This window comes from Schistocerca americana, chromosome 11 (assembly GCF_021461395.2).
Source record: "Schistocerca americana isolate TAMUIC-IGC-003095 chromosome 11, iqSchAmer2.1, whole genome shotgun sequence".
NCBI classification, from domain to species: Eukaryota; Metazoa; Arthropoda; class Insecta; order Orthoptera; family Acrididae; genus Schistocerca; species Schistocerca americana.
Window position 1 is genome coordinate 141180909 of NC_060129.1, and position 72089 is coordinate 141252997.

A 72089-nucleotide genomic window follows, 5' to 3' on the forward strand; every position below is an offset into this window, starting at 1 on the left:
GAGTATAGATTTAAGTGTCAGGAAGTCGTTTCTGAAAGTATTTGTATGGAGTGTAGCCATGTGTGGAAGTGAAACATGGACAATAACCAGTTTGGACAAGAAGAGAATAGAAGCTTTCGAAATGTGCTGCTACAGAAGAATGCTGAAGATAAGGTGGGTAGATCACGTAACTAATGAGGAGGTATTGAATAGGATTGGGGAGAAGAGAAGTTTGTGGCACGACTTGACTAGAAGAAGCGATCGGTTGGTAGGACATGTTTTGAGGCATCAAGGGATCACAAATTTAGCATTGGAGGGCAGCGTGGAGGGTAAAAATCGTAGAGGGAGACCAAGAGATCAATACACTAAGCAGATTCAGAAGGATGTAGGTTGCAGTAGGTACTGGGAGATGAAGAAGCTTGCACAGGATAGAGTAGCATGGAAAGCTGCATCAAACCAGTCTCAGGACTGAAGACCACACAACAACACAACAACAGGATGAGGACCATGCATTTTGCCGGCCGGAGTGACCATGCGGTTCTAGGCGCTACAGTCTGGAACCGCAAGACCGCTATGGTCGCAGGTTCGAATCCTGCCTCGGGCATGGATGTGTGTGATGTCCTTAGGCCAGTTAGGTTTAAGTAGTTCTAAGTTCTATTGGACTGATGATCTCAGAAGTTGTCCCATAGTGCTCAGAGCCATTTGAACCATGCATTTCCGGACGTGATTAGATCTTTTTTGTTCCGTTCTCATCGATCAATGCCAAGAGGTGGTAGACGGTGGAAAAAATCACCCTGTATTTACGCTTGGACCCGCTAGAGTTCAAGAGAATGTCGAAGCAAGAGACCAGGAGATTCGCTTCGGATGGGGGAAGGACCAGCTTAGGTCATCTTCATGTATTATCGATTCTTGGGGCAAGGGTTGTTCGATGAAACGGTTCAGTGCGAATGCGCAACCGGCGCCAGAACTCCTGTGAGGATCTGAAATCTGCGAGTCGAGGGTTAATGTGCAGAACTATAGACCTATATCTCTAACGTCGATCAGTTGTAGAATTTTGGAACATGTGTTATGTTCGAGTATAACGACTTTTCTGGAGACTACAAATCTACTCTGTAGGAATCAGCATGGGTTTCGAAAAAGACGGTCGTGTGAAACCCAGCTCGCGCTATTCGTCCACGAGACTCCGAGGGCCATAGACACGGGTTCCCAGGTAGATGCCGTGTTTCTTGACTTCCGCAAGGCGTTCGATACAGTTCCCCACGGTCGTTTAATGAACAAAGTAAGAGCATATGGACTATCAGACCAATTGTGTGATTGGATTGAAGAGTTCCTAGATAACAGAACGCAGCATGTCATTCTCAATGGAGAGAAGTCTTCCGAAGTAAGAGTGATTTCAGGTGTGCCGCAGGGGAGTGTCGTAGGACCGTTGCTTTTCACAATATTCATAAATAACCTTGTGGATGACATCCGAAGTTCACTGAGGCTTTTTGCGGATGATGCTGTGGTATATCGAGAGGTTGTAACAATGGAAAATTGTACTGAAATGCAGGAGGGTCTGCAGCGAATTGACGCATGGTGCAGGGAATGGCAATTGAATCTCAATGTAGACAAGTGTAATATGCTGCGAATACATAGAAAGAAAGATCCCTTATCATTTAGCTATAATATAGCTGGTCAGCCACTGGAAGCAGTTAATTCCATAAATTATCTGGGAGTACGCATTAGGAGTGATTTAAAATGGAATGATCATATAAAGTTGATCGTCGGTAAGGCAGATAGAGAAGATCCAACGGAGAGTAGCGCGCTTCGTCACAGGATCATTTAGTAATCGCGAAAGCTTTACCGAGATGATAGATAAACTCCAGAGGAAGACTCTGCAGGAGAGACGCTCAGTAGCTCGGTACGGGCTTTTGTTGAAGTTTCGAGAACATACCTTCACCGAGGAGTCAAGCAGTATATTGCTCTCTCCTACGTATATCTCGCGAAGAGATAAAATCAGAGAGATTAGAGCTCACACAGAGGCATACCGACAATCCTTCTTTCCACGAACAATACGAGACTGGAATAAGAGATAGAAGTACTCAAGGTACCCTCCGCCACACACTGTCAGGTGGCTTGCGGAGTATGGATGTAGATGTAGATGTAATGGGCTGGGGTCTTTGCGGTGTGGATAGCACGAAGTTGGGGATTTTGGTCTCGCGGACATTGTGTCCAGATGAGTGAGACACTTAAGACAAGTGTTGTAGTGATGTAGAGCATCCGGGTTCGAGTCCCGGACCAATACGAGATTTCAGCTCTCGCCGTTGCATTGCAGATGTAAGTCATAATTTGCTTCCTATCTCTGTCCCATCCCGTTTGCTTTTCATTCTTTTCATCCCAATTAGTCCCATGTAGAAGTAGATGTTGAAGAGTGGTTTAATGCAGCTATCTATCCTCTCCAACCCTTTTCTTCTCCACATAACTACCTCAACCTACATGCGCCTGAACCTGCTTACTGTGGTCAATCCCCAGTCTGGCTCTCCATTTTTTACTCCGCCCAACACTTCCCTGCAGTTAGCACCTCGCATGAGAGTGTCCGCACGTTTCGACCTTGCAGGAGTCACTGCTGTGACCTAGCAAGCGGGAGATCGGACAGTTTGTACGAACTTGTTGCAATAATGACATACGTCTCGCCTTGCAAGCGTTTCTTCAACTGACCTATTTTAGGAAAGTCATACTACAAATTTTTTTTCGTAGTTGTATTCTATAGCTTTCCATTAGTTTTCTAGTCTCTGCAAGTAAGCTTCAGGACTTTGCAGGTCTTCCCTGCATTTCGCTATAGTATTCTAGCGTTGCAAAATTCGCGTAAACAACAGCATCATTCGCTGTACTCGATACATTAATCGTTCAAGTGGCTCTGATCGCTGTGGGACTTACCATCTGAGGTCATCAGTCCCCTAGACTTAGAACTACTTAAATCTATGGAGTGTAGCCGTGTATGGAACTGAAACATGGACGATAAATAGTTGGGACAAGAAGAGAATAGAAGCTTTCGAAATGCGGTGCTACAGAAGAATGCTGAGGATTAGATGGGTAGATCACATAACTAATGAAGTATTGAATAGAATTGGGGAGGAGAGAGAGTTTGTGGCACAACTTGACTAGAAGAAGGGATCGGTTGGTAGGACATGTTCTGAGGCATCGAGGGATCACAAATTTAGCATTGGAGGGCAGCGTGGAGGGTAAAAATCGCAGAGGGAGACCAAGAGATGAATACACTAAGCAGATTCAGAAGGATGTAGGTTGCAGTAGGTACTGGGAGATGAAGAAGCTTGCACAGGATAGAGTAGCATGGAGAGCTGCATCAAACCAGTCTCAGGACTGAAGACCACAACTACAACAATCCTAACTAACCTAAGGACATCACACACATCCATGCCCGAGGCAGGATTAGAACCTGCGACCGTAGCGGTCGCGCGGTTCCAGACGTAAGCGCCTAGAACCTCTCGGCCACAGCGGCCGGCTCGATGCATTATCAGATACATGCTACTTCCGCGATGAGGCAGAATATTTCCCTAATAAAATGGCAGAGCACTGTGGTAATCGAACAAGGCTTCTAGCTGAACATTGTGTCAAGCGAAAAACGCCGGGACACTCCGCTCGGTACTTACTGAGTTACAGGGAGTGCCTACTCTTTCTTCACAGCTATACGCCCCCATCGTTGCAGAAAATAATATTGGGTTTATGAAGGTCATTAAGAGTTTATGGGGGCGCCGAGATATTGGACGATAAAAGCAGTTTTGTGGTTACTAAAAGGTCAGCGAACTTCACATTTCTCGTTCCCTAGAAGGCAGGTGAGAACACTCGCACTCGGAAACAGTGTTGGAAAGAGCGACTAATGGACTATTTTCTTTTGTTGTCGTTTTACTTTTTGCAAGTGCTATTGCAGACGATTACGGAGGGTGAATATTAATGGAACAGACAAACGGCATGGACGGATTTCTGACTGGAAATGGTGGAAAAATGTTCCGGAAATGCAAAGTTGCCACAGTAGATGGTGCTGAAGACTGAAAGTTTTTCTGACCATTTTCCGTGAGTTCCTTGTGTGTCTCAGGCAGTGTACTGTAAGCAGCAGAATGGTCCGATGTTCATGTAGGGAACATGCCGAGATTGTGTTTGTGTGCGGCCAAGAGGATGGAAACGGTCGAGAGGCAGCACGGCTGTACCAAAACAAGTACCCTCACAGACTACAGTCACGTCACGTAACATTTCAAGCCCGTTTTGGGCATTTGCGAGATTTTAGGTCCTTCCAGACAGACGAACGTTGTGTGGTGTCATATCCATGAATACTGACCATTCCTTCTGAGACACCGTGTACAGTTGTAGGAACTTCGCGCTGTGGCCGAGCGGTTCTAGGCGCTACAGTCTGGAACCGCGCGACCAATACGGTCGCAGGTTCGAATCCTGCCTCAGGCGTGGATGTGTGTGATGTCCTTAGGTTAGTTAGCTTTAAGTAATTCTAAGTTCTAGGGGACTTATCACCTCAGATGTTAAGACCCATAGTGCTCAGAGCCACTTGAACCATTTTTTTAGGAACTTTGCTCCTTGTTTTTGGTGATATTACTTCCGGCGGAAGTATGTGGTCAACTTCTTTACAGACTTCGCAACTTGTGGTCTAGTGGCTAGCGTCACTACCTCAGGGCCCCGGGTTTGATTCCCGGCCGGGTTGGGGATTTTCCCTGCCCGTGACTGGGTGTTTGTGTTGTCCTCATCATTTCATCATCATCATCATCATTCGTGACTGTGTCTGGATTGGAGTGTGAAAAAAATTGGACTGTGAAAAAATTGGGATTTTGTACAGGTGCTGGTAACCGCGCAGTTGAACACCCCACAAACCCATCATCATCATCATCATCATCATCATCATCGACCCTGTATACTGTTGAAACCGTGACGTGGTGTGAGGTGACATAACCTCGGGGATTTTCCTGCAGACATGACGTCACTATGATCACACGGTCCTGGTTTACGCACTCCCTTCTGCTCCAGACGTCAAAGGCCCCTTCTGTAAGACTGACGTAAGCGAGGCAGACGTACCACTCCCCTTGGCACGTCTTCCGCGGCGGAGCTCTTTGAAACAGTCGGTAGACGCTCTACGAAGCTCATGAACTATTCTCTCTTAGCCTGGAATTCTGCCCCACTCCTTGCACGTAAATGTAAGTGTGTGTGTGTGTGTGTGTGTGTGTGTGTGTGTGTGTGCGTGCGTGCGTGTGCGTGTGCTTAATAATGTAATGTAGTGTTAACAGTTTTTCCACCGCTTTCTTACAGTAATCGACAGCGCAACATGTTTTCAGGTATTTCCTTATCAACAGTGGCAAGTAAGACATCTCTAGCTTGAATACAGATAGATCGTAAATTCGTAGTTTTTCTCTTTTGGCAAGTATTCTCCGCGTATTAATACACACTCTCGTAACATCTGTGAACTGTGTAGCGGAGGTTACTTGCTAAATCCAGCCTTGTCGTCAAATATGACACGTCTAGGAAACCTGCTTTCTCGAATCGATAGACATTTCAAACAAATCGTATTAAAGAGTTTTATTACAAAAGGAATAGATTACAATACTTAACTTCAATTACACAGATGTGTCGCAAGTAAAGGGGACATGCAAAATAAGCAGCGTTCTTCAGTAGAAACAATCCTAAGTCTGCTGCGACATGGAGTGTATAAATGAAGTAACGAGCGTTGACGCTTCTATCCCAGTCGCTATTCTTGAAGCTACTCTTCAACTGGGCTGCGACCATTGGGGCGCGGCGCTTATGCCCTCATCGCATCAGGGCCGCTGCTGTTGAGTTGTCCTGGAGCCCTAATCTTGTTCATAACGATCGGTGCACTAGGTTAGCCTCGGCTGTGACGTCAGTTTCGGTTTTCTATCCGACGTTACTATTCAGTAAGCTTCTGAGGCGTGATACCGATCGGTCCTCCTGCCGATTTTTCGACAACTTATAACGATATGTTTATGTAATGTGTATACATAAACATACAGTTATAAATGTCCCCGTTCGTAGTCGCTAAATGACAATATGTTTACTTTTGTGCTGTAACATATAGCTATAATCAGCCGTGGAAATACATTTGCGAACGCCGGCCGTGTGCGGCTGTTTCTTGTTGGATCGTCTGGATCAGTCGGAAGTTGCATTGCAGAGGAGAGTAAATGGCTATTCAAAATATAATTATTTTTGGATAGCTCAACATGAATTTCCTAAGGGACCGTAGTTTATCATGCATTTACCAGTACAATATGGCGCGGAGAAAATATTTCGCCGCATACAACTTCCGTGCGATTTCGACGAAAGAATTCGTGACTGTGAACTCTCTATTTGGCAGAAACATAAAGAAAATTAAATAACTTCATGAAGGAGTGAGACATAGATTCTATATTAAATAAATAGTCCATACACCAGTTCCATTTAACTCTGAATTTATGGCAATTAATAGGCGAACTTACACTGCAATGAAGGATGTAACCTCCCCAGAGAAATTTGAAAGACAATATTTAAATGTTAACTAGAATAGAACCTAGTGTAACCTCCCAGCAAATAAAATAATTTATTGACAATGACAATTAAATGAGAAATAGCAATCTGAGCCAAATGTAAGCTGCCCACAAAAATGAAAGTCAATTCAATAAAAATGAAATCTCAGTGACAATCAAAACGCAAATAGACCGAAATGTCGATCTGAGGATCTGTTCTTACCTCAGTAAAATTGCATCTGCTCTTATTTTTCGCCATAGCTTGGAGGAAATGCATCGCAAAATTCTTTGAACTTAGGTAAATTTTTTCTTTAAGGAAATGCATGGGAAATTTTCTTTCAATAAAATGTTTGTTTTGTTAAAATGCTTGGTTTGAAAACAAAATTATTATTGGGGCGATTCTTGAACAAATTAATTACACTTAAGATGCATTACATTATCAGATGAGCGCAATGCTGCTTCATTACCTTATTTAAAAAATATACCTCGTCCCGAATGTCGACCATAGAGCCATGTCGACGCCCGCCGACTCCTCACACACAACTGCGACTGTCTCTCGCGCGCTACTACAAGCTCTCGCGACTCGCTACGTACAACTGAACTCTCCAGCAACTCGACCGCAACTGCACCTGCCGACTCCCTACATTCAACTGAACTCTCGCGCGGTGAAGCGCAGACTAGCAACGATAAATAACTCTCTGGTCAGAGATTCTCTCATGCCTCGCCATCGCTGTACTAAATACACTTCTGGAAATGGAATAAAGAACACATTGACACCGGTGTGTCAGACCCACCATACTTGCTCCGGACACTGCGAGAGGGCTGTACAAGCAATGATCACACGCACGGCACAGCGGACACACCAGGAACCGCGGTGTTGGCCGTCGAATGGCGCTAGCTGCGCAGCATTTGTGCACCGCCGCCGTCAGTGTAAGCCAGTTTGCCGTGGCATACGGAGCTCCATCGCAGTCTTTAACACTGGTAGCATGCCGCGACAGCGTGGACGTGAACCGTATGTGCAGTTGACGGACTTTGAGCGAGGGCGTATAGTGGGCATGCGGGAGGCCGGGAGGACGTACCGCCGAATTGCTCAACACGTGGGGCGTGAGGTCTCCACAGTACATCGATGTTGTCGCCAGTGGTCGGCGGAAGGTGCACGTGCCCGTCGACCTGGGACCGGACCGCAGCGACGCACGGATGCACGCCAAGACCGTAGGATCCTACGCAGTGCCGTAGGGGACCGCACCGCCACTTCCCAGCAAATTAGGGACACTGTTGCTCCTGGGGTATCGGCGAGGACCATTCGCAACCGTCTCCATGAAGCTGGGCTACGGTCCCGCACACCGTTAGGCCGTCTTCCGCTCACGCCCCAACATCGTGCAGCCCGCCTCCAGTGGTGTCGCGACAGGCGTGAATGGAGGGACGAATGGAGACGTGTCGTCTTCAGCGATGAGAGTCGCTTCTGCCTTGGTGCCAATGATGGTCGTATGCGTGTTTGGCGCCGTGCAGGTGAGCGCCACAATCAGGACTGCATACGACCGAGGCACACAGGGCCAACACCCGGCATCATGGTGTGGGGAGTGATCTCCTACACTGGCCGTACACCACTGGTGATCGTCGAGGGGACACTGAATAGTGCACGGTACATCCAAACCGTCATCGAACCCATCGTTCTACCATTCCTAGACCGGCAAGGGAACTTGCTGTTCCAACAGGACAATGCACGTCCGCATGTATCCCGTGCCACCCAACGTGCTCTAGAAGGTGTAAGTCAACTACCCTGGCCAGCAAGATCTCCGGATCTGTCCCCCATTGAGCATGTTTGGGACTGGATGAAGCGTCGTCTCACGCGGTCTGCACGTCCAGCTCGAACGCTGGTCCAACTGAGGCGCCAGGTGGAAATGGCATGGCAAGCCGTTCCACAGGACTACATCCAGCATCTCTACGATCGTCTCCATGGGAGAATAGCAGCCTGCATTGCTGCGAAAGGTGGATATACACTGTACTAGTGCCGACATTGTGCATGCTCTGTTGCCTGTGTCTATGTGCCTGTGGTTCTGTCAGTGTGATCATGTGATGTATCTGACCCCAGGAATGTGTCAATAAAGTTTCCCCTTCCTGGGACAATGAATTCACGGTGTTCTTATTTCAATTTCCAGGAGTGTACATACGCGTTTCAAGGATTTAACATGGATGCCGTTTTGACTGGCACTTCTCTTCTCGTAATGAAAATAATTCCTTTGACGTTTTCACATACACGTCGCACAATAAATTTACTGCTATGCAGTATTGCACTTTTAGTACTGCACTTTTACTTTACACTAAAATAATATTATTTTTAACGATAATAATACGACGGCAAGACATGCGCGTCCGACACAAGTTACAAGAGACAAGAGAAGAATGAGTAACTGTTCATCGAGAATATCTCGTACATAAAAAAAAAATGTGTAAAAGTGTTCTTCTTCTGTCCGTTTTTCGCGCCGCGGTTTTCAAAGTCAATTACTCACTGCATCTCTGACGGCGCTTCGACAATAAACAAATTACGTCACAGGTCGTTCACCTTTTACATTCTCGCAACATTATTTGCTAACTGTAGCTGTTGCCGAGCGACTGCTCGATTAGTGAATGATTTAAAATGACAAGGCAATCACATTATGTTATAAACTGTACTGAGAGATTTTGAATTTCGGTATATCCCTGTGGTTCTTTTTGGTGTGGATTATTTACACCTACAATTTGTTATTTTAAATATACTGAGCGGCTTTAGCATCGGATTTAGTGATTGTGTTACTTAAGAACCACCAGGACATGTGTGGGCGGAAAGTGATTTCATAATAGATTATTTGCCTTAGATAGAAATATGCTATGTATTGTTGTTACTGTGAATGATTATAACACAAAAGAAAACAGATTTGGTCAATATTCTCATAAAATACCAGTTATTTTATGCAATTAAGAGTTCAAAGATGATTAAATATCAAGACGTCGGCTCTGCTTACATACAGGGTGTTACAAAAAGGTACGGCCAAACTTTCAGTAAACGTTCCTCACACACAGATAAAGAAAAGATATTATGTGGAGATGTGTCCGGAAACGCTTAATTTCCGTGTTAGAGTTCATTTTAGTTTCGTCAGTATGTACTGTACTTCCTCGGTTCACCGCCAGATTGTCCAATTGAAGGAAGGTAATGTTGGCTTCGGTGCTTGTGTTGACATGCGACTCATTGCTCTACAGTACTAGCATCAAGCACATCAGTACGTAGCATCAACAGGTTAGTGTTCATCACGAACGTGGTTTTGCAGTCAGTGCAATGTTTACAAATGCGGGGTTGGCAGATGCCCATTTGATGTGTGGATTAGCACGGGGCAATAGCTGTGGCGCGGTACGTTTGTATCAAGACAGGTTTCCAGAACGAAGGAGTCCCGACAGGAAGACGTTCGAAGCAATTGATCGGCGTCTTAGGGAGGACGGAACATTCCAGCCTTTGACTCGCGACTGGGGAAGACCTAGAACGACGAGGACACCTGCAATGGACGAGGCAATTCTTCGTGCAGTTGACGATAACCCTAATGTCAGCGTCAGAGTAGTTGCTGCTGTACAAGGTAACGTTGACCACGTCACTGTATGGAGAGTGCTACGGGAGAACCAGTTGTTTCCGTACCGTGTACAGCGTGTGCAGGCACTATCAGCAGCTGATTGGCCTCCACAGGTACAGTTCTGCGAATGGTTCATCCGACAATGTGTCAATCCTCATTTCAGTGCAAGTGTTCTCTTTACGGATGAGGCTTCATTCTAACGTGATCAAATTGTAAATTTTGACAATCAACATGTGTGGGCTGACGAGAATCCGCACGCAATTGTGCAACCACGTCATCAACACAGATTTTCTGTGAACGTTTGGGCAGGCATTGTTGGTGATGTCTTGATTGGGCCCCATGTTCTTCCACCTACGCTCAATGGAGCACGTTATCACGATTTCATACGGGATACTCTACCTGTGCTGCTAGAACATGTGCCTTTACAAGTACGACACAACATGTGGTTCATGCACGATGGAGCTCCTGCACATTTCAGTCGAAGTGTTCGTACGCTTCTCAACAACAGATTCTGTGACCGATGGATCGGTAGAGGCGGACCAATTCCGTGGCCTCCACGCTCTCCTAACCTCAACCCTCTTGACTTTCATTTATGGGGGCATTTGAAAGCTCTTGTCTACGCAACCCCGGTACCAAATGTAGAGACTCTTCGTGCTCGTATTGTGGACGGCTGTGATACAATACGCCATTCTTCAGGGCTGCATCAGCGCATCAGGGATTCTATGCGACGGAGGGTGGATGCACGTATCCTCGCTAACGGAGGACATTTTGAACATTTCCTGTAACAAAGTGTTTGAAGTAACGCTGGTACGTTTTGTTGCTGTGTGTTTCCATTCCATGCTTAATGTGATTTGAAGAGAAGTAATAAAATGAGCTCTAACATGGAAAGTAAGCGTTTCCGGACACATGTCCACATAACATATTTTCTTTCTTTGTGTGTGAGGAATGTTTCCTGAAAGTTTGGCCGTACGCCGTACCTTTTTGTAACACCGTGTATATTACGTGAGTGTTGGCTAAAATTATTAGTGGCTTAGCGTATTCTTTTCCGCAAATAGTTTACTTATTAATTATCGAAACGCATTTAAAACTTATAAGTAACAATGCGAAGGACTTTTGTGAAGCCTGATAGAGGAAACCTTCCAAAACTTCATGTATTTACGGCTTACGCCCGCATGATTCGGCAACGAAGTCAGCCTGCGTCTCTCTCAAATACAATTACAGAAAATAAAGCGCTGACAGCATGCGACTTCTAGTAGCGAAGTTGGTAAGGCGACGAACTGCTGTAGCATGTGACGTGGGTTCGTATGTATACCACTGAATGCGAAAATTTTTTTTCTGTTCGTATTTGCTACACGAGACTTTTTCTGAAATATTCGTTGTAATTCACACGTAAGAGTGCTCTTTCTCAGTAACGAGAATCTCCGATTTCGTGACTTCCATATGTTTAAAAAATGAAATTACTATGCGTGAAACAACTGACAGTGACATGTACTCTTTTTTTTGTCACAAATAATTCACCACTTTTTTCTGAATACTTAGCAATTTCCGAGTGTGTGGTCAGACAGGACTCTAAGAGCACTGCTTAAATTACTGCGAATGAAACTAGCAGTAATCGTCTCTATACTGTAGCTTGTCACAAGTATTTATCTGCGATCGAATCCTTAACAACAGTAGACAGAGATGAAATGTTCCCGCCACAATATTTTCATACTATACCACTATATATGAAACATTTTGATTCATCAGATGCATGTTATAAACTACAACTACAACTCGCCACACGCTCTCGAAAAGGCGCTTTTTTGAATTATGTTTTTATGAACCAAATCGTTGATGTATCATATAGGCAAGTACGCTACTTCATCATTTGGATCACTAGGAGCCGCGCGGGATTAGCCGAGCGGTCTGAGGCGCTGCGGTCATGGACTGTGCGGCTGGTCGCGGCGGAGGTTCGAATCCTCCCTCGGGCATGCGTGTGTGTGTTTGTCCTTAGGATAATTTAGGTTAAGTAGTGTGTAAGCTTATGGACTGATGACCTCAGCAGTTAAGTCCCATAGGATTTCACAAACATTTGAACGTTTTTTAAATTTTTTTTTATCTCTAGGAGCGAGCTACAACCACATTCTATGCATCTTCTTATTGTTTGACCCTTTCTTGAACAATTTTTGGGGTTCCTGGAGATCTGCTCCGTCTATACAACTAACTGAAGGCAGGTTATTCCCTTAAGCGTTTCACTTCTTTTATTGCCGACCGATGTGGCAGAGCGGTTCTAGGCGCTACAGTCTGGAACCGCGCGACCGCTACGGTCGCAGGTTCGAATCCTGCCTCGGGCATGGATGTGTGTGACGTCCTTAGGTTAGTTAGGTTTAAGTAGTTCTAAGTTCTATGGGACTGATGACCACAGATGTTAGGTCCCATAGTGCTCAGAGCCATTTGAACCATTTCAACTTCTTTTATTTGTGAAGCATCATCACGATTAAAGGAAGCGAATGTGATGTTAGGAAGAGCTCCACTTACAGATGGTAAAATTGTTGTTTATAAAAACACGACCGGTTTCGCGACCTACAGTTGGTTCAAATGACTCCGAGCACTATGTGACTTAACACCTGAGGTCATCAGTCCCCTAGAACCTAAAACTACTTAAACCTCACTAACCTAAGGACATCACACACATCCATGCCCGAGGCAAAATTCGAACCTGCGACTGTAGCAGCAGCGCGGTTCCGGACTGTAGCGTCTAGAACTGTAAGTAGGCTCTTTGGTTTTTTATGTTGGTAACGTCACGTAGCGCTCTGTATGAAAATCACTGGCTGTGCTGGATTCAGTCTGTGGCTGGTTGACATTGTTGGAACATTCGCTATTGTAGAGTTGGGCAGTTGGATGTGAACAGCGCGTAGCGTTGCGCAGTTGGAGGTGAGCCGCCAGCAGTGGTGGATGTGGGGAGAGAGATGGCGGAGTTTTGAGAGCGGATGATCTGGACGTGTGTCCATCAAGGACAGTAAATTTGTAAGACTGGATGTCATGAACTGATATATATATTATGACTTTTGAACACTATTAAGGTAAATACATTGTTTGTTCTCTATCAAAATCTTTCATTTGCTAACTATGCCTATTAGTAGTTAGTGCCTTCAGTAGTTAGAATCTTTTACTTAGCTGGCAGTATTGGCGCTCGCTGTATTGCAGTAGTTCGAGTAACGAAGATTTTTGTGAGATAAGTGATTTGTGAAACGTATAGGTTAATGTTACTCAGGGCCATTCTTTTGTAGGGATTATTGAAAGTCAGATTTCGTTGCGCAAAAAATATTGTGTGTCAGTTTAGTGTTGATGAGAATAGGGAAAGAGCGAAATGTCTGAGTACGTTCAGTTCTGCTCAGCTGTTTGAAGATCAAATAATGTAAGAGATTTACCAGCACAGTAATTGATAATTTTTCAAAGGGAATGTTTGAGAACCTACAGTTGCATCATTAGGTGCAACATACACGGTAAGAATCAAAGTACAGTGTCAGCTTATTTTGTCGATACTAAAATTAATAAAGGAATGTCTAAAATATACTCACAACTTTCAAATATCATAAGCATAACCATCGCTCCTAGCCAAAATTTACTATTCAGAGTATTGTCGATACTTCGGGGAGCGAAAGGTGAAAAACCTGCTCTATTCTTTAAAATTTGCCTGCATGTAAAAAGATAAAAGAAAATATTTTATAGTGAGCTGACGCTAAATTTTTTTCTAAAAAAGAGGTATATTCTATAACGCTCAAAACAGCCGAGCTGACAAAGGAACGCCCTCCCCCCCCCCCCCCCTATTTTTTGTAAAATACCATCTCTGGGTGCAGTATCTGAAAAAAAAACTGGCAGACGTATGAGATGTAAAAGCATTATTCCAGCGAATTTTAAATTTTCAGATCTAGGCGGAAAACTCAGACAGAAGGAAAATGCTGTGGCAGATAAATGGAGCGGGAGTGTACTGCATCAGTGATTGCCCTAAAAAATATATACGAAAAACCGGCAGGCTATTTCGAATAAAATTTCAGAAACACATTAAATAAATACCGCGCGATCTGCATCAACAGCGCACGTACGATGAGGGCCGCAGCATCACAAGCCCTTCAGAAAGTTTAAAATATTTCACAAAAAAGAAAATAAAGCCGTATTTTAAATACACTGAACCGGCCGCTGTGACGGAGCGGTTCTAGGCGCTTCAGTCTGGACTCGCACGACCGCTACGGTCGCAGGTTCGAATCCTGCCTCGGGCATGGATGTGTGTGATGTCCTTAGGTTAGTTAGGTTTAAGTAGTTCTAAGCTCTAGGGGGCTGATGACCTCAGATGTCAAGTCCCATAGTGCTCAGAGCCATTTGATTGGCCTGATTTGCTTTGCCTTACTCTCCATCTTTCTCGTTTCTCTTTCAATGTCTCCTCCTCTCTACACAGTGCCTCGAGTTCATACTCTGCCTTTCTCCTCCTCCTCCTTCCCTTACTCGCTAACAGCTCTTGCGACGGCACCGTCGCACAATAGAGACCGCCCCCGCCGCCCCACCCCCGCCAGGGCGCTACGAGATACACGGGCGTGCCGGGCGCCGTACATACAGGGGAGCAGCCAAAGGCCTGTCTGGGCGTATCTGTGTTATTGTTTGCGGAAACACTCGGGCTGACTGTGTCCACACGCTGCCCCGACCACTCGAGACGCCCTGAAAAGCGATCGGTAGTGGGAGGGGAGATGGGTGGGGCGGGGAGGGGTGGCGCAGTACGTGTCAGTGCGTGGGAGTCTGAGCGGGGCGTGTGCGCAGCGCAAACACGGAGGATGATGGCCAATCACAGCGACTGCTGCAGCTCGCCGGCCCCACTTCAAAACAGCCACAGGCAGTGACCCAGTAGGTGAACAGGTAGACGTGATCAAAACACCAGTGGACACCGTACTCTTATTAAAGGGAAGTCCTGTATCAACGCATGAAAAATAGTTTTCCTGGTTAATTTTTCAAGTGAAATTAAGAGTAATCCAAAATCTACCTAAATCGTATTCCTTATACTTTTGTCTAAAGTCAGTTTCGTGTGCATATCAGACGCTCACGGTAACTGCTGCCCTAGGCGGAAAGACCCGTTGCATCCGGATCGTCGATCATTAGCGTGAATTGGTTGATTGGGTTGTTTAGCCGAGGAGACCAAACAGCGAGGTCATCGGTCTCGTCCGATTAGGGAAGGACGGGGAAGGAAGTCGGCCGTGCCCTTTCAAAGGAACCATCCCGGCATTTGCGTGGAGGAATTTAGGGAAATCACGGAAAACCTAAATTAGGATGGCCGGACGCCGGATTGAGCCGTCGTTCTCCCGAATGAGAGTCCAGTGTGATATCGACTGCTCCACCTCGCTCGCTCGGTAGCGTGAATTCCCAAAGCCCTCCCACTGAAGAGCCAAAGAAGGTGGCACACGAGCCTAATGTCGTCTAGGGCCACCGTGAACACGCAGAAGCGACGCAGCACTACGTGGCACAGGGTATATACACGGCTGGCCATTAAAATTACTACACCAAGAAGAAATGCACATGATAAACGGGAATTCATTGGCCAAATCTATTGTACTAGAACTGACATGTGATTACATTTTCACCCAATTTGGGTGCACAGATCCTGAGAAATCAGTACCCAGAACAACCACCTCTGCCCGTAATAACGGCCTCGATACACCTGGGCATTGAGTCAAACACAGCTTGGATGGCGTGTACAGGTACAGCTGCCCATGCAGCAACAACACGATACTACAGTTCATCAAGACTAGTGACTGGCGTATTGTGACGAACCAGTTGCTGGGGCACCATTGACCAGACATATCCAATTGGTGAGAGACCTCGAGAATGTGCTGGCCAGCGCAGCAGTCGAACATTTTCTGTATTCAGAAAGGCCCGTACAGGACCTGCAACATGCGGTCGTGCATTATCCTGCTGAAATGTAGGGTTTCGAAGGGATCGAATGAAGGGTAGAGCCACGGGTCGTAACACATCTGAAATGTAACGTCCACTGTTCAAAGTGCCGTCAGTGTGAACTAGAGGTGACGGAGACGTGTAACCAATGGAACCCCATACCATCACGCCGGGTGATAGGCCAGTATGGCGATGACGAATACACGCTTCCGATGTGCGTTCACCGCAATGTCGCCAAACACGGATGCGACCATCATGATGCTGTAAACAGAACCTGGATTCATCCGAAAAAATGACGTTTTGCCACTCGTGCACCCAGGTTCGTCGTCGAGTACACCATCGCAGGCGCTCCTGTCTGTCATGCAGCGTCAAGGGTAATCGCAGCCACGGTCTCCGAGCTGATAGTGCATACTGCTGCAAACGTCGTCGAACTGTTCTTGCAGATGGTTGTTGTCTTGCAAACGTCCCCATCTGTTGACTCAGGGATCGAGACGTGGCTGCACGATCTGTTACAGCCATGCGGATAAGATGCCTGTCATCTCGACTGCTAGTGATACGAGGCCGTTGGGATCCAGCACGGCGTTCCGCATTAGCCTCTTGAACCCACCGATTCCGTATTCTGCTAACAGTCATTGGATCTCGACCACCGCGAGCAGCAATGTCGCGATATGATAAGTCGCAGTCGCGATAGGCTACAATTCGACCTTTATCAAAGTTGGAAACGCGATGGTACGCATTTCTCCTCCTTACACGAGGCATCACAACAACGTTTCACCAGGCAACGCTGGTCAACTGCTGTTTGTGTATGAGAAATCGGTTGGAAACTTTCCTCACGTCAGCCAACGGCGCCAAACTTGTGTGAATGCTCTGGAATGCTAATCATTTGCATATCACAGCATCTTCGTGCTGTCGGTTAAATTTAGCGTCTGTCGCGCGTCATCTTCGTGGTGTAGCAATTTTAATGGCTAGTAGTGTATAAATGAATATCGGGGTTTTAACGCTTTATAATATTTATTATATTAAACTTACAGTTATAAATAATATGTCAAATGAAAGAGCAACTCAAGCAGTTCTACGAAGAACCTTATAAATGTCTAATGTGAGCACCATTTGTCACACGGCACACATCAAGTCTATAGCCGAGTTCTTCCCAAACATTGATAAGTGTGTTTTCAGGCATTGTAGCAGCAGCTGCTTCAGTCCGGTATCTTAATTCAGGGAGGGCTGCTGGTAGCGGAGGCACGTACACACGGTCCTTGATGAAGCCCCAACGGAAAAAATCGCACGGTGTTAGGTCGGGTGAAACTGGAGGCAGTGCAAAGCAAGCCCTGGCATTGGGCCCCTTGCGGCCTATCCAGCGCTTGGGTACAGTGAAGTTCAACCAATCGCGTACTTCGCTATGCCAGTGAGGTGGGGCACCATCTTGCTGGAAAATGAAGTTCTCTGGCTCATCTTCTTCCAACTGAGGGAAGAGCCATTGCTCGTGTATCAAGGTAAGAAGTGCGAGTTACTGTAGGTTCACCAAAATAAAGGCCCATAAACTTTCTGCTGGGATACGGAACAGTCACTTTAGCGGAATCTCGTCGCATTTTTACCACCTCGTGAGGATTTAATGAGCCCCAGATGCGCACATCGCGAGTGTCAACATGTCCACTAAGGTGAAAGATCGATTCCTCAATGAAGGCAACATGATCCAGAAAATCTTCATAAGGCATGAAACAACATTTCGTTTGCGAAGTTGGCACGTAATTCATGGTGTGCCAGCTTTAGACCCTGTAATCACTGTAAACAGTAAGGACGTAGTTGTACGCGTTTTCTTAAAACTTTCCAAATGGTCGACATGGAACTTGTAATTCACGACTAGCCTTCTGGACTGATTTCTTTGGGCTATGAGTAAACGAGTCTCTCACTCGCTCAACAGTCTCTTCACTAACTCTTGGTCGGCCTGTGCTCTTCCCTTCACAAAGGCAGCCGGTATCTTCAAATTGATGGTACCATCTACGTACGTTATTATCACTTGGAGGATCATAACCGAACTTTAGCCAGAACGCATGTTGCACAGAAACTACAGTTTCGGTCTGTGCAAACTGCGAAACACAAAACGCTTTCTGTTCACTAGTCGCCATGTTCGCTACAACTGCTGTCTAGCGGAGTGTGGCGGAAACATTGCGCGCTGCGCATGCGCACTGGCGCCAAACACAACTGTTTCAGTTGCTCTTTCATGTGTCATATCATTTATAACTGTGAGTTTAATGTAATAAATATTCTTCCTTATTGTTTCTTTTGCTGACGCCATAGTCCTGCAGTGATCGCAGGGTCGGCGCGGTTAGAACAGATTTGGCAAGGTTAGTTTTAGGGGTGGCTGGATGCCCTTACCACCACCACCACCCCGTACCCGCCAGGATGGGATCAGTGTATCCCAGCTGTCCTTATCTAGTGTAAATCGTGAAATAGCGCGAACGTGTTTCAAATGTCTGCGACACGTGTAACTGAAGCAGAACTTTGGGACCAGCCTAGTATTCACCTAGCAGGATGGGGAAAACCGCCTAAAAACCACATCCGGGCTGTCCGGCACACTGGCACTCGTCATTAATCCGCCGGGTGGATTCGATCCGGGGCCGGCGCGCCTACCCGAGTTCAGGAAGCAGCGCGTTAGCGTCTCGGCTACCCTGGCGGCTAATGTAATAAATATTATAAAGCGTAAAAACCCCGATATTCATTTATAAACACCCTGTAGTGCTGAAGGAAATACTTAACTTTGACTACTACACGGAAGTGTCGCAATGAAAGGGCGACATACAGAATAAGCAAAGTTCTGCAGTATGAACACTTCTAAGTCGCTGCTGTACAAGTCACTAGTCTTGAAGCTACTCTTGAACTGGCCATGACCAATCGGGCTTGACGCTTATGTCCTCTTCGCATAGGGGCCGCTGCTGTAGCGTTGTCATGTTGGAAAGTGGTCGGTCAGTGTGCGACTGGCTGGCTGGCTTCTTCTCGCAGCCTGTCGTTCCCGACTGGCGTGCCGGCGCTTAACTTTACGGCGTAACATTCCTACCTCCCCCCCCCCCCTAACCAAAAGCGACGGACCATTGTCGTATAAGGAGCACGACAGCGGGAGGGGAGGCAGGAGTGTGGACGCGGCGATGGACTGGAAGCTGTGGCTGCAGGGGACGTCAGACGTCCAGTCGTACCCCGCAATCTGGCCTTCGCTCTGGTGGAATTGCTCCCCGGAAAACGCCCAGAAAGGTATTCGTACGGGAATCCACAATGATGGACAAGAGTGGATGTAGGTGATCAGACAGGATGCTTACGTGTCACCTGTCAGAGTCGTATCTAGACGTCTCAGGGGCCAGTAGATGGTTCGAGTGCTGACACATTATCTGCGACTCCAGTAATGCTGGCAACTGATGTCTTATGCATGGTGATCATATCAACATGTATTGCATCAAAAACAGCCTGAAGATGACGCACTGAAGCGTTGAAACTGGTAGCGACAAAATAAAATCAAATCATAAGGACAGCTGTAGGTGTTTTTTATTTGCCACGATAGTAAACGGCCGTCGTCGCAGAGACCTCCTGCTGAAAGGATGGACATATAAAACATTGAGGTCTGTTGAATGGGGATGATGATGCTGATGTTTGGTTTGTGGGGCGCTCAACTGCAGGGTCATCAGTGCCTGTAAGAATGCCCAATTTTTACCCAGTCCAATTTAGCAACGAATGATGATGATGATGAAATGATGAGAGCAACACAAACACCCAGTCCCCAGGCAGAGAAAATACCCAATCCGGCTGGGAATCGAACCCGGGAACCCATGATCCAGAGGCAGCGACGCTAGCCACTAGACCATGAGCTGCGGACGGTGAGTGGGGAGTCCATGCTACTGAAGCTCCTCGGCCAGTCAATCAACTGTGAAACGTTGCGGTGAGATATTGTTGCACGATCTGTAGAAACTGGAATTGTGCCCTAATTGTGCATGTACCTTGCATTGTCTTACTGCAAGGGTAACCTTATCGAATATCTGTGGTAATGCGTTACACACAAATCGGTGATACACAGCACCTGTTAGTCTGATTACTAAAGTGTTCAGCTTTGTAAGTTTGACAGTTCCTGCTTGTACACAGATACTGAAACAATTCTGGTTCAAATGGCTGTAAGCACTATGGGACTTAACATCTGAGGTCATCAGTCCCCTAGACTTCGAACTACTTAAACCTAACTAACCTAAGGACATCACACACACCCATGCCCGAGGCAGGATTCGACCCTGTGACCGTAGCAGCAGCCCGGTTCCGGACTGGAGCGCCTAGGACCTCTCGGCCATAGCGGCCGGCAAACGATTCTGATGCCTCACTTCTGTAACGGATCGAGGTTTTGCATCTGGCCATATGTGAGTTATCATACAGCTTAAAAAAACTAAAGGTACAAAATTTTAGAGTGATTTGAGTAGATAAAGAAAATTTTAGTGTGTTTATAGATAAAAGAAACACCCCTTGCACTTGACAAAAATATAACAGGTGTACTGCTTCACCGCTAGGCATCCAGTAATCATTTGACGCTACTCATGTTCGGAGGGGTGTGACGAATATTTGTTCAGGGGTGTTTCTGACCCCCTAAGGGTTTCTCTTCAGGGTGTGGGGGGGGGGGGGGGTGGCGCTTAAGTGTTTCGTGTACGAGACACTGATAGAGGCCCCAAAAGATTTGGTTGCGAGTGTAGCTAATGCTGCAGCCATTATTCGTGAAACAGCTGGTGGTGAACATCACTAAAAAAATTGCTATCACTAGTATTAAGGGGCCATCTATCTGCTCATTTATCTCATCACTCCATTTGAAGTACGTCCTCGTGAGACTATACTTAGTTCTGCAATATCGGCACGAAAAATCATGGCAGTATACACCAGTCTACCGTTCGTTAAAGATTTTGTTCAGTGCTTAGAAAAGATCTTGATGAAACTGAATATCTCCACAAACCCACCTGGAAGATGCAGGAACACCTAAAGTCGGACAAGAATGCTCGCAGATCCCTGGAAGAAGCAGGAATTGACAGAATTCCATATAGTTGTAGAGACGTGTACATGGGTACTACTAAAAGAACAGCGCAAGAGCACAAGGGCAACTGCTGAATTGGAGGAATGATAGGTCAACTGTTGCGGGACATGCTTTGCATCCAAGAGACCATCGGATTCCACTTGATGAAACTCAGATACTGGCAGCCACAACTGGACACCATGAAAGGCTGCATAGGAAGTCCATAGAGACTTTTAAAACATCCCAATTTTTTTAATCGAAAGGAAGAGCGTGTGAAGCTCGTTGGTATCTGGATCCCAGTGTTGAAAAAGATGTATTCCAGTCTTCACCATGCCGTGACGGCAATAGCGGACGGCAGCGACCTGTTGTACTCGATATTTCAAAAGCTGTGTCGTCACACCTCTGCACGGGAGCACGTGGAAACGGAATTTTACTTCAGTCAGTTGCGATCCAAGGTGTGTATCGGACGTCTGAAGAAGCTACAACCTCCATTGAAGTACTACGCCGCAGATGGAGACGAAACGTTGTGTCTGAACAAAAAATTCATACGCTCAGGACTTAACAGCACGCCATCCAAACAAATTACAAAAATGGCTCTATGTATGTCTGTTCATCTCCACTCTTTTCTCTGTATGTACGTTCCACATCTCCAACTACACCGGTGGACCGATTTCACCCAAACTTGGTACACATATCACTTACAGTCTGGTGAGAAATGTGCATCTACCAGAGGGTTGGGAGTGAAAAAGCAGTGTAGCCCACGACACATCGAATCTGTGCTTTAGCCATCCGGTATTTGAGAATGGGATCACTTCGAGACTTGCAACGAACTTTGCACGTAATTTCAAACCTCTAAGAAACATTTTCTCACGTCCCTCCACAAAACAGACAGTGAGGTGAAAGGAGGAGATAGGCATAGATAGAAGGAGCAGGTGGACAGAGAGAGGGTAGAGAAGGAGATGGACAGAGAAAGAAAAGACGAAGTGGAGAGAGACAAGGTGAGGAAGGCTTAGGAAGAGAAAGGGGGGAGGTAGTGAACACAGAGAGAGGGGGAGGAAGAAATGGACAAAGAAAGGGGATAGGAGGAGTTGGACAGAGACAAGATAGATGAGGAGATGGACAGAGAAAGGGGTGGAAATAAACAGAGAGAGGGGGGAAGAGATGGACAGTGATAGGGAGGAGAGGGAGATGGACAGAGAGATTGATGTAGAGAGGGGCAGGAGGCGACGATGGACAGAGCAGATGAGGGGGGGAGGACAGGGAGGGGGTAAGAGGAGGTGGACAGAGAGAGAGAGAGAGAGAGAGGGGATGAAGGAGAAGATGGGCAGAGAGAAAAGAGACAGGGGGAGGCAGGAGATGGACTAACACAAGATTGGAGAAAATACGTACCCAGACAAAATCGCGTACTGACCTAGTATTTTAATAAATGTGAAATTTACGCCCGTGAAAAGCTACGTTTTACAAAATAAATGACACAAAAGTTCTGAGACTGGCGTGGCAAAACATGAAAACAATATGCCTGTTGTATATGTGTACACGCCTTACAAATTCTGGAACAATGATCCCAGTGGAGCAAGCGTGGCTTGAATTATTGGACGTTTCTCATTTGGTCTGGTTTCCTCGCTTTGTTTGGCTGTCCGACCGCCCTCACAATACGGATCACGACCTTTGCATACACTGCCCGCAGGAAAAGGGAAACAGTTTGCAGAAAATACTCAGTAAAACTCAAACACACACACACACACTCACACACATACATACATACACGCTACCACCAACTATAGCGAGTCGTCATTGTCAACCGCGCGAAGTGAGGTCAGAAGAAAGAGAATAGAAATGACGTGACTCTTGGTCGTCGCAGGAAGATCTCTGGTGAAGGAACAAAAGAGGGCGGGAGATTTTTTCCGCTTCCATTATTGCGTATTCTCGCCCGGCCTCGAGCTAATAAATATTACGCCCCGTTCATTCTACCAACCCTCAGCGCTCATTTTAAAAATGTAAATTGCTACTTAGAAACGTCCTGGAACTGACGAATGAATACTGTATTCTCCATTTGTACTTTTATAATTCACACAGGTTGGTAAGTAAAAGGTATAACCAGGCCCCCACAACCGCACGAGTGGTCGACTGTGAAGAGCGGACAAATTGAATAGCTGGGCGGCGGCCATTAGAGTGGTAAACTGACGCGCGGAGTTCGAATGTTTATACGAGGGCCGTTCAGAAAGTAACCTCCGGTTGATTTAAAAAAATACACCAAGTTAAATAAAAATATTTTAATATATACATCTTACAACTACATCTTTGCACTATTTTTCTACATAGTCTCCATAGCGATTGAGGCACTTATCGTATCTCTTCACAAGCTTTGAAATTCCTTCTGCATAAAAATCACCCGCTTGTGCCTGGAGCCAGCCTGTGACCGCATCTTTGAGCTCTTCGTCGTCATCAAACCGCTGTGACCCGAGCCATTTCTTCAAATGCATGAAGAGGTGATAATCACTTGGCGCCAGGTCTGGGCTGTAAGGTGGATGGTTGATAACGTCCCACTTGAAGGACTCAAGAAGGGCCGTTGTTCTGCGAGCAGAGTGAGGATGGGCGTTATCGTGCAAAAAAACGATACCGGAAGTCAGCATACCACGGCGTTTGTTCTGTATAGCCCGTCGTAACTTTTTTATTGTTTCACAGTACACGTCTCGATTAATGGTCGTACCACGTTCCATGAATTCAACCAACAACACCCCTTTGGCATCCCAAAACACCGTTGCCATCAGTTTTCTGGCAGAAAAATCTTGCGAGGCTTTTCTTGGTTTGGTAGGCGAATTTGAATGTGCACACATCTTTGATTGTTCTTTTGTCTCAGGGTTCACGTACTTAATCCAGATTTCGTCACCGGTCACGATTCTGTTTAACAATGGTTCTCCTTCGTCCTCATAACGTGACAGAAAGTCTAATTCAGAGGCCATTCTTTGATTTTTGTGGTGGTCGGTAAGAATTTTGGGCACCCATCGTGCACAGAACTTACGGTAACCCAATCTTGCTGTCACTATCTCGTACAAGAGAGTACAAGTGGAAAACCAGTAGACAACTCCGACATTGAGAAACGTCGATTTTCACGAACTTTTGCATCAACTGTCTGAACGAGTTCGTCAGTCACCAATGATGGTCTACCACTCCCCTCTTCATCATGAACGTTTTCTCGTCCACTTTTAAATAAACGTGCCCATTCACGGACAACTCCTTTACTCATAACTCTTGGTCCGTACACGGCACAAAGCTCACGATGAATAGCTGCTGCAGAATATCCTTTGGCTGTAAAAAACCTTATGACAGCACGCACTTCACATTTGGCGGGGTTTTCTATTGCAGCACACATTTCAAACTGCCACAAAAACTAAACTAGCGCAGGTACGACGTTCACTCGACCACGGCTGGATGCCGACTGACCTGTTGAGTGCGTGAACGCACAAATGGCGTCGCTACTCCCCCCACAACCCGCACTGTGACCAATCGGAGGTTACTTTCTGAACCGCCCTCGTACATCGCTTTTGGTTATTAAATGCCTTCCCTTGAGTTAGGTCGCAAACATAATGCCTCATTTAAATGCTTTACTACAATATACTTTTTAATTTATGAACAAACGGCAACTAGTCACAGTTTATGAATTTATCTTACGTACTACATGGAATCTGCCGTAGCTAAAAGTTATGTACTGGACCCCTAGCATTTTTCGTAGTTCATTTACGACAGATGTACGCAAAATGCATCAAAATACTCAAAGATTTGACCACTATATTAATAGATATTTTCTGACGCTACCTTGCTTTAGATTTTATGACGAGAAGTGCGTTACATATGGCATAGTGCTTTGGCAACACACGAACAAATTATCAAGTTTCAACCTAACCTAGACCATGAAAACACTACCGATCAGCCAACTTTCTTCAAAATGATCAGAACATATAAAATGGTATTCTGTCGGTCGGAAATCTTGCCTCCTGACAGCGTGTAACCATTTTTGTAACAGCTGAGAAAGGAAACCTGCAAATAGATGCACAGACATTATGGCAATACCGTGTTACAAAAACATTTATTAAGCAAGTGCACTGACATACGAAACAACTTAAAATATTCACATACCTGTGAAATGCATTATTCGTTCCTTTCTCAAATTTATTTGTACAATTAATCGCTGCGTAACTCTTCACCATTGTACTTCTTTTGATTGGAATGTACAGACAGTAGACATACGAGTAACAAATACTGTATGTACGCCCCAACAAATATACAACGTTGAATCAGGATCTTCATAAACAACAATACTACACAACACATCAGACTACAACCACTATAATGGCGTCCAGCCGAAGGTTCAAATTGTCCCGCGACTGCAGCGCCATCAGTGAGTCTAGTTATTTTTTACAAGGTCTTTGGGTATAACATTCGTATTAGTTTGCGTGATACAAAACTTTGTGCACCGTAGTGGTAATACGTATTGTGGTTTCGATTTAATGTATTTTTCGAGGGAAAAAAAATTCGAGATTATTCTGCGATGTTGAGCTTCTGCGAATATTTCGAATGTTCTGCAACATTCTGGATCCGAATCAGTTACGCGAAGCCAGTTCTTAAATACGAAGATAAAGAAAAAAAATCGTTTTTCGCGAAATCCTTATATTGGTTCTCTAAATATTCACCTTCAAAATTTTTGCACTTCTGTACACGTTCGAATCATGCGGGAAACATTTTTTCCGCTCTGATCTTGGTATAGAAAAACAAGATTTTGGTCGTTTTTATTATTTTTTTTCAGGGGTTCGACGTGGTCACAGATCTTTCGTTTGACACAAGGAAACCAAAATGTCACGAGGCGAAATGAGTATCCGCCTACAGAGAGAAACTAAGAGAAGAAAAGGAATGGTTTTGCGAGCAACCAGGTTTTGCAATAAAAGATGTAATTCAACAAACAAGCCATCGAATACAGTGATACCAGGAGAAGCAAAAATTACTACATTGGCTCAATGTTCTGGTACGCTCAAGCAAAAAAGCCTCTAAATAACACCATAGAGCCGTCCGCTGTGGTCGAGGGATACTAGGCGCTTCAGTCTGGAACCGCGCGACCGCTACGGCCGCAGGTTTGAGTCCTGCCTCGGGCGTGGATGCGTGAGATGTCCTTAGGTTAGTCAGGTGTAAGTAGTTCTAAGTTTTACGGGACTGATGACCTCAGATGTTAAGTCCCATAGTGCTCAGAGTCATTTGAACCTTTTTTAACGCCATAGAAATAGAAAACAAAAAGGGCAATCCATTTTCATACCACGAATTCCATTCATTTCAGCTTCCTTAGCATTCAGCCTTAAATCGGTACTGTTTCCGGTACGATTACCATACACTTTAATTATCGATACATAATTTCCGATTGGTGTGGAGTGAATTTAAAAGAATCGTCTTTATTGCGCAGACATCTATACGTAGTGTATCCGCCTGTGGGCTAACCACGAGCTTTCGTGTTTCCATCTGGAAGCAAACAGCAAATTTAGTTTACAATAATATAATCTGAATAAGTTACTAACTATACAAAAGATTAACTGCCCGCATCTCGTGGTCGTGCGGTAGCGTTCTCGCTTCCCACGCCCGGGTTCCCGGGTTCGATTCCCGGCGGGGTCAGGGATTTTCTCTGCCTCGTGATGGCTGGGTGTTGTGTGATGTCCTTAGGTTAGTTATGTTTAAGTAGTTCTAAGTTCTAGGGGACTGATGACCTAAGATGTTAAGTCCCATAGTGCTCAGAGCCATTTGAACAAAAGATTAACTGCGCATTTTCTGCATGCAAAAGAACAACGGTGAAATTTCCGCAATCAGGGTAAAAATAACTGAAAACATTAAATGGTGCTTCAGAGTTATTACTTATGAACGTACCCATAATCACCATCGTATTTGTGTGTTTTAGAGTTTTTGGATCCTTAGTAAGAACTCTTGTTGATGCTGTAACCTAGGCACAAATTGTTTTTATGCGTGGAGGTCACTTTATGGCAAACGTGTTTCTTGGGAGCGAGAATGGCGAGTAGATTTTCTACGTCGTATACCATCTCGCTGGTCAAACAAGTTTTGTAGTTGAGAGCCCATAAATTTGTTCGGTGCGTAAGTTTCTAGCGTTTTTCCATAAGTTTCATTATCACAACAGATATACATAACACAGACTTTAGTCATCAATAACATATTCTCCTTCTCTTTTTACAACAGTCTGTCTACGATGGGGTAACTTTTCAATTCCGCCACTGTTGAAAACACGTGGCGAAGATCTGGTCGAGCCACGTTCGAAGCGCATTTTCGTCCTGAAAGGAAGTTCCTTGAATGTTCTTCGATAGAGAGCGAAATGGTTCAAATGGCTCTAACAAGGGAACCTCCCCATCGCACCCCCCTCAGATTTAGTTATAAGTTGGCACAGTGGATAGGCCTTGAAAAACTGAACACAGATCAATCGAGAAAACAGGAAGAAGTTGTGTGGAACTATGAGAAAAATAAACAAAATATACAAACTGAGTAGTCCATGCGCAAGATAGGCAACATCAAGGATAGTGTGAGTTCAGGAGCGCCGTGGTCCCGTGGTTAGCGTGAGCAGCTGCGGAACGAGAGGTCCTTGGTATTGGTTCAAGTCTTCCCTCGAATGAAAAGTTTAATTTTTTATTTTCAGACAATTATTATCTGTCCGTCTTTTGGGAGTGATTATCACATCCAGAAGAAAACCTAAATCGGGCAAGATAGAAGAATCTTTTTACCCATTCGCCAAGTGTACAAGTTAGGTGGGTCGACAACATATTCCTGTCATGTGACGCACATGCCGTCACCAGTGTCGTATAGAATATATCAGACGTGTTTTCCTGTGGAGGAATCGGTTGACCTATGACCTTGCGATCAAATGTTTTCGGTTCGCATTGGAGACGCACGTCCTTTCGTCTACTAATCGCACGGTTTTGCGGTGTGGTCGCAAAACACACACTAAACTTATTACGGTGAACAGAGATTTCAATGAACGAACGGACAGATCATAACTTTGCGAAAATAAAGAAGTAAACTTTTCACTCGAGGGAAGACTTGAGCCAAGGACCTCTCGATCCGCAGCTGTTCACGCTAACCACAGGACCACGGTGCTCCTGACTTCTCATTATCCTTGATGTTGCCTATCTTTGACACGGACTGCTCAGTTTGTATATTTTGCTTTTTTTCCATAGTTCCACACAACTTCTTCCTGTTTTCTCGATTGATCTGTGTTCAGTTTTTCAAGGCCTATCCACTGTGCCAACTCACAACAAAATATGAGGGGGGTGCGATGGGGAGGTTCCCTTGTAAGCACTATGGGATTTAACATCTGAGGTCATCAGTGCCCTAGAACTTAGAACTACTGAAACCTAACCAACCTAAGGACATTGCACACATCCATGCCCGAGGCAGGATTCGAACCTGCGACCGCTGCAGCCGCGTGTTTCCGGACTGAAGCGCCTAGAACCGCTCGGCCACAACGGCCGGCTGATAGCGGAAAAGGTGAAAATACGAGGGTAAAAAAATCGGGTGAATGAGGAGGGCGTGGGATGAGATTCAACTCCCGTTTTGTATTTTTTGTCTAGCAGAATGCGGACCGACGCTATGGTAGAGAAGAGTCACTTCACGCAGTCTTCCTGGTCACTGGTTTTTGGACTGCTCCTTCAAGACGTTTCAGTTATTGAAATAAATGGCAGCAGTGACGGTCACGCCTCGGGGAAACAAATCGTAGTGCACCACACCGTCGCTTTTCCACCAAATGTACAACATTATCGTTTGAGGATGCACACAGGTGTTTGTATGGGGAGTTGTTGCTTCGCTTTTGGGCTCGACCATTCCTTTCTTCTCCTTATTACAGCATAAAGTCACCATAAAACGATTTAGGATGGGAATGGTCGGTGTTGTTCACGAGCCATCTCACGACAAGCACTCAGAGATGAACCTAGGGTCACCCGTTGATTTTGGCTTAGAGCGTGCGATACCCACACGCCCCTTTTCTGAACCTTCCTCACTGCATGCAAATGTCGCCCGATGGTGGAATGATCACAATTCATCACACTTGCCAATTCTCGAGTTCACTGTCGCGGATCATTGCGCATTAGTGCGTTCGAACGATCTTCATCAAACCGCGAAGACCACTAAAGTCAAAGCGATCTTCCTTAATACCACAAAATCGTTTTTTTGCCGTGTGGGCAGTGCTGCGTCTCGCGTCGGTGCTGTTTATAGCTTTCCGCCCACTGTTGGAGGCTAAACAGTATTCCAGAATGAGATTTTCACTCTGCAGCGGAGTGTGCGCTGATATGAAACTTCTTGGCAGATTAAAACTGTGTGCCCGACCGACACTCGAACCCGGGACCTTTGCCTTTCGCGGGCAAGTGCTCTAACATCTGAGCTACCGAAGCACGACTCACGCCCGGTACTCACAGCTGTACTTCTGCCAGTACCTCGTCTCCTACCTTCCAAACTTTACAGAAGCTCTCCTAGCACTCCAGAAAGAAATCATATAGCGGAGACATGGCTTAGCCACAGCCTGGGGGATGTTTCCAGAATGAGATTTTCACTCTGCAGCGGAGTGTGCGCTGATATGAAACTTCCTGGCAGATTAAAACTGTGTGCCCGACCGAGACTCGAACTCGGGACCTTTGCCTTTCGCGGGCAAGTGCTCTACCAACTGAGCTACCGAAGCACGACTCACGGCCGGTACTCACAGCGTTACTTCTGCCAGTACCTCGTCTCCTACCTTCCAAACTTTACAGAAGCTCTCCTGCGAAACTTGCAGAACTAGCACTCCTGAAAGAAAGGATATTGCGGAGACATGGCTTAGCCACAGCCTGGGGGATGTTTCCACAATGAGATTTTCACTCTGCAGCGGAGTGTGCGCTGATATGAAACTCCCTGGCAGATTAAAACTGTGTGCCCGACCGAGACTCGAACCCGGTAACTTTGCCTTTCGCGGGCAAGTGCTCTACCATCTGAGCTACCGAAGCACGACTCACGCCCGGTACTCACAGCTTTACTTCTGGCAGTACCTCGTCTCCTACCTTCCAAACTTTAGAGAAGCTCTCCTGCGAACCTTGCAGAACTAGCACTCCTGAAAGAAAGGATATTGCGGAGACATGGCTTAGCCACAGCCTGGGGGATGTTTCCAGAATGAGATTTTCACTCTGCAGCGGAGTGTGCGCTGATATGAAGCTTCCTGGCAGATTGAAACTTTGTGCCCGACCGAGACTCGAACCCGGGACCTTTGCCTTTCGCGGGCAAGTGCTCTACCATCCGAGCTACCGAAGCACGACTCACGCCCGGTACTCACAGCTTTTGCTAGACAGTATTGTTTAGTTGGCAAGGTTGAGGTTGTGTGTCTTCTTCTCGTGTTCACTGGCGCCACTCGGTTTCGCAAGCGTTGCCTGTCCGCTAGTGGCAGCAGCGGCGCTTATCAGTATGTAGCAACTGTTGCCCTATCTTTTTGGTCACGTCGTTGTTTCTCCGGGTCGTGTGAGTGGGCCAGTTAGGTTGGGGACTCAGCAGGAGCCAGGTCCACGCAGTGCGAGAACGCGCCGGGACCACTGGAGAGGCGCGTGGACTGCCACATGGAAGGGCTGTGGCCACAACGGTGCACGTCTTTGTCGTTAACCGGATCCAGCAAGCCTTAAGATGAGTCAATCCAAGTACAGTGTGTAAACTTTTAGATGGCAGACCTCTCCCTAGTCCTGAATCGGTAGAAGTCGGTAAACGTCGGGAGGCTTCGGTAGGCACGCAGTTTCGACTGCTGCCAACATTACATAGCTGACTGTGTTGTACAAGGTAGCCATTGTCGTCTGCTTCGTTACAGTTTTTGCGCTGTACTGTTCTGCGTGTTTTTATTGTGCAGTTGTGCTAAACAGTATCAAAATGAGTGAAGAGTCAGTTACTGGCCCCATCTCGGGAGTCGCCAACAACCCCTACCGGTAGGCCTACGGTTAGAAGGAAACCAGTATTACGTAGCGATGCTCGCAAAATTATATTGCGTGTGATGGAATGCTGCGAAAGGGAAAGGGAGCAGAAAAAATTGCTTCACCCCATTTACAAGTCTTCAGTGAGAGCTGCTACATACACAGGACAAAGCACGCGTAGCATCGGAAGATTCAGTTTTCCAAGAATCATCCTGGCGTATCACCACAAACGCCTGGCAAGAAAAGGTGAGTTTCCATTTCAGATATTTAGTTCGCGATCACTTGGAAGGAGCCCCCTATTTCGTCCGAATTACCTTATATTTCATTTTTCCTTCTACCGTATTGCTTTGTATGGAAACACCACTGGTCACTGTATTATTTCGAAACACATTCATATTACTGTACTTTGCAATCGGATGAATGGTTTGTGAGCGCATAGTAGACAAACATAATGTACATGACGATTTCAGCCGGCCGGGGTGGCCGTGCGGTTATAGGCGCTACAGTCTGGAACCGCGTGACCGCTACGGTCGCAGGTTCGAATCCTGCCTCGGGCATGGATGTGTGTGATGTCCTTAGGTTAGTTAGGTTTAAGTTGTTGTAAGTTCTAGGGGACTGATGACCTCAGAAGTTAAGTCGCATAGTGCTCAGAGTCATTTTTTTGCCAACCGGTAGCATAAGGGTGACTTCATCAGAAGGTAAGGTAATTGCATGAAGAGGTGACGAAACCTGGTCAAGGTATATAGAAAACCTATGCAACCGGTTGGAGGATTTTTACATATTTTTCAAACTTATTTACTGCCATTCCCGGCGTCTGATGCCTTCTGCTGTGTCTGTGGCGACTTGCCTTAATATTACAATACTTGTAAGTTGTAAATCGCAGCGAGTTCTTAAACAATTCTTAGTTTACGGCCACTCTTGGTATGTAAGGCCTTCAGACGAGATTGTGGACGCTTGCCTTAAAATTTTGATTTGGTATTTGCATATACGCAGTCTTTAAAACCTTATTTACTGCCATCCATGGCGTCTGATGCCGTCTGCTGTGTTTGTGCCGACTTGGCTTTAATATTTCAATACCTGTAATTTGTAAGTTGCAGCGAGAGTTTTAAACAATTCTTAATTTATTGCCATTGCTGGCGTGCAACGACTTCTGCCCAGATCACAGTGGATTGCTTCTAAAACATTATCTGCTGTGTCTGTATTTAATGGTGATTTTCTAAACTGCAACTCTCTGAAAGCACTATTATTTACACTGTTGTTTATGTCTTCATTAATAACGTGTGGTATTTTTATTTATTGTTGAGTCTGGAATTACTGGTTTAAAATAAATTGTGTGTGTAACTGATTACGGCCCCGACCACAATCGTAACCGAATCCTGCTTTCCCTTGACTACTATCAGATCTCACCGTGTTCGGTCCAGTCACATTATCTCCCCAAATGAGACAAATGTTTCTGGTTGTCCCCGCTGCTGCCACCCCTCTACTGAAACACAAGAATAAGTCGGAAATTTTCCGATTATTCCACTGGTAACTCCATCCTCTAGCGCCCATAGATCCACTCACTATCTCCAAATGATAAACTGAAAACATGTAAACTCAAATAGCAACAGTGAACTACAAATAAAAAATGAAAATTGGTAAATGAACCCACATCAGCCGGAGTACCAACATACAAAATAAAAACCCACCAACCTAATATGTGTGTGGGAACGGCCTTGCCCCAGGGGATACACCGGTTCCCGTGAGATCCCTGAAGTCAAGCGCTGTCGGGCGTGTCTGGCACTTGGATGGCTGACCATCCAGGCCGCCATGCGCTGTTGCCATTTTTCGGGGCGCACTCAGCTTCGTGATGCCAATTGAGGAGCTACTCGACCGAATAGTAGCGGCTCCGGTCAAATAAAACCATCATAACGACCGGGAGAGCGGTGTGCTGACCACACGCCCCTCCTATCCGCATCCTCAGTTGAGGATGACATGGCGGTCGGATGGGCCACTTGTGGCCTGAAGACGGAGTGCTTCAGTATATATATGTATATATATATATATATAGTGTGTGTTCCACATTCCCTCCTAACGATTGGACCGATGTCAGCCAAACTTGGTACACGTGTGCATAACTGTCAGGTGACAATCGCTGCGAGGGTAAGAACTATTAAAGGGGTGGGGATGAGAAAGAAGCATAGACTGCGACGCCTAAATTTTTCAGAATTTATTTAGCCAGGATTTGATAATGAAGAGCACTTGGGGACCGGTAATAAACTTAACACACAATTTAAAACCTTAGCGGAATTTTTTCTCGTTGACAATCCGTACAAAATGATGAAAGGGAAAATGTTTATCACCTACTATGTTTCTGGTGTTCATGCAGATACCGGTGACGAGAAACTGTGTCTTTACGCTAACATAAGGGAAAGAAACGAATGGGTGAGCCCAAACAAAGTACCCACTCCGAATACGAAGACATACGCGCATCCTTAAAAGATAACATTGTCCATTCGGTGGAACAGCGACGGTGTGGTGAATTACGAACTGCATGACGCTATAATTTATTACTTCTTTCCTACTAAGTGTATTTGCAACGCTTTTTCAGATAGTATGCACATATACCACTGAATGCAAATGCAAAATTATATCATTGTACGACACATGGCTTAGGAGATATGATGTCATAAACATTAAGTACAAGGTCAGACTCTGCGTGGTAAGTGCGTGGACGAACAGCTCTTAATAAATATTTGGGCAATGTCGGATTTCTCCGCCAGCTACGGTACAATTTATGATGTGGAATGTGTCAGCTGAACTAACATATAACACATATTTAATTAAAAAAAGAAGAAGAAATACTTGTATGGCTACATTCTGGCCAATTGCAGGGCCTTTTTGTGTATAAATCTATAATTTTATGTATTCAGAATATTTGTACAGTATACTAAGAGGACACCTCCTTAATTTATGTTTGTAAACACTTTTACTTTCTGTCACAAGTAGTATCAAATCACCAGAGAGTGTTGCAGTTGCATGCTTCTGTCCCTTTCTGAGCCAAAGTCAAAGGAGGGTAATGCAGATATTTTCTCTTCCTAGTGTTGGGATCCTGAATATCTGTGTTAGTCTCATACTCAGGTGGACTGTAGGCGACAAATTTCGGAAGTCAGTAAACGTACTGTGAGGCTGTGGTTAAGGTTCGCATCTACCCTCAAGAGGTGCCTGCGAGATATACGTGTGTGAACCCCACACCTAGTTACTTTCTTTTGGGTAATATATACTTCGCCCAGGTGAGGAGTTAGTCCGGAATGGTACCCTGTACGACATCATTCAGTGAAAATATGCGAAATATATGAAGTTACTATGTCCCGAAAGATGTGACAATAGCAACGGAGCCTAAAAGTTATAGCATCTCAGCTACACGTCTTCTCCAGTTTCAGTATTCATCAATATAAACAGTTCGGATGGTCGACTGGGCGTACTCGCTTCGCCTTTACATGTAATAGAATTGCAACGATGCAGAGAAGTTTGGCTTGGCGCCTGCGCAAGAATGATACGTAAAATAAAAAAATTAAAAATTAAAGAAATAATGAAAAAGCCGCTTTAACGTGCGAAATGCGGGATTCGGACAGGTGCGTCGGCCTTGGTTTGAACCCGCATGATGGACTGACTACTGTGGCCGGTGTGGTAGCCGGCCTGGATGTGGATTTTGGGCGGTTTCCCATACCAGACTATGTGAATACTGCGCTCGTTCTCAACTCCCTCTTCAGTTACGGGATTCCCACTCTTCATATGGGTGATACTACACGCAGTAAGTTGGGGTACACACATTCCGTCCCAGGCGATAACGGGGTGGCAACAGAAAGGCCATCTAGCCACCACTTGCAAGAGGAACTTCCCATTGCACCCCCTCAGATTTAGTAGTAAGTTGGCCCATTGGATGGCCCATCAAAAACTGAACACAGATCAAGCATCAAAATACGAGGTGCATTCAAGTTCTAAGGCCTCCGATTATTTTTCTAATTAACTACTCAGCCGAAACTGGCGTTACTTCTCGACGTAATCGCCCTGCAGACGTACACATTTTTCACAACGCTGACTCCATGATTCCATGGCAGCGGCGAAGGCTTCTTTAGGAGTCTGTTTTGACCACTGGAAAATCGCTGAGGCAATAGCAGCACGGCTGGTCAATGTGCGGCCACGGAGAGTGTCTTTCATTGTTGGAAAAAGCCAGAAGTCACTAGGAGCCAGGTCAGGTGAGTAGGGAGCATGAGGAATCACTTCAAAGTTGTTATCACGAAGAAACTGTTGCGTAACGTTAGCTCGATGTGCGGGTGCGTTGTCTTTGTGAAACAGCACACGCGCAGCCCTTCCCGGACGTTTTTGTTGCAGTGCAGGAAGAAATTTGTTCTTCAAAACATTTTCGTAGGATGCACCTGTTACCGTAGTGCCCTTTGGAACGCAGTCGGTAAGGATTACACCCTCGCTGTCCCAGAACGTGGACACCATTTTTTCAGCACTGACGGTTACCCAAAATTTTTTTGGTGGCGGTGAATCCATTGAGCTGACTGGCGCTTTGTTTCTGGATTGAAAAATGGCATCCACGTCTCATCCATTGTCACAACCGACGAATAGAAAGTCCCATTCATGCTCTCGTTGCGCGTCAACATTGCTCGGCAACGTGCCACACGGGCAGCCGTGTGGTCGTCCGTCAGCTTTCGTGGCACCCACCTGGATGACACTTTTCGCATTTTCAGGTCGTCATGCAGGATTGTGTGCACAGAACCCACAGAAATGCCAACTCTGGAGGCGATCTGTTCAACAGTCATTCGACGACCCCCAAAAACAATTCTCTCCACTTTCTCGATCGTGACGTCAGACTGGCTTGTGCGAGCCCGAGGTTGTTTCGGTTTGTTGTCACACGATGTTCTGCCTTCATTAAACTGTCGCACCCACGAACGCACTTTCGACACATCGATAACTCCATCACCACATGTCTCCTTCAACTGTCGATGAATTTCAATTGGTTTCACACCACGCAAATTCAGAAAACGAATGATTGCACGCTGTTCGAGTAAGGAAAACGTCGCCATTTTAAGTATTTAAAACAGTTGTCATTCTCGCCGCTGGCGGTAAAATTCCATCTGCCGTACGGTGCTGCCATCTCTGGGACGCATTTACAATGAACGCGGCCTCATTTTAAAACAATGCGCATGTTTCTATCTCTTTCCAGTCCGGAGAAAAAAAATCGGAGGCCTTAGAACTTGAGTGCACCTCGTAGGAAGAAGGTGTACTGAACTGTGGGAAAAAAAAGATGAAAGAAATAGTCAACGGTCCAAACTTAATCTATGCAGTATTGGGGAGCGCTTATCATGCGTGTGTCGTGGTTGTGGGGTCTCGGGGTTTGACGGCGAAGCGAGAGACCCGGTGAAAATCTCACTTGGTCCAAACTTTTTTTTTTTTCCAAAGTTACGTACTTCCCGACCGGTCACTGGCGTGCCTGTTTGCTGTGTTGTAATTTGTGTGTGTGTGTCATGGCGTAACGTGAGTTCTCTACAGTGACGTGTAACGAAGGAATCTGCAGACGTACGCACCTCCTATCTGTTGTAAACAGTTACCGCATGTTATCCCTCTTGCGTTCCTTTTTTAGAAGTTTTGACACTTTAATTCGTTCGTTCTAACATAATTCACACCCGTTTATTTCTTGTTTTCCTTCTATGGGGCATCTCGCCTGCTGTTCCATCATCTTTCGGGCATGCACTCGGGACAGCGACAATTCTTCTTGTGATATTTCGGCTAGAAACCTCCCAGCCATCTTCAAGGCGACTCAGAGACTGAGTTCATAGCGTTTGCGCGTGCCTATATATACGGAGAGTCACGTGATACAAAGCTGCTGAGGATTGAAAGCGCATGCGTCAAAGATGTCAAAGTCGCCACTACTGCGCTAGTCATAGATAAGAAGTATATAGCAAAGATAAACATATAAGCGCAGAGTGCAAACAAAATAGTGCTGCTGCGAATCCACTGTACTTGTGAATAAGTAATTAATCTTTAAAAGTGGTAACACCTGTCGGAAGTGAAGATGCAGAAATTCTTTCCGAACGAAGGTGCGAAATAAGCGGTTTCCAAGCACTGTCAAGATGAAATCCTTCGTCCCGCTTTAGCAGGTTGTCGGCTAGTTGTATTTCTACAGCTTCCTTAATAACTGAGTCCCAGAAAGATCTTTATAATCCATGGCACGGCCAGTAGAAATGGAATGTTCGGCAACTGCTGATTTGTTGGACTGAAGAAGACGTGTGTACCGCTGGTGTTGGACGTAGCGTTCCTGTACAGGCGCGTGGTTTGCCCTATGTAGCGTTTGCCACACTCACAAGGGAACCGAGCGAGGTGGCGCAGTGGTAGCACACTGGACTCGCATTCGGGAGGACGACGGTTCAATCCCGCGTCCGGCCATCCTGATTTAGGTTTTCCGTGATTTCCCTAAATCGGTCCAGCCAAATGCTGGGATGGTTCCTTTGAAAGGGCACGGCCGACTTCCTTCCCCATCCATCCCTTATCCGATGAGACCGATGACCTCGCTGTTTGGTCTCTTCCCCCAAACAACCCAACCCAACTCACAAGGGATTTCATAAACTCCCGCCTTTCGCAAGAGCAGATCCTCCTTAACGGATCCCAACAAGGCTGCAGTCTTAGCTGGTGGGCGGAATATCACATCCACTTCGTGTTTCTTCAAGATTCTAGCGATTTTAAAAGAAACATTACCCACGTACGGGAGAAAGGCTGTAGATTTCACTTACCTTTCCACTTCCTCATCTTTTTCCTGTGATTTTTCTGCAGTTTTTATTTGCAGGGCTTTCCTAATAAGCTGTTGCGAATAGCCATTTCTCCTAAAAACTGCCTCCAGGTGTACAAGCTCATCCTGCAGGCTGTCAACATCAGACACTACATGAGCCCTGTGGACCAAAGTTTTCAGAACACTCATAATTTGCGACGGATGGTGGCAGCTAGACGCCTGCAAATACAGGTCTGTGTGTGTGGGCTTACGGTATACGCAATGACCTAGGGATCCATCTTCTTTCCGGCGAACCAGCACTTCCAGAAACGGTGAACAGCCATTCTTCTCTCGCTCCGTAGTGAACTTGATGTTTCCGTGAATGGAATTGAGATGTTCCAAAAACTCTATCAGTTTATCCTCTCCGTGGGGCCACACTACAAAAGTGTCATCCACGTATCTCCAGAAGACCGTCGGTTTTAATACTGCTGAGTTGAGGGCTTTCTCTTCAAAATCCTCCACAAACAAATTAGCCACCAGGGGAGAGAGAGGGCTCCCCATAGCGACACCGTCAATTTGTTCGTAATATTGTTCATCAAATAAAAAATAAGTGGAGGTTAATGCATGCTTAAACAAAGCTGTTAAATCATCCTCAAACTTGCTGCTAATGAGATACAGGGAGTCAGCCAGAGGTACTTTCGTGAACAACGAGACAACGTCAAAACTAACTAATAAATCTGTGCTATTGAGCTTGAGACCTTTCAGCCTACTGATAACATCCGACGAGTTGCGGATATGATGTTCACATTTCCCCACAAACGGTCTCAACACAGAGGCTAAATATTTTGCCAATGAGTACTTTGGTGCACCTATATTGCTAACTATTGGTCGAAAAGTCAGCACTTTTAAAATCCGTTAAGGATGATCTGCTCTTGCGAAAGGCGGTAGTTTATGAAATCCCTTGTGACTGTGGCAAACGTTTCATAGGGCAAACCACGCGCACTGTACAGGAACGATGCGTCGAACACGAGCGGTACACACGTCTTCTTCAGTCCAACAAATCAGCAGTTGCCGAACATTGCATTTCTACTGGCCATGCCATGGATTATAAAGATGTTAACTACTGCTTCATCTTTCTGGGACTCAGTTATTAAGGAAGCTGTAGAAATACAACTAGCCGACAACCTGCTAAACCGGGACGAAGGATTTCATCTTGACAGTGCTTGGAAACCGCTTATTTCGCACCTTCGTTCGGAAAGAATTTCTGCATCTTCACTTCCGACAGATGTTACCACTTTTAAAGATTAATTATTTATTTACAAGCACGGTGGATTCGCAGCAGCACTGTTTTGTTTGCACTCTGCGCTTATATGTTTATCTTTGCTATATACATCTTATCTATGACTAGCGAAGTAGTGGCGACTTTGACATCTTTGACGCATGCGCTTTCAATCAAAAAATGGTTCAAATGGCTCTGAGCACTATGGGACTCAACTGCTGAGGTCATTAGTCCCCTAGAACTTAGAAGTACTTAAAGCTAACTAACCTAAGGACATCACAAACTTCCATGCCCGAGGCAGGATTCGAACCTGCGACCGTAGCGGTCTCGCGGTTCCAGACTGTACCGCCTAGAACCGCGCGGCCACTTCTGCCGGCCGCTTTCAATCAGCAGCAGCTTTGTATCACGTGACTCTCGGTATAAATAGGCACGCGCAAACGCTATGAACTCAGTCTCTGACTTGCCTTGAAGATGGCTGGGAGGTTTCTAGCCGAAATATCACAAGAAGAATTGTCGCTGTCCCGAGTGCACGCCCGGAAGATGATGGAACAGTATGTCCGCCGGGAAAACTTCAAGAACCACATCTCGCCTGCTGTCATTATTCATCACAGAATATGAGTCATGTGGTAAGAACATACTACCGTCGTAAGTGAATCTGATGTATATTGACAGGTACAATGACGAGACGGACAAAGAAATGGCTCTGAGCACTGAGCACTATGGGACTTAACTTCTGAGGTCATCAGTCCCCCAGAACTTAGAACTGCTTAAACGTAACTAACCTAAGGACATCACACACATCCATGCCCAAGGCAGGACCGAGTGACGGTGCTCAACATTGCATAAAATAAATTTCACTTTCTTCCTGTTTGCATTCTTGGTCTGTGTTCCGTTTTGACGGGTTATCCAACGGGCCAACTTGCCACTAAATCTGAGGGTGGGGGGGGGGGGGGGGGTGCGATGGGGAGTTGTTAGATCAGGGGTATCCAACCCGCAGCCACAGCGAAGTCTGGGTGACAACACGAGGAGCATCCCACCACACCTTAGTTCAAGAGTGTCCAATCCGCGGGCCGCATGCGGCCAAAAGTAAGTATCATAGCGCACCTATAAGAGAGCGTCAGTCGCACGATCCGAAGAAAATTTTTTTTCATGATGTTCCTTTTATGTAAAATTACGATGAATTGAATATTTTTAATTTGAAACTCCCACCACACGATGTCATTATCTCGTCGGTCTATCTCGTTCTTAGCATTGCCGCCTATGCTACCCTTGATCGCCCAGAATGCCAGACTTGTAACTGGCTAGTCCATCAGACTAGCTGGTCGGTTATCTTACGGCTACTTCAGTTACAAATGCAAAACTAGAGATTTACAGACGTAGAGCGAAATTAATTTATGGAAATACACTCCTGGAAATGGAAAAAAGAACACATTGACACCGGTGTGTCAGACCCACCATACTTGCTCCGGACACTGCGAGAGGGCTGTACAAGCAATGATCACACGCACGGCACAGCGGACACACCAGGAACCGCGGTGTTGGCCGTCGAATGGCGCTAGCTGCGCAGCATTTGTGCACCGCCGCCGTCAGTGTCAGCCAGTTTGCCGTGGCATACGGAGCTCCATCGCAGTCTTTAACACTGGTAGCATGCCGCGACAGCGTGGACGTGAACCGTATGTGCAGTTGACGGACTTTGAGCGAGGGCGTATAGTGGGCATGCGGGAGGCCGGGTGGACGTACCGCCGAATTGCTCAACACGTGGGGCGTGAGGTCTCCACAGTACATCGATGTTGTCGCCAGTGGTCGGCGGAAGGTGCACGTGCCCTTCGACCTGGGAGCGGACCGCAGCGACGCACGGATGCACGCCAAGACCGTAGGATCCTACGCAGTGCCGTAGGGGACCGCACTGCCACTTCCCAGCAAATTAGGGACACTGTTGCTCCTGGGGTATCGGCGAGGACCATTCGCAACCGTCTCCATGAAGCTGGGATACGGTCCCGCACACCGTTAGGCCGTCTTCCGCTCACGCCCCAACATCGTGCAGCCCGCCTCCAGTGGTGTCGCGACAGGCGTGAATGGAGGGACGAATGGAGACGTGTCGTCTTCAGCGATGAGAGTCGCTTCTGCCTTGGTGCCAATGATGGTCGTATGCGTGTTTGGCGCCGTGCAGGTGAGCGCCACAATCAGGACTGCATACGACCGAGGCACACAGGGCCAACACCCGGCATCATGGTGTGGGGAGCGATCTCCTACACTGGCCGTACATCACTGGTGATCGTCGAGGGGACACTGAATAGTGCACGGTACATCCAAACCGTCATCGAACCCATCGTTCTACCATTCCTAGACCGGCAAGGGAACTTGCTGTTCCAGCAGGACAATGCACGTCCGCATGTATCCTGTGCCACCCAGTCATATACAACGTGCTCTAGAAGGTGTAAGTCAACTACCCTGGCCAGCAAGATCTCCGGATCTGTCCCCCATTGAGCATGTTTGGGACTGGATGAAGCGTCGTCTCACGCGGTCTGCACGTCCAGCACGAACGCTGGTCCAACTGAGGCGCCAGGTGGAAATGGCATAGCAAGCCGTTCCACAGGACTACATCCAGCATCTCTACGATCGTCTCCATGGGAGAATAGCAGCCTGCATTGCTGCGAAAGGTGGATATACACTGTACTAGTGCCGACATTGTGCATGCTCTGTTGCCTGTGTCTATGTGCCTGTGGTTCTGTCAGTGTGATCATGTGATGTATCTGACCCCAGGAATGTGTCAATAAAGTTTCCCCTTCCTGGGACGATGAATTCACGGTGTTCTTATTTCAATTTCCAGGAGTGTACAAAGGAACTCTGTCTTATTTCTGTACAATTGTACGACATTCCAGAATTCGAATCAAGAACAGCTGCCAACATAAATAACGTAGAAGTAAATATCCCTGGAGTAGTGAAGCAAGGTAAATCACTTAATAAAAGCGAGTCTTCTGGTCGAGACTGTATACCAATTAGGTTCCTTTCGGAGTATGCTGATGCATTAGCTCCATACTTAACAGTCATATACAACCATTCGCTCGACGAAAGATCCGTACCCAAAGACTGGAAAGTTGCACAGGTCACGCCAATATTCAAGAAAGGTAGTATTAGTAATCCACTAAATTACAGACCCGTATCGTTAACGTCGATATGTAGCAGGATTTTAGAACATATATTGTGTTCGAACGAAACGGTCTATCGACACACAGTCAATATGAGTTTAGAAAATATCGTTCCTGTGAAACACAACTGGCTCTTTACTCACATCAAGTGCTGTGTGCTATTGACAAGCGATTTCAAATCGATTCCGTATTCTGGATTTCCGGAAGGCTTTTGACACTGTGCCACACAAGCGGCTCGTATTGAAATTGCATGCTTATGGAATATCGTCTCAGTTATGTTACTGCGTTTGTGATTTCCTATCAGAGAGGTCACGGTTCGTAGTAACAGACGGAAAATCATCGAGTAAAACAGAAGTGATTTCTGGCGTTCCCCAAGGTATTGTTATAGGCCCTTTGCTGTTTCTTATCTATATAAATGATTTGGGAGACAATCTGAGCAGCCGTCTTCGGTTGTTTGCAGATGACGCTGTCGTTTATGGACTAATAAAGTCATCAGAAGATCACAACAAACTGCAAAACGATTTAGAAAAAATATCCGAATGATGCGAAAAGTTGCAGTTCACCATGAATAACGAAAATTGTGAAGTCATCCACATGAGTGCTAAAAGGAACTCGTTAAACTTCGGTTACATGATAAATCAGTCTAGGTATTACAATTACGAACAACTTAAATCGGAAGGAACACATGGAAAATGTTGTGGGGAAGGCTAACCAATGACTGCATTTCATTGGCAGGACACTTAGAAAATGTAACAGACCTACTAAGGAGACTGCCTACACTACGCTTGTCCGTCCTCTTCAAGAATACTGCTGCGCGGTGTGGGATCCTTACCAGGTAGGACTGACGGAGTACATCGAAAAAGTTCAAAGAAAGCCAGCACGTTTTGTATTATCGCGAAATATTGGAGAGAGAGTGTCACAGAAATGATACAGGATGTGGGCTGGAAATCGTTAAAAGAAAGGCGGTTTTCGTTGCGACGGAATCTTCCCACGAACTTCCAATCACCAAATTTCTCCTCCGAATGCGAAAATATTTTGTTGACACCTACCTGCATAGGGAGGAACGATCACCACGATAAAGTAAGGGAAATCAGAGCTCGTACGGAAAGATATAGGTATTCATTCTTCCGGAGCGCTATCAGAGATTGGAATAACAGAGATGAACCCTCTGCCCGGCTCTTAAATGTGTTTTGCAGAGTATCCATGTAGATGCAGATGTAGAATTGTGATAAAGAACATTTTTCACCATACGATATTGCAGTACCTGTGTTATTCTGAATTACCATACACACTTCGTTTGGACATCAATATACGAGAAGGACTTCGTGTTGCCACATCGTTATCGAAGGGCGGATTAAAGGGGAGGGGAGGGGGGGAACGGAAGGGACGATCGCCCCTCCGAGAGTTGAAACTAAATTAAAATCATACGTTAATTTTTGAAATCCTGCGCCAAAGTTGAGCACGCGAATTCATAGTCTTCGTCACTGGATTTAATAATTTAATTCAGTATTCCCCAAGCCACCTTGCTTTGTGTGCTGAGAGAATGTGCTAGCTGTATCAGTGACTTGTACTCCCCCTCCTGTGCGAATTGTGGGCGCCAAATATTAGCAGAGCTTCCTTATGTGCCACGGCAGGAAGCCTTACGATTGTACACTAAAGCGCCAAAGAAACTGGTACAGGCACGGCTATTCAAATGGAAACCACGTGTGTACGTGTATCTCACCGCTCATGGTAATGTACATGTGCGTCAGTGAAAAAGACCAATAAAAAGGTGATATCATGTGGACGTAATGTGCTGTTGCAGTCTCTTCTGTACCTAAGGTCCATCACCGTTCCCTTTGGATCCCTACGTAATTCGGTGCTCTCCGATACACACGATCGAACAGCGGAGGAGTGGTACTCAAGCGTCAACTTTAGGTTACAATATCTTCGGATGTAATTAACGTTTTACAATGCAACAAACGGCACTGATTACGTATTTGTTTATATGTTCAGATGTGCTAACAAAACTAACGTGGTTCCATTTAAAAAAACGTAGGTTTGTGTTAAAAAACATACTTCCGTGCATTTTTGTATGGTTTGTATTAAACAATTACACTAGCCCCTCTCCTCACGTTCGGTCTGTGGAATCGGTTCGTCAGTATTTGATGTGGTTTACGAAATATATCCAGCGGTAACGTTAGGTGACGCACCCTGTATAAGACAACAAGTGTCTGGTGCAGATGCTAGTACGGTTACAGCTGCTACAATCCGACGTCGCTGCGGCTGGGAAAAGATCCTACGAGAACGGGACCAACGACGAGTGAAGAGAATCCATCAACACGACAGAAGTGCAACCCTTCTGCAAATTGCTCCAGATTTCAATGCTGGGCCATCAGCTAGTGCAGCGTGCGAACCATTCAACGAAACATCATCGATGTGGGCTTCTGGAGCCGAAGGACCACTCGTGTGCCCTTTATAAGTGCACCATACAAAGCTGTACGCCTCGTCCGTGCCCACCAACAACGCCATTGGACTGTCGTTGTTGACTGGAAAAATGTTGCCTGGTCGGACGAGTCTCGTTTAAAATCGTATCGAGCGGATGGACGTGAACGGGTATGGAGACAACCTCATGAATCCATGGACCCTGCATATCAGTGGGGGACTGCTCAAGCTGGTGGAGGCTCTCTGATGGTGTGGGGCGTGTGCAGTTGGAGTGATATGCGATCCCTGATATGTCCAGACACGACTCTGACAGGTGACACGTATGTAAGCTTCCTGTCTGATCACCTGCATCCATTCATGTCCATTGTACATTCTGAATGGCAATTCCAGCAGGACAATGCGACACTCCACACGTCCAGAATTGCTAAAGAGTTTTTCCAGGCACACTTTTCTGAGTGTAAATACTTCCGCTGGCTCCCAGATTCCCCAGACATGAACATTATTGAACATATCTGGGATGCTGATCGTGTTAGGATAGCAACCAGCCACAAATTGAGTTCCTTTATTCAAAGGAAACCGTTACCGGTTTCGAATCGTTGCGATTCATCATCAGACGGTTTACACGCTTTCTTTCTACATTTGGTGTGTTTTTTACAGATTAATTGTCCTAAAATATAAATAAAACACAATTACAAACACGCCACACACAGATGGTTGCGTTGCAGATTTTCGTTGCATGTGACTTACGTGAAACGTCGGTTTCGAGTGATTGTTTCTATAACGTTCATCCAATCGATGTAAATGTATTCCCACTGCATCCTCGTTGTTGCACACGTAATAGTTCTCACTCTACACTTTAGATTTGTCACTGAGTTCATTCCAACCACGCACCACATGTTTTGGTACATACAAAGAGCTTACAAACATATGCTGATTTGTTCAAGTTACCAAATCAGCATTTGCAGTCCCATATTGCTGAAGAAAACCATTCAGTGGGTAACATTGAGGACAACTTAAAGATTTTACAGCTAACAGAAGAAGGGGCCACTATGAATATATTAGAAGAATTAGAAATACACACACACACACAAAAACAGCACCCCAGACTATATCCTTAACGAACAAACAGAGTTGGCTAACGCCCCTTTCCTGAAAAATTTCCAAAAATTACTTTCCAGCCTCCAAAGCAAATAATATTAATACACCTATCTGCTGATCAAGCAGAAAATTTATATGTTACTATAATTCTCATGCTGCCAAATGTAATAAAATAATGTACTATTTTACCTATACAGCTCTAAATATATATAAAAAACTTTATAATTAAATTAGCAATAACAGATTTATATATATATTTTAAAAAAATATTCAATCTCTCTACACTAATGTAAAAGACATTACAGTTTTGTAAAAGAATATATGATCCTTTCCAAACATAGGACATCATCGTCAAATGTTACGATATATCATAGCATCTGTGACACCCATATGTTTGTAAGCTCTTTGTATGTACCAAAACATGTGGTGCGTGTTTGGAATGAACTCAGTGACAAATCTAAAGTGTACAGTGAGAACTATTACGTGTGCAACAACGAGAGATGCAGTGGGAATGCATTTACATCGATTGGATGAACGTTATAGAAACAATCACTCGAAACCGACGTTTCACGTAAGTCACATGCAACGAAAATCTGCAACGCAACCATCTGTGAGTGGCGTGTTTGTAATTGTGTTTTATTTATATTTTAGGACAATTAATCTGTAAAAAACACACCAAATGTAGAAAGAAAGCGTGTAAACCGTCTGATGATGAATCGCAACGATTCGAAACCGGTAACGGTTTCCTTTGAATAAAGGAACTCAAAGTAAATTTGTGGCTGGTTGCTGTCCTAACACGATCAACATTTGTCTTCAAAAACAGCCAAGGTCTCCAACATGTCATCATATGACAAAATTGCATATCTGGGATGCCTTGCAACGTGCTGTTGTGAAGAGATCTCCACCCCCTCGTACTCTTACGGATTTATGGACAGCCCTGCAGGATTCTTGGTGTCAAGGCCCTCCAGCACTACTTCAGACTATAGTAGAGTCCATACCATGTGTTGTTGCGGCACTTCTGCGTGCCCTACACAATTTTAGGCAGGTGTTCCAGTTTCTTTGGTTCTTTAGTGTATAATCTCGTTGCTTAGGACTGCTGTATGTTGGAATCATTCTTCCTTCATCGTCCAAAGTCGTTTTATAGTCATTTCCTTTCAGTCCGGTTTTGAGCTGAGGAAGTGCTTTGGAATCGACTAGCGTAAATTGTTTGGGACACTGTTATTATTACCGACAGGGATTTTGGAGTAAAGAGATCTCTGTCCGACAGAGAATCTAGGACGCGGTTGACCACGTGTGGTAGTTTGGGTCTGGCCGTGAGTCGGGTGCGGAAATGGTAAGGCGACCGCACGCGATTAGCGGGAAATCCGGGTTCGAGTCCTGGAGCGGCACATATTTACACCTGATGGTTGTCCCTATCAGCAGCTGTGAATACATTTAACATCACTGCAAGTCGGTTGAAGTTAGGGGATTTCATATGCACTACACTCACTGCCGATGTTTGCTTTCTATCGGTACTGTAGTTCTGTCATAACAGGTTTAATTAGGTATCATATCCATTGCTGCAAATGAGAGCCACATTTGAAGATGAACGTCTCTGTTACGGGCAACCACGAAATCTTTCTACTTCTGTGTGCAATTTCTACCACAGCAGCTGATCAGTGCAAATCAAAGTGTCTTAGTACTGCAAGTGATGGCGAAAGCTGCCTCCATTGTTCTTCGTCGTCCCTCAACAATGTGCGGCCTAAGAATACTCGTCTTTTCCCAACAAGGCGCAGGGAAGCTAAAAGACTGGATACCCCTGCCGTACATCAGCCGTGCCAAAATCCTTAGCAACAATGCCGACCCCACGTAGTCGCGGGATTAACGCGTGAGAAAAAGACGGAGGCCTATTCATCAATATGCACGCGTGAGAAGCCGGCCGCTGTGGCCGAGCGGTTCTAGGCGCCGAGCGGTTCTAGGCGCTTCAGTCGGGAACCGCGCTTCAGTCGGGAACCGCGCTTCTGCTACGGTCCCAGGTTCCAATCCTGCGTCGGGCATGGATGTGTGTGATGTCCTTAGGTTGGTTAGGTTTAAATAGTTTTGAGTTCTAGGGGACTGATGACCTCAGATGTTAAGTCCCGTAGTGCTCAGAGACATTTTTGAACACATGAGAACTTCCAACATCCTGCCATGTTTATTATTTCTTGTTTGTATACTGGGTTATAGGAGGTGCGATGTCTTTGACAGCACAAAGCCACATGACTTTTTTTTTTTTTTGAAGCGAGACCAGTTGTGCAAGATTGTAAGTAAGTACGTTTTCAGAAAAATGTCGTTTACTCCTTTTTCTCTGTTGATATATCGTTGCTCAGTTTCTCATCATCAGCGATAATAATAATAATAATAATAATAATAATAATAATAATAATAGTAATAGTAGTACTTATAAAAAAGCCAAATTAAGAGTCTTTTTATACGTTTTCTATTTTTGGTACTTAGAAAAAACATTGACATATTCATTATTGAAAAAATATTGAGCTTAAAACTTTTTCCAATTTAGCCATCATTGTTATTGTTAAATTTTTGATTATTGCCCAAAACTTTGCCTTCAAATCTGGGTGTTTAGTATAACAAACTCCTTTAAAAGAAATGTTGACATTATACCAATTATACTTTCAACTACAGGAGTCATACCACGCAATATCCACCAGTACATCAATGCAATACAGCTACATCCAAACTTATATATACAACTTCAGAAATCCGTAATTATTGATACATGTTCAGTTACCCGAAAGTTCCTAAACGCAATGTAACATATACCGTACAGTTAAAAGGAAGTGACGCTTGATCAAGGTCCGCGTCACTTTCATTCCGAACCAGACCTAAGGTCTGAGAAAGGAAAGGTAATACTAGTAATACTAATTATTATTATTATTATGTTTATCTAGACCAGGGGTTCCCAACAAAATTTTCTCGAGGTAATACTAATTATTATCATTATTATTATCATTATTATTATTATGTTTATCTAGACCAGGGGTTCCCAACAAAATTTTCTCGAGGACCCCCTCATCGAGCATGATTGGTACCTTGTCACATCACAGTATCAAGTACCAGTACCTAAAAAAAGCCAAATTAAGAGTCTTTTTATACGTTTTCTATTTTTGGTACTTAGAAAAAACATTGACATATTCATTATTGAAAAAATATTGAGCTTAAAACTTTTTTCAATTTAGCCATCATTGTTATTGTTAAATTTTTGATTATTGCCCAAAACTTTGCCTTCAAATCTGGGTGTTTAGTATAACAAACTCCTTTAAAAGAAATTAATATTGAGTATGAACTGAAAATGACAGGAAAAAATTGAAACTGAGTGTATTGTTCTTTCAAGTCTAGTAGACTTGAGATTACACAAGTAGACATGTGTGAAAAACAAGAAAACACAAACTTCATACAAGGTATTATTTATTTGAAAAAATACAGTAACAACAGAGTACTCCATCAGTATACAGTTAGTTTTGATTTTCAGTTCTTAATGAGATGAGTTCAATTTGACTTTTGAGTCCATTATTTCTGAAATGTTAGGTTTCAAACTTGAAACTTTCACTCTGAAATCCGACCGCATGTCGAGCCGATTCCTATATTTGTTTTTAATGCAGGAAGCAGTCAAAACAAAAAAAAATTGTTATAATACGAAATATATTTAATATATTTTTTATTCTAAAAGCATCTTGTGGACGCCACCTGTTGGGAACCACTGATCTAGACTAATAACCGGCTGAAAGGGTCAGTTGCAGGTTGCCTGCCTGACGACTTCCAGGGGCAACACAATTTTGATTAGCAGTATTTCATATAATTAACGAACCAATTTAAAACCTTGACACGCTGTCATGATCTACTCATTAACAGGAATAACCTTACTTTAATTGTTTAGCACAATAAGTCGAGCATTAATTTTTTCTATTCTTGTTGGGAACTGAAACCCATGAAGTCAAGGTCGTATATGAGATTTTCTTTATTTGAGTGGATTAGTTGTTTTGCCTAGCACTCTAGCCAACTTCAGATCATAAAACATTCTCGAGTAGTGTTGGTGTCATTACAGGTTCATATATCGTTAAAATCTTTCTTAATATGACGACATCCTTACATGACATACTTAAAAACAGTTTTACATCGCTCGTGGTCAGTATAATTAAACGAAGGCCATTAAAGGCTGTCGTAAATTTTCGACCGCATAACTGTTGTTAGGCAGTGTATAGGACGCGTTTGCGCGACGTTGTTGCGATGATGGCAGCCCCCTCGCCCAACGACTCATCGTGCTTTTGTTCACTGACAGGTCTCTTTAGACATTCTGCCAGCATCTATGAACATCTGCGATTCTCTGGTTTAGCGTCGAAAGAAGCGCAGTGAGAGCTCTCTGCCTGGAATGCATCAGCATTACAGGTGCCATTTTGAAGTTCATGTATAGCGCCACCATCTATCGTAACTTTATGAACCAATAGGAGCTGAATCGGGAATATTCCACGGTGCCCCACAAAAAACTCCGCATTTTTGCAACATGCCCTTGAGTGATGTGTGATTTTGGCCTTCTAGTGACGGCCGAAAAAGAATATCGAGTTAGTGTATCATATTGCCGTTTGCAACTGATTCGTCAGCTAAACACTTATTTTTATCCATCTACGTCAAACAAGAACTTTTTATCACCTAAAACAACTGTCGCAACCGTACCATAAGCAAGGTTTTGAGGTACCAATATCTGAACGCTATAAATGTTTCAAGAATTGGTTGGAAAGCATGCAGAAGTGTACATACAGGGTGATTCAAAAATGACCGGTATATCTGAAACGGCAATAAAAACTAAACGAGCAGCGATAGAAATACACCGTTTGTTGCAATATGCTTGGGACAACAGTACATTTTCAGGCAGACAAACTTTCGAAATTACAGTAGTTACAATTTTCAACAACAGATGGCGCTGCAAGTGATGTGAAAGATATAGAAGACAACGCAGTCTGTGGGTGCGCCATTCTGTACGTCGTCTTTCTGCTGTAAGCGTGTGCTGTTCACAACGTGCAAGAGTGCTGTAGACAACATAGTTTATTCCTTAGAACAGAGGATTTCTCTGGTGTTGGAATTCCACCGCCTAGAACACAGTGTTGTTGCAACAAGACGAAGTTTACAACGCAGGTTTAATGTAACCAAAGGACCGAAAAGCGATACAATAAAGGATCTGTTTGCAAATTTCAACATGGAACGTGACGGATGAACGTGCTGGAAAGGTAGGGCGACCGCGTACGGCAACCACAGAGGGCAACGCGCAGCTAGTGCAGCAGGTGATCCAACAGCGGCCTCGGGTTTCCGTTCGCCGTGTTGCAGCTGCGGTCCAAATGACGCCAACGTCCACGTATCGTCTCATGCGCCAGAGTTTACACCTCTATCCATACAAAATTCAAATGCGGCAACCCCTCAGCGCTGCTACCATTGCTGCACGAGAGACATTCGCTAACGATATAGTGCACAGGATTGATGACGGCGATATGCATGTGAGCAGCATTTGGTTTACTGACGAAGCTTATTTTTACCTGGACAGCTTCGTCAATAAACAGAACTGGCGCATATGGGGAACCGAAAAGCCCCATGTTGCAGTCCCATCGTCTCTGCATCCTGAAAAAGTACTGGTCTGGGCCGCCATTTCTTCCAAAGGAATCATTGGCCCATTTTTCAGATCCGAAACGATTACTGCATCACGCTATCTGGACATTCTTCGTGAATTTGTGGCGGTTCAAACTGCCTTAGACGACACTGCGAACACGTCGTGGTTTATGCAAGATGGTGCCCGGCCACATCGCACGGCCGACGTCTTTAATTTCCTGCATGAATATTTCGATGATCGTGTGATTGCTTTGGGCTATCCGAAACATACAGGAGGCGGCGTGGATTGGCCTCCCTATTCGCCAGACATGAACCCCTGTGACTTCTTTCTGTGGGGACACTTGAAAGACCAGGTGTACCGCCAGAATCCAGAAACAATTGAACAGCTGAAGCAGTACATCTCATCTGCATGTGAAGCCATTCCGCCAGACACGTTGTCAAAGGTTTCGGGTAGTTTCATTCAGAGACTACGCCATATTATTGCTACGCATGGTGGATATGTGGAAAATATCGTACTATAGAGTTTCCCAGACCGCAGCGCCATCTGTTGTTGAAAATTGTAACTACTGTAATTTCGAAAGTTTGTCTGCCTGAAAATGTACTGTTGTCCCAAGCATATTGCAACAAACGGTGTATTTCTATCGCTGCTCGTTTAGATTTTATTGCCGTTTCAAATATACCAGTCATTTTTGAAACACCCTGTATTTTGAAGGTGAATAAGTTGAGAAACAATGAAATGATTTCCACACGCCTAGAACCAGATCTGTTCTCTGGTGTGTGGCGGATAGTACTTTCTGTAGAATTGTCGCTTCTTCCGTTTCTTTCCAGTAGTGAATGGCCTCCTGTAAGAATGATTAAGAACAATTCTTACATAAAAAGTTTTTCTTTCATGTTTTTGTGTTGTTACAAGTTCCCAAAACTTCTTTAAAATTATTTTTTACTTGTGTGCTGAGATCAGAATCTCATGAAGACTGGACTTCAACTCATGTGTGTCGTCTATGGAAAACTCAGCTTGCACTGTGAACATGCTATCGAATGTTTTCTGCAGAGGACAATACGTTAGAGTTTTCTCTCTTCTTGTTACAGGTAAGTACGACCCTCGATTGCCCGATCAGCGTGGTGTGCTGCAATGGTCGTAATGAAGACCATGGAAACGGTGGTCGTGATTTTCACCGGTATGAAGTAAGTACTTGTAAATGAAAACAGATGGTCGACTTGGTTTTGTAACATTCGTTTTGTAACTAGATATATTGGGATTTGAGCTGTGTCCAATCTTATAAATAGTTTTGTTGTTTGCCTGAAGCAACAGAGAAATGATAGAGCCGAAAGCTGCGACCAAATCTCAAAGGACATTTTATCATGCAGTACCTGATTTCAACAGAATCGGCGCCCACAGCCGCCGAAAGACGTAGCTTTAGGTGACTGTGTACACGGTGATTCAGCTGCCTTCTACCGAAGGGTATTATGCAACCCGCAACACCTTCAAAAGCCGCACACGAGATGTTTAAATTCTGACGCTCACTATGTGCAAAAATGGAAATGATCGAATGGTGTCAGTGGACGGGAGTTCCCAGGTGGGAAGTTCGGTCGCCAAGTGCAGGGCTTACTGAGTGCGACGCCACACTGGGCGACTTGCGGGAATCGAACCAGGGACCCCGTGCGTGGCATACCAACGCGCTGACCTTTCAGATATTGCAGCGGACACAATGTGCAAAATATCGGTCCCACATAAAAAATGAACAGGACGTCCAGCGAAAATGTATCCCTGTACCAGATTTAAGTACAATAAATTTCGTACGAAAAGCTATTGTTCCTTTTTTCTGCAGGGGTAATACACTACTGGCCATTAAAATTGCTATACCACGAAGATGACGTGCTACAGACGCGAAATTTAACCGATAGGTAGAAGATGCTGTCATATGCAAATGATTAGCTTTTCAGAGCATTCACACAAGGTTGGCGCCGGTGGCGACACCTACAACGTGCTGACATGAGGAAAGTTTCCAACCGATTTCTCATACACAAACAGCAGTTGACCGACGTTGCCTGGCGAAACGTTGTTGTGATGCCTCGTGTAAGGAGGAGGAATGCGTACCATCACGTTTCCGACTTTGATAAAGGTCGGATTGTAGCCCATCGCGATTGCGGTTTATCGTATCGCGACATTGCTTCTCGCGTAGGTCGAGATCCAATGACTGTTAGCAGGATATGGAATCGGTGGGTTCAGGAGGGTAATACGGAACGGCGTGCTGCATCCCAGCGGCCTCGTATCACTAGCAGTCGACATGACAGGCATTTTATCCACGTGGCTGTAACGGATCGTGCAGCCACCTTCGATCCCTGAGTCAGCAGATGGGGACGTTTGCAAGACGACAACCATCTGCACGAACAGTTCGACGACGTTTGCAGCAGCACGGACTATCAGCTCGGAGACCGTGGCTGCGGTTACCCTTGACGCTGCATCACAGACAGGAGCGCCTGCGATGGTGTACTCGACGACGAACCTGGGTGCACGAATGGCAAAACGTCATTTTTTCGGATGAATCCAGGTTCTGTTTACAGCATCATGATGGTCGCGGTGAACGGACATTGCAAGCGTGTATTGGTCATCGCCATACTGGCGTATCACTCGGCGTGATGGTATGGGGTGCCATTGGTTAGACATCTTGGTCACCTCTTGTTCGCATTGACGGCACTTTGAACATCGGACGTCACATTTCAGATGTGTTACGACCAGTGGCTCTACCCTGCATTCAATCCCTGCTAAACCCTACATTTCAGCAGAATAATGCACAACCGCATGTTGCAGGTCCTGTACGGGCCTTTCTGGATACGTTCGACTGCTGACCTGGCCAGCACATTCTCCAGATCCCTCACCAATTGAAAACGTCTGGTCAATGGTGACCGAGCAACTGGCTCGTCACAATACGCCAGTCACTACTCTTGATGAACTGTGGCATCGTGTTGAAGCTGCATGGGCAGCTGTACCTGTACACGCGAACCAAGCTCTGATTGACTCCATGCCCAGGCGTATCAAAGCCGTTATTACGGCCAGAGGTGGTTGTTCCGGGTGCTGATTTCTCAGGATCTATGCACCCAAATTGAGTGAAAATGTAATGTCAGTTCTAGTATAATATATTTGTCCACTGAATACCCGTTTATCATCTGCATTTCTTCTTGGTGTAGCAATTTTAATGGTGAGTAGTGTAGCTGGCGAATAGCGAGTGAGAGGATATGAAAATCTTGCGTGTGGTATTTGAAGATGTTGTGGGTTGCATAAATCCCATCGGTTGGAGCAGCTGAATCACACGCTGTACAGAGCGTGATCGTAAAGTATTTTCGGACCAGCTCAGTAGTGTAGAGAAGGGTGAGCCGAACGGGTTGATAAGGGAAGCTTGTGGTCTGTCAAACAATGAAAGAGTCTCATATTGTTCTACAAAAGCCACCTAAGCTACAGTGACCTGCGTGATTTTTAATATCCTCTCGCAGTGTTACGCCCCTGGTTTAGCTAGCTGTTTGTTAACGTTATTTATTTAAACTTTCCCATGAGGGTGATGGAAAAAAGAGACTTTCGTTAACTTCGTGAGAAGCTAATTACGTTTACTATACGATCCAAACTTTGCTCCTAGCGTAGTACAGGGCAATCGATATAAACATGAACTAAGCCCGTGGGCCATAATCGCCCTCTGAAAGCTCGTAGAAACAGGTAAGTTGTTATATGAACTCAGCAGTCCTCGGAGAATCAGAAGTTATTGGTAATCGGGTCGTTGTTTCTGCGTATGAGGCCCCTTCTCCGGTTTAGTGATGACAAAGACTTTGTACGTGAAGCACTCGACGGCGTGACTGTCAGTACCCGTACAAATCCCCAAACTTTTCGCTTTTCAGTTTCGCCATTTCCTGAGTGATGATGAAAGGATGAGGACAACACAAACACCCACTTCTTGGGCGGAGAAAAACCCCGACCCGGCCAGGAGTCGAACCTGGGACCCTGTGATCCAGGGGCAGCAACGCTGCTGCCCAATACACCACGAACTGCGGACTCCGCTATAATGCCGCGCTCTTGTTAGTTGCGGTAACACCGTGTCCCCGATGTCTAATACTGAAAAACCTGTTAATACGAATAGTACCGAAGACTGGTGTGGTTTCTCGATTTGATTACGTTTCTTTTGTCTCTGTCTGCTAGATAAAACAAAATAGGCGTTTCCAATGTTGCAACAGTTGTTAACACACGCCAGTTAATTGAGACTGTTTTGGCACAGATGGTGATTTTTATGTGTCTCATTTAAGTAAATAACACGACAGAACATAATTCAAGAAGTACCAGTATGAAATTCCTATTAGGTTACTACAAGCAAAAAGTTTTATTTTAGGAAATAGTTTTATTTTCATTCGTATGTAGTAGTACGAAATTTTTATATAAATTTGGAATCGTCATATTCTTCCATATAATTTGTATGGTTTCCCAGTTTCTGCTGCTTCCTCGTTCTAACAAACTCTCTTCTCATCACTAATTCTGTAACTATTCCTGCCACTGTCAAAACTTATTCTCCAGTTGACTTCACTAACCCTGCCAGAATCACGGGTTTAGTTATCCCGCGTTTATTCTCCGGTTAGGCGTTATTACGTGTTCGTACAACGCATTTTCCGCGCTATTCCGAAAATAGAATCAAGCGGCTGCTAACTTCGGAGTGTACGACTAGCCGTTAATAGTGTAGCGATTCACTGGACCCACATCCGGGAGGACGACGGTTCAATCCCGCGTCCGGCCATCCTAATTTAGGTTTCTCGTGATTTCCCTAAATCGCTCTAGGAAAATGCCGGGATGGTTCCTTTGAAAGGGCACGGCCGACTTGCTTCCCCGTCCTTCCCTAATTCGATGAGACCGATCACCTCGCTGTCTGGTCTTCTCCCCGAAACAACCCAACCCCAAGTATAGCGATCGGCTAAAAATTCAATGTCAAAATTTCATTTTCTTGGATACACCGAGAAGATAGTACATAATCTTTCTTACCTGTTATTCCTGTCAGTCATTTTTTGCCACTCTGGTAGTCCGAATCTATGGATTTCGCTAATAATTACAACAACGATCATCATCCGCACACCCAATCAACCGTATAAACAAACAACGATTGGGATTTACCCGTTCGGGTTTATTCGGCAGAGCTCGTATAGCCCCATTCTCCTTTGTCTGTGGAAAAGCTCTTTATTTCTAGATGCGACGGGGATTCCCCTAGCAGAGACATCACGTACACTATGCACGCATTCAAAAATCAATTTATGATTCGTTCAGAAACCAACTTAGAATGTACACTCCTGGAAATGGAAAAAAGAACACATTGACACCGGTGTGTCAGACCCACCATACTTGCTCCGGACACTGCGAGAGGGCTGTACAAGCAATGATCACACGCACGGCACAGCGGACACACCAGGAACCGCGGTGTTGGCCGTCGAATGGCGCTAGCTGCGCAGCATTTGTGCACCGCCGCCGTCAGTGTCAGCCAGTTTGCCGTGGCATACGGAGCTCCATCTAAGTCTTTAACACTGGTAGCATGCCGCGACAGCGTGGACGTGAACCGTATGTGCAGTTGACGGACTTTGAGCGAGGGCGTATAGTGGGCATGCGGGAGGCCGGGTGGACGTACCGCCGAATTGCTCAACACGTGGGGCGTGAGGTCTCCACAGTACATCGATGTTGTCGCCAGTGGTCGGCGGAAGGTGCACGTGCCCGTCGACCTGGGACCGGACCGCAGCGACGCACGGATGCACGCCAAGACCGTAGGATCCTACGCAGTGCCGTAGGGGACCGCACCGCCACTTCCCAGCAAATTAGGGACACTGTTGCTCCTGGGGTATCGGCGAGGACCATTCGCAACCGTCTCCATGAAGCTGGGCTACGGTCCCGCACACCGTTAGGCCGTCTTCCGCTCACGCCCCAACATCGTGCATCCCGCCTCCAGTGGTGTCGCGACAGGCGTGAATGGAGGGACGAATGGAGACGTGTCGTCTTCAGCGATGAGAGTCGCTCCTGCCTTGGTGCCAATGATGGTCGTATGCGTGTTTGGCGCCATGCAGGTGAGCGCCACAATCAGGACTGCATACGACCGAGGCACACAGGGCCAACACCCGGCATCATGGTGTCGGGAGCGATCTCCTACACTGGCCGTACACCACTGGTGATCGTCGAGGGGACACTGAATAGTGCACGGTACATCCAAACCGTCATCGAACCCATCGTTCTACCATTCCTAGACCGGCAAGGGAACTTGCTGTTCCAACAGGACAATGCACGTCCGCATGTATCCCGTGCCACCCAACGTGCTCTAGAAGGTGTAATTCAACTACCCTGGCCAGCAAGATCTCCGGATCTGTCCCCCATTGAGCATGTTTGGGACTGGATGAAGCGTCGTCTCACGCGGTCTGCACGTCCAGCACGAACGCTGGTCCAACTGAGGCGCCAAGTGGAAATGGCATGGCAAGCCGTTCCACAGGACTACATCCAGCATCTCTACGATCGTCTCCATGGGAGAATAGCAGCCTGCATTGCTGCGAAAGGTGGATATACACTGTACTAGTGCCGACATTGTGCATGCTCTGTTGCCTGTGTCTATGTGCCTGTGGTTCTGTCAGTGTGATCATGTGATGTATCTGACCCCAGGAAAGTGTCAATTAAGTTTCCCCTTCCTGGGACAATGAATTCACGGTGTTCTTATTTCAATTTCCAGGAGTGTATTAGGAAACGTTCAAAATCATATGAATAATCGATAGACCAACACGTACTGGGTGCTATGTGTTCTGTGAAACAATGTTTTTTTCCTTCAAGAAAAGGAATTTGACGCCCCCTGAATTTTACCGCCAGGGGCAGATACACCAGTTGCCCCTCCCCCCCCTCCCACCCCTCCAGTAGAGCCGGGCCTGCGATACATGCAGGAAGAGAGTGTGTGAGGTTCAGGAACATGCCAACTGGGGTGTGGAACCATACTGACTCCAGTGGTCAGCCGCGCTGGGTTTCTCGGTTGAGGATCCGTGGCACGGACAGCGCGATCGAGGAGGTCCCACAGATCCTCGTATCGGTTCGAGGCCGGGGAGTTCTGGAGCCAGGGGAGTACAGTAAACTCACCCTTCTGCTCTTCGAACCACATACATACACAGCGTTGCATTGTCCTGCTGGTAGATGCCATAGTGCCGAGGAAAAACGGACTGCACGTAAGGGTAAATACAGAGGGGGTCCAAAAAAATGTATCCACTGTTTAAAAGTCCATAACTGCCAAACTAATTGACGGAGTTGTCTCATCTTTGGTAGTGTAATAGTTTGTAGTTCCAGAAATCGCCACACAAGCGTTGTGTTGCGTTGTTTTGTTTTGTCAGATAACAGTCGCCAGATAGTCAGTGTTTTGTTCGGAGTTGCACCTAGTTACTCGAGTAAACATAGCTGGCGCAAGGCTTACATTCGATGAAAGGAAGTCGGTTTTGAAGTGGTATTTTAAGTACGAAAACACTAATGAGGTTCAGGGGCAATGGCGAAATGAGTATCAAATAGAGCCACCGACACGTTTAACGGTTCGTCGCGTTCGAGACAAGTTTGAAGCCGAAGGCTGTGCTAAAGATGTACACAAACAACGATCTGGACGACCTGTAGCAGTATCAATCCCAGCTATCTCCCGTCGTGTGTTACAATTCACTCGCTCACCACAGAAGTCTGTGAGACAGTGTGCCCGTGAAACTTGAGTGAGTCGCTCAAGTGTTCAGCGAATTTTGAAGACAGCAAAGTGGAAGTGCTACATCCCACGATTGCTACACGCAATGAACGAGGACGACCCAGATCGTAGAATGGAGTACTGCGAGTGGTTTGCTAACATGGTGGACAACGATGAAGAGTTTGGAGAGATGATTGTGTGGTCTGATAAGGCACAGTTCACACTCAATGGTACAGTAAATCGCCACAATTGCATCTACTGGGCCGCCGAAAATCCGAACGTCCATGTAGACAAAGCCGTGAATTTGCCAGGAGTACATGTGTGGTGTGGGTTCTCTTACCGGGCCTCGATTGGGCCATTCTTCTTTGACGGCACAGTTACCGGTGAGGTGTACCTTCAGGAGTTTCAGACATCCATTTTACCTGCCATCCGAGACTTGTGTGGAGACGGAAGAGTTTACTTTCAACAAGATGGTGCCCCAGCCCACAACCAAAATCGTGTTAGGGCGTATCTCGATGAAAATCTACTATGAAGATGGATAGGCCGTAGAGGTGCTGTGGAGTATCCACCACGTTCCCCAAACCTAACTCCTCTGGACTTTTACCTGTGGGGAACACTAAAGGACGTCGTTTATCGACAAACGCCACGCAGATTGGATGAACTCCGAGAATCCATCGTACATTCATTTGCAAATATCCAACTGAACACGTTGCAGTCAGTAATTCGTGCTGCAGTTCGGCGGCACCATTTGCGTGTGGATGTTAATGGTGACCATTTCAAACACCTACAGTGATATCTTTAAGTTGGACTTTAAGCTACACTTTCACCAAAAATGAGACAACTCCGTCAATTAGTTTGCAAGTCATGGACTTTTAAACAGTGGATACATTTTTTGAAGCCCTCCATATATGCCCGCCCGGCTAGCTGCGCGGTCTGGCGCGCTGTTTCCCGAGCGGGAAGGCGTGCCGGTCCCCAGCACGAATCCACCTGGCGGATTAGAGTCGAGGTCCGCTGTGTCTGCCAGCCTGTGGATGGTTTTTAAGCCGGTTTCTCTATCGGCGAATGCGGGTTGGTTCCCCTTATTCCGAGGGGGGAAGGGGGGGGGGATTCCACTGGGGACCGAACTGGGTACGGTGTGGGGCGGCGGTGTGGTGGGTGGACTGCTGTGGCCTGTTGTGGGGTTGGGAACCACTGAGGGCTACGGCGGGACGAGGCCTCTCCGTCGTTTCTAGGTCCCCCTTTAATACACAAAGGTAAATATGGTCCCACTCTGCCTTCCAGAATGACGAGCCGACCAGGGAATGCGCCGAAAACATTCCGTAACTGATGATAATAAGCAGATGGCCGATTTTCTAAACTTGGCTTTCAAAAACTCGTTAACGGTAGAGGGCTGCAGCACCATTCCCCCTTTCAAATGGTTCAAATGGCTCTGAGCACTATGGGACTCAACTACTGTGGTCATTAGTCCCCTAGAACTTAGAACTAGTTAAACCTAACTAACCTAAGGACATCACACACATCCATGCCCGAGGCAGGATTCGAACCTGCGACCGTAGTGGTATCGCGGTTCCAGACTGCAGCGCCAGAACCGCGCGGCCACTTCGGCCGGCTTCCCCCTTTCAATTATCGAACAAACGCAAGGATGGCTGACATAGTGTTTAGCGTATCTGGGATTGTCCGCAGCTCGTGGTCGTGCGGTAGCGTTCTCGCTTCCCACGCCCGGGTTCCCGGGTTCGATTCCCGGCGGGGTCAGGGATTTTCTCTGCCTCGTGATGACTGGGTATTGTGGGATGTCCTTAGGTTAGTTAGGTTTAAGTAGTTCTAAGTTCTAGGGGACTGATGACCATAGATGTTCAGTACCATAGTGCTCAGAGCCATTTGAACCATTTTATCTGGGATTGTAAAACAGTTAAGATCCTTAGACGCCACGAAGGGATCTGGCCCAGACGGTATCCCCGTAAGATTATATGCTGACTATGCTACAAATATAGCACCATTCTTATCCATCATCTATCAGAGATCATTGGAACAGCGGAAAGTTCCACGGGACTGGAAGAAGGCCGAGGTCATAGCAATCTATAAAAAGGGTAGAAAATCGGATGCACATAATTATCGGCCAATTTCACTGACATCGACTTCTTGTAGAATCATCGAACATATTTTGTGTTCAGGCATAATGACCTTTCTAGACTCTGAGAAGCTCATCTGCAGAAACCAGCACAGTTTTAGGAAACAGCGGTTATGCGAGACACAGCTGGCCCTCTTTGTGCATGATATACAACAGGCTCTAGATACCGGCTCCCAGGTTGATGCCGTATTTCTCGACTTTCAAAAGGCGTTCGACTCGGTTCCACACTGTCGCTTGCTACAAAAAGTGCGCGCTTTACGGTCTATCCGATGACATATGCGGTTGGATAGAAAGTTTTCCAACAGACAGAGAGCAGTATGTCGTCCTGAATGGGGTGACTTCAACAGAAAAAAGCGTAACTTCAGGTGTGCCCCAGGGCAGCGTAATAGGTCCGCTGCTTTTCAATATTTACATAAACGATCTGGTTGATGGTATTGTCAGCGGCATTAGACTGTTTGCCGATAATGCTGTAGTCTACAGGAAAGTAGTATCACACGAAAGTTGCGAACAAATCAATGAGGATTTGCAGAAAATAAATGCCTGGTGTAATGGCTGGCAGTTCTCTCTCAACATTAGTAAGTGTAACCTACCCCGTATAACAAGGCGAAAATCCCCATTAATGTACGAGTTCACAATAAATGCCGTCTTTGGAAGCGGTAACGTCCGTCAAGTATCTCGGTGTGACTATTCGAAATGATCTCAAATAGCCGGCCGAAGTGGCCGTGCGGTTAAAGGCGCTGCAGTCTGGAACCGCAAGACCGCTACGGTCGCAGGTTCGAATCCTGCCTCGGGCATGGATGTTTGTGATGTCCTTAGGTTAGTTAGGTTTAACTAGTTCTAAGTTCTAGGGGACTAATAACCTCAGCAGTTGAGTCCCATAGTGCTCAGAGCCATTTTTTTTTATCTCAAATGGAATCATCAGATTACACAAGTAACGGGCAAGACGAACTCTAGATTGCGGTTTATTGGTAGAATCCTGAAGCGATGCAGCCCTTCAACGAAGGAAATAGCTTACAATACGTTAGTTCGCCCAGTCTTGGAGTATTGTTCGTCTGTATAGGACGCTTACCGGTTGGGTCTGATTCAAGAGATTGAGAAGGTCCAAAGGAGAGCGGCAAGATTCGTGCCTGGTACATTAAGCCATCGCGAGAGCGTTACAAATCTCATAGAAAGTTTGAAGTGGGACTCAGTTGCAGATAGACGACGCACTAAACGGAAGCGGCTGCTCACTAAATTCCGAAATCAGATATTCGCTTAGGATGTAGGGCATATATTACACTACTGGCCATTAAAATTGCTACACCAAGAAGAAATGCAGCTCATAAACAGCAAATTGGACAAATACATTATACTAGAACTGACATGAGATTACATTTTTCACGAAATTTGGGGGGGAAAGATCCTGAGAAATCAGGACGCAGAACAACTACCTCTGGCCGAAATAACGGCCTTGATACGCCTGAATATTCAGTCAAACAGAGCTTGGATGGCGTGTACAGGTACAGCTGCCCATGAAGCTTCATCACGATGCCACAGTTCATGAAGGATAGTGACTGGCCTATTGTGACGAGCCAGTTGCTCGGCCACCATTGACCAGACGTTTTCAATTGGTGAGAAATCTGTAGAATGTAAGCAGTCGAACATTTTCTGTATCCAGAAAGGCCCGTAGACAACCTGCAACATGTGGTCGTGCATTATCCTGCTGAAATCTAAGATTTCGCAGGGATCGAAAGGAGGGCAGAGCCACGGGTCGTAACACATCTGAAGTGTAACGTCCACTGTTCAAAGTGCCGTCAGTGCGAACAAGAGGTGACCGAGACGTGTAACCGATGGCACCCCAATACCCTCACGCCGGGTGATACGCCAGTATGGAGATAACGAATACACGCATCCAATGTGCGTTCACCGCTATGTCGCCAAACACGGATGCGAGCATCATGATGCTGTAAACATAACCTGGATTCATCCAAAAACATGACGTTTTTCCATTTGTGCAGCCACGTTCGGCGTCGAGTACACCATCGCTGGCGCTCCTGTCTGTGATGCAGCGTCAAGGGTAACCGCAGCCACGGTCTCCGAGCTGATAGCCGATGCTGCTGCAAACGTCGTCGAACTGTTCGTGCAGATGGTTGTTGTCTTGCAAACGTCCCCATCTGTTGACTCAGGGATCGAGACGAGGCTGCACGATCCGTTACAGCCGTGCGGATAAGATGCCTGTCATCTCGACTGCTAGTGATACGAGGCCGTCGGGATCCAGCACGGCGTTCCGTATTACCCTCCTGAACCCACCGATTCCATATTCTGCTAACAGTCATCGGATCTCGACCAACGCGAGCAGCAATGTCGCGATACGATAAACCGCAATCTTGATAGGCTACAATCCGACCTTTATCAAAGTTGGAAACGTGATGGTACGCATTTCTCTTCCTTACACGAGGGATCACAACAACGTTTCGCCAGGCAACGCCGGTCAACTGCTGTTTGTGTATGAGAAATCGGTTGGAAACTTTCCTCAGGTCAGCACGTTGTAGGTGTCGCCACCGGCGCCAACCTTGTGTGAATGCTCAGAAAAGCTAATCCTTTGCATATCACAGCATCTTCTTCCTGTCGGTTAAATTTCGCGTCTGTAGCACGTCATCTTCGTGGTGTAGCAATTTTAATGTCCCTGCATACTCATGTTGCGCGGCGGACTGGCGTATTACATCTCTTGCTTATATAGCGTTGAAGTCGCGGCTGACCCTCAATTTGATTTCTCCTAGAGGTTTCCGCTCGATGATACGTACACTGGAAAGTTTCCGTTGACGTCAGGGCTTGTATCCCTTGGCGCAGTCTCGATTAGTTCCATCATGTGTTTAGTCCGTGATCTGAAGAGCTACAGGAGGTCCCTAGTTTACATAACATATGGAAAACTTCTGTTGTCGTCCAACTGCGGATCAACTTATGTCTTAATGTGCGTGTTTTGATAGTATGCGTTATCTCTCTCTCTCCTTCACAAATATCCTCGACTAGGTTTTCTCTATGCTTGAACTCGGAGGCTTCTAGCTTCGTGAGGTGATAGTTGTTCACCGCTCATTTCATCTGACAAATATTGCTTAATAAAATCATTATTAATTTGTTTTTCTTGGGACTGGACTGTGCTAATCATCTATTTTTCAGCTCCACACAAAGCTATACTACAAACATACATTCACAAAAGTTTATACAGAGTGGGGATGCTGACGTTAGGGCACAGGAAAATGTAAAGCAATTATTGAAAATGGAATTTTTGATTCAGAAAATACAACAATTAAAAAAAAGCCTCATCACCATTTCAGTCAACACGTCCCTCTCCTACATCTACATCAATACTCCGCGGAGGGTACCCTGAGTACCCTGAGTACCTCTATCGGTTCTCCCTTCTATTCCACTCTCGTGTTGTTCGTGGAAAGAAAGATTGTCGGTATGCCTCTGTGTGGGCTCTAATCTCTCTGATTTTATCCTCACGGTCTCTTCGCGAGATATACGTAGGAGGGAGCAATATTCTGCTTGACTCCTCGATGGAGGTATGTCCTCGAAACTTCAACAAAAGCCCGTAACTAGCTACTGAGCGTCTCTCCTGCAGAGTCTTCCACTGGAGTTTATCTATCACCCCCGTAATGCTTTCGCGATTACTAAATGATCCTGTAACGAAGCGCGCTGCTCTCCGTTTGATCTTCCTTATCTCTTCTATCAACCCTATCTGTTACGGATCCCACACTGCTGAGCAGTATTCAAGCAGTGGGCGAACAAGTGTGCTTAATCTACTTCCTTTGTTTTCGGATTGCATTTCCTTAGGATTCTTTCAATGAATCTCAGTATGGCACCTGCTTCACCGACGATCAACTTCATATGATCATTCCATTTTAAATCACTCCTAATGCCTACTCCCTGATAATTTATGGAATTAATTGCTTCCAGTTGCTGACTTGCTATATTGTAGCTAAATGATAAAGTATCTTTCTTTCTATGTATTCGCAGCCCATTACACTTGCCCACATTGCGATTCAATTGCCATTCCCTGCACCATGCGTCAATTCTTTGCAGATGCTCCTGTATTTCAGTGCAGTTTCCCATTGTTACAACCTCTCGATATATTACAGCATCATCCGCAAAAAGGTGATGTACATACATATATTGTGAATAGCAACGGTCCTACGACACTCCCCTGCGGCACACCTGAAATCACTCTTACTTCGGAAGACTTCTCTCCATTGAGAATGACATGCTGCGTTCTGTTATCTAGGAACTCTTCAATCCAATCACACAATTGGTCTGATAGTCCATATGCTCTTAATTTGTTCATTAAACGACTGTGGGGAACTGTATCGAACGCCTTGCGGAAGTCAAGAAACACGGCATCTACCTGGGAACCCGTGTCTATGGCCCTCTGAGTCTCGTGGACGAATAGCACGAGCTGGGTTTCACACGATCGTCTTTCTCGAAACCCATGCTGATTCCTACAGAGTAGTTTCTGGTCTCCAGAAAAGTCATTATACTTGAACATAATACGTGTTCCAAAATTCTACAACTGATCAACGAGAGATATAGGTCTATAGTTCTGCACATCTGTTCGACGTCCCTTCTTGAAAACGGGGATGACCTGTGCCCTTTTCCAATCCTTTGGAACGCCACGCTCTTCTAGAGACCTACGGTACACCGCTGCAAGAAGGGGGGCAAGTTCCTTCGCGTACTCTGTGTAGAATCGAACTGGTATCCCATCAGGTCCAGCGGCCTTTCCTCTTTTGAGCGGTTTTAATTGTTTCTCTATCCCCCTGTCATCTATTTCGATGTCTACCATTTTGTTATCTATTTCGATGTCTACCATTTTGTCATCTGTGCGACAACCTAGAGAAGCAAGTACAGTGCAGTCTTTCTCTGTGTAACAGCTTTGGAAAAAGACATTCAGTCTGTCATCCTCTGTTTCAGATCCATTTTGGTCAGAGAGTGTCTGGACATTTTGTTTTGATCCACTTACCGCTTTGAGATAAGACCAAAATTTCTTAGGATTTTCTGCCAAGTCAGTATACAGAACTTTACTTTCGAATTCATTGAACGCCTCTCGCATGGATCTCCTGACACCACATTTCGCTTCGCGAAATTTTTTTTTGTCTGCAAGGCTTTGGCTATGTTTATGTTCGCTGTGAAGTTCCCTTTCCTTCCGCAGCAGTTTTGTAACTCGGTTGTTGTACCACGGTGGCACTTTTCCATCTCTTACGATCTTGCTTGGCACATACTCATCTAACGCATATTGTATGATGGTTTTGAACTTTGTCGTCTGATCCTCAACACTGTCTGTACTTAAATCAAAACTTTTGTGTTGAGCCGTCAGGTACTCTGAAATCTGCTTTTTGTCACTTTTGCTAAACAGAAAAGTCTTCCTACCTTTTTTTAATATTTCTATTTACGGCTGAAATCGTCGATGCAGTAACCGCTTTATGATCGCTGATTCCCTGTTCCGCGTTAACTGTTTCAAATAGTTCGGGTCTGTTTTGTCAGCAGAAGGTCTAATACGTTATCGCCTCGAGTCGGTTCTCTCTTTAACTGCTCAAGGTAGTTTTCAGATAAAGCACTTAAAAAAATTTCAATGGATTCTTTGTCCCTGCCACCCGTTATAAACGTCTGAGTCTCCCATTCTATATCCGGCAAATTGAAATCGCCACCCAGAACTATAACATGGTGGGGAAATGTACTCGAAATGGTATCCAAATTTTCCTTCAGGACCTCTTGGTTAGCATGTTTCTGTATCACTCTGCAAACCACTGTGAAGTGCATGGTAGACTATACATACGAAGGCCGTTTCCCGTTCCATTCACGCCGCTGGTGATTGAGGCTCCACTCGAAGCGGGGCTCATCACTGAAGACAATTCTACTCCAGTCACAGAGATTGCAGGCATAGACTTGCCGCGACACTCCCCGGACAGTGATGGTATACGAACCTGTCGCCCGCTATACATCTTGACACACGAAGGCCGTTTCCCGTTCCATTCACGCCGCTGGTGATTGAGGCTGCACTCGAAGCGGGGCTCATCATTGAAGACAATTCTACTCCAGTCACAGAGATTGCAGGCATAGACTTGCCGCGACACTCCCCAGACAGATGTGGTATACGAACCTGTCACTCGCTATACATCCAGACACACGAAGGCCGTTTCCCGTTCCATTCACGCCGCTGGTGATTGAGGCTCCACTCGAAGCGGGGCTCATCACTGAAGACAATTCTACTCCAGTCACAGAGATTGCAGGCATAGACTTGCCGCGACACGCCCCGGACAGTGATGGTATACGAACCTGTCGCCCGCTATACATCTTGACATACGAAGGCCGTTTCCCGTTCCATTCACGCCGCTGGTGATTGAGGCTCCACTCGAAGCGGGGCTCATCACTGAAGACAATTCTACTCCAGTCACAGAGATTGCAGGCATAGACTTGCCGCGACACGCCCCGGACAGTGATGGTATACGAACCTGTCGCCCGCTATACATCTTGACATACGAAGGCCGTTTCCCGTTCCATTCACGCCGCTGGTGATTGAGGCTCCACTCGAAGCGGGGCTCATCACTGAAGACAATTCTACTCCAGTCACAGAGATTGCAGGCATAGACTTGCCGCGACACTCCCCAGACAGTGATGGTATACGAACCTGTCGCTCGCTATACATCCAGACACACGAAGGCCGTTTCCCGTTCCATTCACGCCGCTGGTGATTGAGGCTCCACTCGAAGCGGGGCTCATCACTGAAGACAATTCTACTCCAGTCACAGAGATTGCAGGCATAGACTTGCCGCGACACTCCCCGGACAGTGATGGTATACGAACCTGTCGCCCGCTATACATCTTGACATACGAAGGCCGTTTCCCGTTCCATTCACGCCGCTGGTGATTGAGGCTCCACTCGAAGCGGGGCTCATCACTGAAGACAATTCTACTCCAGTCACAGAGATTGCAGGCATAGACTTGCCGCGACACTCCCCAGACAGTGATGGTATACGAACCTGTCGCTCGCTATACATCCAGACACACGAAGGCCGTTTCCCGTTCCATTCACGCCGCTGGTGATTGAGGCTGCACTCGAAGCGGGGCTCATCACTGAAGACAATTCTACTCCAGTCACAGAGATTGCAGGCATAGACTTGCCGCGACATGCCCCGGACAGTGATGGTATACGAACCTGTCGCCCGCTATACATCTTGACATACGAAGGCCGTTTCCCGTTCCATTCACGCCGCTGGTGATTGAGGCTCCACTCGAAGCGGGGCTCATCACTGAAGCCAATTCTACTCCAGTCACAGAGATTGCAGGCATAGACTTGCCGCGACACGCCCCGGACAGTGATGGTATACGAACCTGTCGCCCGCTATACATCTTGACATACGAAGGCCGTTTCCCGTTCCATTCACGCCGCTGGTGATTGAGGCTCCACTCGAAGCGGGGCTCATCACTGAAGACAATTCTACTCCAGTCACAGAGATTGCAGGCATAGACTTGCCGCGACACGCCCCGGACAGTGATGGTATACGAACCTGTCGCCCGCTATACATCCAGACATACATAGGCCGTTTCCCGTTCCATTCACGCCGCTGGTGATTGAGGCTGCACTCGAAGCGGGGCTCATCACTGAAGACAATTCTACTCCAGTCACAGAGATTGCAGGCATAGACTTGCCGCGTTACGCCCCAGACAGTGATGGTATACGAACCTGTCGCCCGCTATACATCTTGACATACGAAGGCCGTTTCCCATTCCATTCACGCCGCTGGTGATTGAGGCTCCACTCGAAGCGGCACTCATCACTGAAGACAATTCTACTCCAGTCACAGAGATTGCAGGCATAGACTTTCCGCGACACTCCCCGGACAGTGATGGTATACGAACCTGCCGCCCGCTATACATCCAGACATACGAAGGCCGTTTCCCGTTCCATTCACGCCGCTGGTGATTGAGGCTCCACTGGAAGCGGGGCTCATCACTGAAGACAATTCTACTCCAGTCCCAGAGATTGCAGGCATAGACTTGCCGCGACACTCCCCGGACAATGATGGTATACGAACCTGTCGCCCGCTATACATCCAGACATACGAAGGCCGTTTCCCGTTCCATTCACGCCGCTGGTGATTGAGGCTCCACTCGAAGCGGGGCTCATCACTGAAGACAATTCTACTCCAGTCACAGAGATCGCAGGCATAGACTTGCTGCGACACTCCCCGGACAGTGATGGTATACGAACCTGTCGCCCGCTATACATCCAGGCCGTTTCCCGTTCCATTCACGCCGCTGGTGATCGAGGCTCCACTCGAAGTGGGGCTCATCATTGAAGACAATTCTACTCCAGTCACAGAGATTGCAGGCATAGACTTGCCGCGACACTCCCCGGACAGTGATGGTATACGAACCTGTCGCCCGCTATACATCCAGACATACGAAGGCCGTTTCCCGTTCCATTCACGCCGCTGGTGATTGAGGCTCCACTCGAAGCGGGGCTCATCACTGAAGACAATTCTACTCCAGTCACAGAGAATGAAGGCATAGACTTGCCGCGACACGCCCCGGACAGTGATGCTATACGAACCTGTCGCCCGCTATACATCCAGACATACGAAGGCCGTTTCCCGTTCCATTCACGCCGCTGGTGATTGAGGCTCCACTCAAAGCGGGGCTCATCACTGAAGACAATTCTACTCCAGTCACAGAGATCGCAGGCATAGACTTGCTGCGACACTCCCCGGACAGTGATGGTATACGAACCTGTCGCCCGCTATACATCCAGGCCGTTTCCCGTTCCATTCACGCCGCTGGTGATCGAGGCTCCACTCGAAGTGGGGCTCATCATTGAAGACAATTCTACTCCAGTCACAGAGATTGCAGGCATAGACTTGCCGCGACACTCCCCGGACAGTGATGGTATACGAACCTGTCGCCCGCTATACATCCAGACATACGAAGGCCGTTTCCCGTTCCATTCACGCCGCTGGTGATTGAGGCTCCACTCGAAGAGGGGCTCATCACTGAAGACAATTCTACTCCAGTCACAGAGATCGCAGGCATAGACTTGCTGCGACACTCCCCGGACAGTGATGGTATACGAACCTGTCGCCCGCTATACATCCAGGCCGTTTCCCGTTCCATTCACGCCGCTGGTGATCGAGGCTCCACTCGAAGTGGGGCTCATCATTGAAGACAATTCTACTCCAGTCACAGAGATTGCAGGCATAGACTTGCCGCGACACTCCCCGGACAGTGATGGTATACGAACCTGTCGCCCGCTATACATCTTGACATACGAAGGCCGTTTCCCGTTCCATTCACGCCGCTGGTGATTGAGGCTCCACTCGAAGCGGGGCTCATCACTGAAGACAATTCTACTCCAGTCACAGAGATTGCAGGCATAGACTTGCCGCGACACTCCCCGGACAGTGATGGTTTACGAACCTGTCGCCCGCTATACATCCAGACATACGAAGGCCATTTCCCGTTCCATTCACGCCGCTGGTGATTGAGGCTCCACTCGAAGCGGGGCTCATCACTGAAGACAATTCTACTCCAGTCACAGAGATCGCAGGCATAGACTTGCTGCGACACTCCCCGGACAGTGATGGTATACGAACCTGTCGCCCGCTATACATCCAGGCCGTTTCCCGTTCCATTCACGCCGCTGGTGATCGAGGCTCCACTCGAAGTGGGGCTCATCATTGAAGACAATTCTACTCCAGTCACAGAGATTGCAGGCATAGACTTGCCGCGACACTCCCCGGACAGTGATGGTATACGAACCTGTCGCCCGCTATACATCCAGACATACGAAGGCCGTTTCCCGTTCCATTCACGCCGCTGGTGATTGAGGCTCCACTCGAAGCGGGGCTCATCACTGAAGACAATTCTACTCCAGTCACAGAGATTGCAGGCATAGACTTGCCGCGACACGCCCCGGACAGTGATGGTATACGAACCTGTCGCCCGCTATACATCCAGACATACGAAGGCCGTTTCCCGTTCCATTCACGCCGCTGGTGATTGAGGCTCCACTCGAAGCGGCACTCATCACTGAAGACAATTCTACTCCAGTCACAGAGATTGCAGGCATAGACTTTCCGCGGCACTCCCCGGACAGTGATGGTATACGAACCTGTCGCCCGCTATACATCTTGACATATGAAGGCCGTTTCCCGTTCCATTCACGCCGCTGGTGATTGAGGCTCCACTCGAAGCGGGGCTCATCACTGAAGACAATTCTACTCCAGTCACAGAGATTGCAGGCATAGACTTTCCGCGACATTCCCCGGACAGTGATGGTATACGAACCTGTCGCCCGCTATACATCCAGACATACGAAGGCCGTTTCCTGTTCCATTCACGCCGCTGGTGATTGAGGCTCCACTGGAAGCGGGGCTCATCACTGAAGACAATTCTACTCCAGTCACAGAGATTGCAGGCATAGACTTGCCGCGACACTCCCCGGACAGTGATGGTATACGAACCTGTCGCCCGCTATACATCTTGACATACGAAGGCCGTTTCCCGTTCCATTCACGCCGCTGGTGATTGAGGCTCCACTGGAAGCGGGGCTCATCACTGAAGACAATTCTACTCCAGTCACAGAGATTGCAGGCATAGACTTGCCGCGACACTCCCCGGACAGTGATGGTATACGAACCTGTCGCCCGCTATACATCCAGACATACGAAGGCCGTTTCCCGTTCCATTCACGCCGCTGGTGATTGAGGCTCCACTCGAAGCGGGGCTCATCACTGAAGACAATTCTACTCCAGTCACAGAGATCGCAGGCATAGACTTGCTGCGACACTCCCCGGACAGTGATGGTATACGAACCTGTCGCCCGCTATACATCCAGGCCGTTTCCCGTTCCATTCACGCCGCTGGTGATCGAAGCTCCACTCAAAGTGGGGCTCATCATTGAAGACAATTCTA

At 46.3% G+C, this 72089-nt stretch overlaps 1 non-coding gene across 1 annotated transcript; it reads left to right on the forward strand.

The window, feature by feature from the left end:
• Positions 1 to 34448: 34448 nt before the first annotated feature.
• Positions 34449 to 34553, forward strand: LOC124554266. The gene has a single exon (XR_006968332.1). It is a non-coding gene; the product is annotated as a U6 spliceosomal RNA (small nuclear RNA).
• Positions 34554 to 72089: the final 37536 nt, after the last annotated feature.